Genomic DNA, 72089 nt, shown 5'->3' on the forward strand with positions numbered 1-72089 from the left:
TTCCCCGCCCCTCCCACTCCCTTCATGCTGGAGGAGAGGAGCTCACCGCGCATGCTCTGTGCACCCCCCCGCCCCTCCCCTCGTCATGCGGGAGGAGCGGAGCGCACCGCGCATGCTCTGAGTCCTTCCCCGCCCCTCCCACTCCCTTCATGCGGGAGGAGTGGAGCTCACCGCGCATGCTCTGACCCCTACCCCGCCCCTCCCACTCCCTTCAAGCAGGAGGAGTGGAGCTCACCGCGCATGCTCGGCGTTCCCCGCCAGCTCGCGCCTCTGTGTAGAGGAGGCGGCGTCTTTACTCTGTTACTCAGGGTCTCAGTCACAGTTTAATCCGTTTGCATTCACTTCCTTTTATTTTAGCTTTACCTCGTACTTTTTTTATTTAATACAAGAGAAACGCGAGGGCAGGAAAAGACCATTAGGGGCTTGCATGGCAACCAATTCAGCTTTGCAGTCCCTTCCACGTCCTCCACGGGGATCTGCCCCGCGCTTGCCCCAGGCTTCCCTGCATTCAGAGTCTGTCCTTGTCTCCACCACCTCCGAGCATCCCCCGTTTCCTCAGATTATTCACGGGAAAATTTACCTTCCCTGGGGGGGTTACATGCAATTATATAAAGAGCCGAATATGTGCATCCAATGAATAAAAAGAATAATATGAATATAAAATGGGACAAAAGAACATTAAAACGCTAGGTAACCTGGGGTGAATTCGCAGCTGCTGGAAAAGCCCTCTCTGGCTCTCTGCAAGGTTTATTAGGTGGGGAAGGAGCATTCACCTTGAGCTCTGGTGGGATATTGTCTCTTATGCAGCCCCCTGTCACTACACTAACCCAGAAGGAAAATGATAAAGTTAGGGCTTTCCTGGTTATTTTATAATCGTGTTAAACCCAAGACTGAGAGATAAAGTCTGCATAGATTGCTTGATAGAGTGATTGGGAGAGAGGGTTGGCGAAAAACAGAAGTTCATATACGAACTGAGTGTGTAAAAATGTTTTATCTCTGTATAAGTTATGATTGTTAAAGCCTTAATCACCAAAATGGAAAAACATTTTTAAAAAGCTTGGCTTAGTCAAACATTACACAAGTTCAGTCTGTCCTCGTTTACCAATGACCTTCGCTTCAGGGAGTCACTGAAAAAAGCAATCCTGAAAAAAATGTCTTCAGTTTCTTTTTGAGCAAACTAATATCCGCCTCACTCTTAATTTTAAAAGATAAAATGGTCCATAAAATAGGGTCTATAAGAGAAATGGCTCTTGCTCATGTAACCTTTAGTCAAAATTTATTTGGTACTGGGGACATAATTGCATGCATCAGGGAAGCAGTTGTGCTGACAAGAGGGAAGATAATGCTAAATTCGATGTACCCTCTTTCTCCCCATTGCAGATTTTGATGATATCAGCAAAAAGACAACCTTTTCCCGAAAGTCAATCTTCAATATCACCTACAAAAATGTAGAAAAGAATCCACTGGTAGCTGAAGATGAGTTATTCCCTCCTCCCACCCATGCAGCCTGATATCTTGCCACAGATTTCTTGTCAGCTGTTCTTTGAAGAGTTTTGGTAAACTGAATCTCCTCAAGCTGGCCTTCACATCTCAGGAAACAGGGCTGAAAGTTCTCCCTGCAGTAATGCAGAGTGAGACCTGTTCTCTGATGATTACTTGTGACATTTCTCTAAGATGATTCTCTGACAGTCTCAACATTTATATTGATGGCCATCTTTCCCTCAGCTGCCATATTCTTCTTTAATTTTCTAGAATATGGGAAAGTAAGGGAGAGAGAGAAACAGAGGAAAGAGAAATTCGCACACATTGCTTGCAACAGAAAATTCTGGCAGTTTAGTTTATTATACTTAATATACTGCTTTTCCATGGATAAAATCAAAGCAGTTTACAAACATAAAAACATAATAATATGCAATAAAATCAACAAAATACAAATGAATATATAAAAAACCAAAATAAAAATAACTTCTGAAACTCATGGGGTGTTTTTCTGACAGGTCAGTGATTGTGGACTGGAGGAAGTCTTTCTGCTGCTGAAGACTTTTCATGAATGTAAATTAGAGGCTGATGGTACTTTGGGTGAAATATATGTTTCTTAAGATGCTGGCAGAGGTGTTTCTTATGATATAATAGTTTTCCTTGTTTCTACAGCATCCATTATGATCAAAAGAGACCACTGCGCATTCACTTAGATAGAAACATAGATAGTTGATGGCAGAAAAAGACCATTACAGCCTTTCTAGTCTGCCCATCCACACCGACTTCAGTTTTATGATCCTTACCACTCCCTCAGAGATCCCCTGTATCTATCCCCTGCTTTCCTGAATTGAGATCCTGTTCTAATCTCCACCACCTCCACGGGTCCCATTCTCCTTTCTGTAAAGAAATATTTACTTAGATTACTCCTGAGCCATAATCCCTTTCACCCTCATTCCATGTCCCCTCATTCCAGAGCTTCCTTTCCATTTTAAGAGGCCCACCTCTTTTACATGGAAACTTTGGAGGTATTTAAATGTCTGTATCTTATCTCCTATATCTCATCTTTCCCCTAGGGTGTACATGTTTAGATCTTTAAGTCTCTCCCCATATACTTTAGAATGAACACCACTTATTATTTTAGGCTTTAGAGACCGACTCCATTCTGTTTATATCCTTTTGAAGGTGCGCTCTCCAGAACTGTACTCAGTATTCAAATAACGTCTCAGCAGGTCCTTATATAGGGACAATATCACCTCCCTTTTTCTGCTGACCATTCCTCTCCCCATGCACACACTAGTAATGTCCCCCCCCTTCCTCGAAGTGGACTTTACCATTACCCCTTCTCACCTCCCACTCAACCAGTTTCTATTCTATTTAATCACTTTAGGGCCATACCAAGAGTGCATAATTTATTTATAAGTCTTCTGTGCGGAAGTGTGTCAAAGGCCTTGTTGAAATCCAAGCACACTACATCTAGCACTCTTTCCTGATCCAATTCTTTGGACATCCATTCAAAGGAATTGATCAGATTCTTCGGTAAAACCAAGATGCTTTGGATCTCACAATCCATTGGATTTCAGAAACTGCACTATCTTTGTATTAATGAGGTGAGACTAATCAGCCTCTAGTTCCCAGTCTCCTCCTCCTTTTGTGAATTGGAACCACATTTGTCCATCTCCAGACCTCTGGAGCTATTCCTAACTCTAAAGTTACATTAAAAAGGTCGGCCAGTGGAGCTGCCAGAACTTCTCAAAGTTTGCTTATTATCCTTGGATGTATCTCATCCAGCCCCATCACTTTATCCAACCCCCCAGCAGTTGTGTTAACTCCTCATGTACACAGTTTAATCACTTGCAGTCTTATCTGTGTTTGTTTTATGTGGTCTTGCTCCAGAACATAAGAAATTGCCATGCTGGGTCACAACAAGGGTCTATCAAGCCCAGCATCCTGTTTCCAACAGAGGCCAAACCAGGCCACAAGAACCTGGCAATTACCCAAACACTAAGAAGATCCCATGCCACTAATGCAATTAATAGCAGTGGCTATTCCCTAAGTAAAATTGATTAATAGCCGTTAATGGACTTCTCTTCCAAGAACTTATCCAAACCTTTTTTGAACCCAGCTACACTAACTGCACTAACCACATCCTCTGGCAACAAATTCCAGAGCTTTATTGTGCGTTGAGTGAAAAAGAATTTTCTTCGATTAGTCTTAAATGTGCTACTTGCTAACTTCATGGAATGCCCCCTAATCCTTCTATTATTCGAAAGTGTAAATAACTGATTCACATTTACTTGTTCTAGACCTCTCATGATTTTAAACATCTCTATCATATCCCCCCTCAGTCGTCTCTTCTCCAAGCTGAAAAGTCCTAACCTCCAGTCTTTCCTCATAGGGGAGCTGTTCCATTCTCCTTATCATTTTGGTAGCCCTTCTCTGTACCTTCTCCCTCGCAATTATATCTTTTTTGAGATGCGGTGACCAGAATTGTACACAGAATTCAAGGTGGGGTCTCACCATGGAGCGATACAGAGGCATTATGACATTTTCCATTTAATTCACCATTCCCTTCCTAATAATTCCCACCAGTCTGTTTGCAGGCCCTTCCACTCTGAAACCGAGCAGAGATATTTGTTCAGCAATTTTGTTTTTTCCTCATCAGCCTCTCCATATTTCTCCCCTTCACTTCTGAGTCTCACAATGACACTTTTGCACTTCCTTCTCTGACTAACATATTTAAAAAAAAGTCTTGTCTCCCATTTTACCGAATTTGCTATTTTTTCTTGCGTTTGAATATTTGCTCTCCTGACCACATTCCCAGCTTCTCTTACCTTTTCCAGATATTGTCACCTGCCTTACTCTTTCTGTGATCTCTTATGGTTTATGAATGCTACCCGTTCCTCCAGGACCGGGTTAAGGCCAACAGATGCCCTAAGCACAGCCCAAAAGTGCTGCCCTCTCGGCCTTTCCATTGCTTAACTGACAAGATATGAAATCTCCATCAGTGCTGAAGGTGAAAGAAGAGATTAAAAATCCAGTTTCCTTCCAGGCCAGACCCCTCAACTAAAATACACACTTTTAAATTTTTTTTATTTATTTAACACTAAATAACAGTGAGCAGAATAAGCAAATTATTTACTTATTATTAAGGGACAGCAGAAAAAGTGCAAATTTTCAACTCTCTGGTGCCCTCTTCCATTGGTCTCCTATGTACTTGCTTATTTCTTAATGGTTAATCCAAGGCTGCTTTTTTCCTTACCTGCTCAGCTGCTTCTTTAGAAAACCATAATGGCCCCTTTCATTTACTTTCCTAACAAAAGGCTTAGCCACCCTTATAATATCTCCTTTTAGTTTTGCCCACTGCTCTTCTACTTGCCTTAAATTTCCCCATACAGCTAACAACTCCTTAAGGGACTCCCACATTTTAACAACCTTAGTCTTCCTGAAGTTTGAGATCCTTGCCTTTGAATGAAGCTTCATCTCTTGTGCTGTAATCCTGAACCACACCATCCGGTGATTTCTCGATCTTAGCTGATCGCCCATCAGAAGCACTTCCCCGTTGCTAAGCATCAGATCTGGTGTTGCCTCCTCTCGCGCGCGTTCTCTTACCATTTCGACGGAATAGTTCTCCCTACGGAGAGCCCAAGATACCACAACTGGAATGTTCCAATCAACATCTGGCAGATTGAAATCCTCTAGAAAGAGCACCTCCAGTTTCATACGTAGCATTTTTGTGAATATCCTCCATTTATCTCTAACCATCTCCTCAGTCTGGGCTGGAGGTCTGTATATTATACAAATATAAATAGATGTTCCATTCCCTTTTTCCAGATTAACCTCAACTGCCTTCTCCTTACCTTGTAAGCCCTGCAATACAGTTACTTTAATATTATTTTATATATATAGTGCCCCTATACTTTTTCTATTTGTAAGCCAAGCAGTTACCCTTCTACATGTAATGCCCCAGGAATGCCCCCTTTGACCGCTTACCTCATGAGGCATTCCTGGGTCCGGGACTGACCTGGTGGGATCCCCCCCCTTCCAGGACAGATTCTGTTGGACCTCACGTTCTTGGCGCCTGGTCCCTCCACCTGGGGAAGAAGATGTAAGTGGGTGAGATTTCCCTCCCTTCACCCAGGAAAACAAATGAGACTATGAACAAGGCTGGCAGTATGAACAAATATATACAAGTTTATCATACTATACAAGCATATAGATTTCTACATGACTATGTACATCACTAATAAGATATCAAACAGCACATTTATATACTCCTGGTTATAGTCTCAGGCCACACAACTATATACATTTCTACGTGACTATGTACATTTATTTATTATTTTTTTATTTATTATTTTTATATACCGACATTCATCTCAATTGAGATATCACACCGGTTTACATTCAGGTACTGTAGGTATTTCTCTATCCCCAGAGGGCTTACAATCTAAGTTTTTGTACCTGAGGCAATGAAGGGTAAAGTGACTTGCCCAAGGTCACAAGGAGTGACAGCGGGACTTGAACCTTGGTCTCCTAGTTCATAGTCCACTGCTCTAACCACTAGGCTATTCCTCCTCCCTACATCACTAATAAGATGTCATACAGCACATTTATGTACTCCTGGTTAATAGTCTCAGGCCACACAACTATATATATTTCTACGTGACTATGTACATCGCTAATAAAATGTCATACAGCACATTTATATACTCCTGGTTAATAGTCTCAGGCCACACAACTATATACATTTCTACGTGACTATGTACATCGCTAATAAGATATCAAACAGCACATTTATATACTCCTGGTTAATAGTCTCAGGCCACACAGCTATATACATTTCTACGTGACTATGTACATCGCTAATAAGATATCAAACAGCACATTTATATACTCCTGGTTATAGTCTCAGGCCACACAGCTATATACATTTCTACGTGACTATGTACATCGCTAATAAGATGTCATACAGCACATTTATATACTCGTGGTTAATAGTCTCAGGCCACACAACTATATACATTTCTACGTGACTATGTACATCGCTAATAAGATGTCATACAGCACATTTATATACTCCTGGTTATAGTCTCAGGCCACACAACTATATACATTTCTACGTGACTATGTACATCGCTAATAAGATGTCATACAGCACATTTATATACTCCTGGTTAATAGTCTCAGGCCACACAACTATATACATCTCTACGTGACTATGTACATCGCTAATAAGATATCAAACAGCACATTTATATACTCCTGGTTATAGTCTCAGGCCACACAACTATATACATTTCTACGTGACTATGTACATCGCTAATAAGATATCAAACAGCACATTTATATACTCCTGGTTAATAGTCTCAGGCCACACAACTATATACATCTCTACGTGACTATGTACATCGCTAATAAGATGTCATACAGCACATTTATATACTCCTGGTTAATAGTCTCAGGCCACACAACTATATACATCTCTACGTGACTATGTACATCGCTAATAAGATGTCATACAGCACATTTATATACTCCTGGTTAATAGTCTCAGGCCACACAACTATATACATCTCTACGTGACTATGTACATCGCTAATAAGATGTCATACAGCACATTTATATACTCCTGGTTAATAGTCTCGGGCCACACAACTATATACATCTCTACGTGACTATGTACATCGCTAATAAGATGTCATACAGCACATTTATATACTCCTGGTTAATAGTCTCGGGCCACACAACTATATACATCTCTACGTGACTATGTACATCGCTAATAAGATGTCATACAGCACATTTATATACTCCTGGTTAATAGTCTCGGGCCACACAACTATATACATCTCTACGTGACTATGTACATCGCTAATAAGATGTCATACAGCACATTTATATACTCCTGGTTAATAGTCTCGGGCCACACAACTATATACATCTCTACGTGACTATGTACATCGCTAATAAGATGTCATACAGCACATTTATATACTCCTGGTTAATAGTCTCGGGCCACACAACTATATACATCTCTACGTGACTATGTACATCGCTAATAAGATGTCATACAGCACATTTATATACTCCTGGTTAATAGTCTCGGGCCACACAACTATATACATTTCTACGTGACTATGTACATTGCTAATAAGATATCAAACAGCACATTTATATACTCCTGGTTAATAGTCTCAGGCCTCACAAATATATACATTTCTACGTGACTATGTACATCGCTAATAAGATGTCATACAGCACATTTATATACTCCTGGTTATAGTCTCAGGCCACACAACTATATACATTTCTACGTGACTATGTACATCGCTAATAAGATGTCATACAGCACATTTATATACTCCTGGTTAATAGTCTCAGGCCACACAGCTATATACATCTCTACGTGACTATGTACATCGCTAATAAGATGTCATACAGCACATTTATATACTCCTGGTTAATAGTCTCAGGCCACACAACTATATACATCTCTACGTGACTATGTACATCGCTAATAAGATATCAAACAGCACATTTATATACTCGTGGTTAATAGTCTCAGGCCACACAACTATATACATCTCTACGTGACTATGTACATCGCTAATAAGATATCAAACAGCACATTTATATACTCCTGGTTAATAGTCTCAGGCCACACAACTGTATACATTTCTACGTGACTATGTACATCGCTAATAAGATGTCATACAGCACATTTATATACTCCTGGTTAATAGTCTCAGGCCACACAACTATATACATTTCTACGTGACTATGTACATCGCTAATAAGATGTCATACAGCACATTTATATACTCCTGGTTAATAGTCTCAGGCCACACAACTATATACATCTCTACGTGACTATGTACATCGCTAATAAGATATCAAACAGCACATTTATATACTCCTGGTTAATAGTCTCAGGCCACACAGCTATATACATCTCTACGTGACTATGTACATCGCTAATAAGATGTCATACAGCACATTTATATACTCCTGGTTAATAGTCTCAGGCCACACAACTATATACATCTCTACGTGACTATGTACATCGCTAATAAGATATCAAACAGCACATTTATATACTCGTGGTTAATAGTCTCAGGCCACACAACTATATACATCTCTACGTGACTATGTACATCGCTAATAAGATATCAAACAGCACATTTATATACTCCTGGTTAATAGTCTCAGGCCACACAACTATATACATTTCTACGTGACTATGTACATCGCTAATAAGATGTCATACAGCACATTTATATACTCGTGGTTAATAGTCTCAGGCCACACAACTGTATACATTTCTACGTGACTATGTACATCGCTAATAAGATGTCAAACAGCACATTTATATACTCCTGGTTAATAGTCTCAGGCCACACAACTATATACATTTCTACGTGACTATGTACATCGCTAATAAGATGTCATACAGCACATTTATATACTCCTGGTTATAGTCTCAGGCCACACAACTATATACATTTCTACGTGACTATGTACATCGCTAATAAGATGTCAAACAGCACATTTATATACTCCTGGTTAATAGTCTCAGGCCACACAACTATATACATTTCTACGTGACTATGTACATCGCTAATAAGATGTCATACAGCACATTTATATACTCCTGGTTAATAGTCTCAGGCCACACAACTATATACATTTCTACGTGACTATGTACATCGTTAATAAGATGTCAAACAGCACATTTATATACTCCTGGTTAATAGTCTCAGGCCACACAACTATATTCATTTCTACGTGACTATGTACATCGCTAATAAGATGTCAAACAGCACATTTATATACTCCTGGTTAATAGTCTCAGGCCACACAACTATATTCATTTCTACGTGACTATGTACATCGCTAATAAGATGTCATACAGCACATTTATATACTCCTGGTTAATAGTCTCAGGCCACACAACTATATACATTTCTACGTGACTATGTACATCGCTAATAAGATGTCAAACAGCACATTTATATACTCCTGGTTAATAGTCTCAGGCCACACAACTATATTCATTTCTACGTGACTATGTACATCGCTAATAAGATGTCATACAGCACATTTATATACTCCTGGTTAATAGTCTCAGGCCACACAACTATATACATTTCTACGTGACTATGTACATCGCTAATAAGATGTCAAACAGCACATTTATATACTCCTGGTTAATAGTCTCAGGCCACACAACTATATACATCTCTACGTGACTATGTACATCGCTAATAAGATATCAAACAGCACATTTATATACTCCTGGTTATAGTCTCAGGCCACACAGCTATATACATTTCTACGTGACTATGTACATCGCTAATAAGATGTCATACAGCACATTTATATACTCGTGGTTAATAGTCTCAGGCCACACCGCTATATACATTTCTACGTGACTATGTACATCGCTAATAAGATGTCATACAGCACATTTATATACTCGTGGTTATAGTCTCAGGCCACACAACTATATACATTTCTACATGACTATGTACATCGTTAATAAGATGTCATACAGCACATTTATATACTCCTGGTTAATAGTCTCAGGCCACACAACTATATACATTTCTACGTGACTATGTACATCGCTAATAAGATATCAAACAGCACATTTATATACTCCTGGTTAATAGTCTCAGGCCACACAACTATATACATTTCTACGTGACTATGTACATCGCTAATAAGATGTCATACAGCACATTTATATACTCGTGGTTATAGTCTCAGGCCACACAACTATATACATTTCTACGTGACTATGTACATCGCTAATAAGATGTCAAACAGCACATTTATATACTCCTGGTTAATAGTCTCAGGCCACACAACTATATACATTTCTACGTGACTATGTACATCGCTAATAGGATGTCATACAGCACATTTATATACTCCTGGTTATAGTCTCAGGCCACACAACTATATACATTTCTACGTGACTATGTACATCGCTAATAAGATGTCATACAGCACATTTATATACTCCTGGTTAATAGTCTCAGGCCACACAACTATATACATCTCTACGTGACTATGTACATCGCTAATAAGATGTCATACAGCACATTTATATACTCGTGCTTAATAGTCTCAGGCCACACAACTATATACATTTCTACGTGACTATGTACATCGCTAATAAGATGTCATACAGCACATTTATATACTCCTGGTTAATAGTCTCAGGCCACACAACTATATACATTTCTACGTGACTATGTACATCGCTAATAAGATATCAAACAGCACATTTATATACTCCTGGTTATAGTCTCAGGCCACACAACTATATACATTTCTACGTGACTATGTACATCGCTAATAAGATGTCATACAACACATTTATATACTCCTGGTTAATAGTCTCAGGCCACACAACTATATACATCTCTACGTGACTATGTACATCGCTAATAAGATGTCATACAGCACATTTATATACTCCTGGTTATAGTCTCAGGCCACACAACTATATACATTTCTACGTGACTATGTACATCGCTAATAAGATGTCATACAGCACATTTATATACTCCTGGTTAATAGTCTCAGGCCACACAACTATATACATTTCTACGTGACTATGTACATCGCTAATAAGATGTCATACAGCACATTTATATACTCCTGGTTATAGTCTCAGGCCACACAACTATATACATTTCTACGTGACTATGTACATTGCTAATAAGATGTCATACAACACATTTATATACTCGTGGTTATAGTCTCAGGCCACACAACTATATACATTTCTTTTTTTTTTCTACAATATTCTTATATCCATCCTACTTCCAAGAAAATACGTTGCACACAATAAGTCCAAAAACAAGTTTCACACTTAAACTCCTGTTCATTTCTGTAAAAAATTAAGGAATGTAATGGGAGATCCAAGACAATATACAAGAGCATTATTTCCATCATTACAGTTATACAAAATCAAAAGGAGAGTTAGCAAACTCTTTACTGCCCTACTCTAGGATTCAGCTCTCTCAGCTTCAAAATTATCAATGTAAGAACGCAATTGTAAGGGATCATAATACACATTTCTACAACGTAGCAAGATCATTTAATATTTGGCAATTTGAGGTTGTTGTCCCCCACAATATATCACCATACAGAAGGGACCTCTTGAGTTCCCCCTTAATCAAGTGTTATTATTATCCTCCTCCCCATTTTTCCCAAGTCTCACCCATGTGAAAAGATGCAACTGGGCTGGTGGGCAGTGTTGGCCTAGGGGATGCATTGTATCTAAATCTCTGCCATCTCCTCAGTGCCACTTCCACTCCACTGAAAAGTCAGTGCCAATGCCTGGGTCCATGCCCTCCTGGGGACCTGACTTCACCTCACGGTCTGTTGCTAGGGTCCACACCCTGCTGGGGCACCACCTCTACCTCCTGGAATGCTTCTGGGGTCCAGGCCCTCCTGGGGGACTGCTCAATCTGTGGATCCACTTGCTCAAGGGGAACTCAGGGTCACCTCCCGATATGCCGCTGTCCTTTGGTGCCTCTCCCTTGGTAGGAGGCCTTTTCCTCTCTTGGGTTTATGGCTTGTTTAGCATTCAGTGATTCAGGCCCTCCTCAGTCTCAGCTTTTATTAATTTTTTATTTATGCAATTATTTAATTACAAATCAAGAAAACTCGATATTCAGAAAAGTGTATGAAGTTCACAATTCAATATAGAAAACAAAATAGAAGCAATAACAAACCTTCATTCACTCAAGTCCACAATATAAGGAAATCCAGTTCCACAATTCCAAGAAACATCAAACAATAAAAGGAAACAAAAGATCAGCACCTCAAGAGGGGGTCAAAACTAGATAGAGAAATACACAGCCTTTCGAGAGACATATACTAACAGTAATTTATACTACACTATCCTGAGAGGTTACAATCTTATTGCTCAAAAATTGAATTAACTATGAAGGAGAAAATATATATAGCAAACATCCCTATATTTAATAGAATATTTACAGGGGAATTTCAGTAAGAAGAAGGCCCCTATTTGTAAGACCTTAGGTCTAAGCCGCAAAAATTGTTTCCTCTTCTTTTGTGTCTGTTTAGACACGCAAGAAGGACTCTAATCGATGCCTAAAGAAAAGCTTCAATATCCAATCTCCGTCCGGTTCTAATACAAAAGTTATAATCAAAGTTGCTGGAATAACTTGAGCAGGATCTGAAGTCTCTAGAAATTCAGAAATGTTCAAAACAGGCGAATCTGGCTCATCAGGACGCTCTGAAGAAACCTCAGGTACAGTCCCAGGCTGATCTTCTTAGGCGGGGGCAAATACAATGCCCGTGATAACGGGGGGGGGGGGGGGGGGCTGCTTGCTCAGGAACTTTGAGAATCTCTGTTAAATTTACCTTTAAGAGATATAAAAGACATCTTAGGGAAATTCACGAAGCGGAGATTTCTTTATTTTATAGAAATGAATTGTCCTTTATAAGATATTCCTATAAAGATTTAACAGATATCAAGCTAGGATTAAACTCATTGAATCGTTGAGACATAACTTTGGAGGAATTTGCATCCATTTGCAAATGCGTATCATTTTCCTTGGATCTTTGAACTAATAAAGTTTAACTGATTTGTAAGAGGACTTCCAAGCTCTGCAATTGCCTCCCAGATAGACCTGTTCAGGTCCTACCAAAAGAAACCGCCGATATGTAGCCAAAGGGATAGAAACATCTCTTCCATGCATCAATAATTGTTCTCCCATGGCTGCGGGACCGGCTAACTTGCCGAGCAAAGACACCTCGGTGTCTGCATTTCCTCCTCCCGGTAGAGAGCTCCCTGCCTAGGTTCCTCGGCTGTAGGCATCATCAGCAGGCGATGGATCCAAGCTCTCATCTGGGTTCCTGAGTGCAGCAGAGTTTGCTGGAGCAACTCTCAGCCTCGGGGACAAAAAGATGACTGAGTCGGGGGGGGGGGGGGGGGGAGGGGGAATTTGTATATCTTCCCAACCCCAGCAACTCCACTCCCGATGAAGGACCCCCTCGAGAAGTAACCCCAGGCTAGGTCTTCTCTCTAGCTCATCTTTTCCAGCCCTCAGTCTCAGCTTTCATTGATTTTATCTTCGCTAAGCTCATGGCCAGTCATTCACTGTTACCCAGCCTGGATGGGTCACCTTCTCTCAGCCAAAAGGCCAAGACCCAGGCAGGACCATGGAAAGAGAATATGCACACACCCTTCCATCCTGCCTGGCTTTTTTCTTCTCCTCTTTTGTCTGAGAACTGGGTACCCAAGGGTCTGGCTCCTCATGTTAGTCAGGGTGAGAATCTGTTTGCTTCCTAGGACTGTCGTTTCAGTACATTTCTCTCATAAATCCCTCTCTCATTCAGAATTCTCTAATGTAGGTTGATCCCTGCTCGCACTCAGACTGCAGGGGCCAGGGGATTTCTATCTGAGGATTACACGACACACAGCCGGGGCTGGGTGACAGTGACTCCCTGCTCTTATCAGACTTACTTCCTCCACCATCTCAGGATTCCCTTGATGTTATTGGCCACAAACCCATGTGGTTCATTGTTGCTTCCATTTATTAGTAGACTGTTTCGGAATTCGCCCACCTCTCCTCGGGTCATTCCCATCCCCTTAAACATGTTACTGACTGTAACTCCTGAGGGGTGGTTTATGTGATCTCCTGCCCCTGCTCTCTTCTGTATGTCAGTCAAATCATGCGTAAAATTAAAGTTTGCATTTTCGAGCATTGAGGCAGTATTTGCACTTCTCGCTCCACAGCGCCTTTCATGTCTCCCTGGCTCCTCTCTAACCATCTCATAACTGATTTGAAGTTCTTTGCCCTTTAACTATGTCTCTCCCCCCACCGTCATCGTGGCGGTAACCAGGCTGCCTTTTTTGCTATATTGTGAACAGTGCTGGATTTATTCGCTTAACAGTGAACCTCCACCCGGTCTCAGCCATGAGATTGAACGGCTGGCAGGCATGTAGCTTGTTTTAATTGACCACCTGTTCTATGTTTTCTACATTTTTCATTGCCTCTTAGTTTCAGCTACCTGATTGGTTTCTAGACACCACATGCATTTTGGCACCCATTTTGTACCTATAAATCACCTGCCATTTTTTTGCTTTCTGCTTTCAACACCGCTAATCTGAAGTCATTTGTTTCACCTTGTTTGTAAGTTGCTTTATATACATATACATTTACTGTCGTATATACATCCCTCTGTTTTCTCCAGTCTGCTTCCCATCTTTTCATTACAGATGGCATAATCGAAGTATTGGTACTTTAAGTTGCTTTTAAGATATGAATTCTTTCATTCATTCGAGCATGTAAGTGCTTTATCTATTTATTTGATCTGTTATTAACTTTTTCATATTCTGTTTATATATGGGATCATTTTACTTCTTCCTGTTTTGTTTCACTGTTTTTCCATTACTCTTGCTTTGTAGACGGTTGCTTCCCCTCGTGTCAGAGTTTGGGATTTCTGCTAGCAACTGTTGAATCTTCTCCTTATACAATGTAACACCTTTGGCACATTCTCATATAATAAAACCTCGAATCAGACTCTGTGCAGTGAATTTATCTGTAATGTGATATCCTCACTTCCATTATCTACATTAATTTGGCTATTCACTGTTTCTCCTGACCATTGCCAATGGAAGAATGAGCCGTAGAAGATCCCTGTGCTCCAATAAAGATACAAATTGATTTGAAGGAAATGGGGACTGTTGAAAAAGTGTGGTACCTGGGTGTTATTTTACAGTCTGAATTTACTTTGGATGCACATATTTCGAGAATTCTGCAGAGATAATTTTTAAAATTGTCAGTTAAGTACTTTGCTACCTTTACTGAATACATCTACATTTTGTAAAGCACTTCAGGCTTATTTTACAGCATTATTAGAGAACTGTAATGTCATTTTGGGTGGGTTACCAGAAAGATCTACCCGTCGGTTGCGGGTAATACAGAATATGGCGGCAAGATTACATTTTGGCTGCCCAAGAAGAGTGAGTGCGGTTCCTCTGGTATATCAGTTGCATTGGCTCCCGGTGAGAGTGCGGCTCTTGTCTTTAAGGCAGTGAAAGGAAAGGGAGCACGACATTTGCAATGGTTGTTGAAATCGAATATTCCATCCGGAAATGAAAACCTCCTACAGGTGCCATCATGGAGGGAAGTGGGTAAAGTGAAAAATCATAATCATGATCATAATCAAAGAGGATCACAGGGAAGAATATCTGGTGAAACTGAGGGAGGCGAAGAAAGAAATCAGGAAAGCGAAAGGTCAAACGGAAGAAAGGATTGCCAAAGAGGTAAAGCGAGGTGATAAAACATCCTTCACATACATCAGAGAAAGGAGAAAGGTCCAAACTGAAAAGTGAAAAGGATCAATGTGTGGAGAGAGACAAAGATAAGGCGGAAATATTAAACAAATACTTAATTTCGGTGTTGACTAAAGAAGACCCTGGAGAAGGACGTCGCTTGTTAACAAGGCTGCAGATGGGGGTGAGGAAGATGAAACTCTTTATGGATCAGAATGTATGGGAAGAGCTGGGCAAACAAAGTTGTCAAGGCCATGGGGCCTGATGAGGTTCATCCCAGGATACTGAGGGAGCTCAGAGAGGTGCTGACGGGTCCGCTGCATGGACCTGTTCAATAGATCCCTGGAAACGGGAGCGGTGCCAAGAGATTGGAGGAGAGCGGTGGTGGTCCCGCTTCACAAGAGTGGGAGCAGAGAGGAGGCTGGAAACTACAGACCACTTAGCCTCACCTCGGTGGTGGGAAAAGTAATGGAGACGCTGCTGAAGGAAAGGATCGTGACCTATCTACACTCAGGAGGCTTGCTGGACCCCAGGCAGCATGGATTCACCAGAGGAAGGTCCTGTCAGACTAATCTGATTGATTTTTTTGATTGGGTGACCAAGGAATTGGATTGAGAAAGAGCGCTTGATGTGATCTACTTGGATTTCAGCAAAGCTTTGGATACGGTCCTGCACAGGAGGATTATGAATAAAATGAGAAGCTTGGGAGTCAGCTCCAAGGTGTTGGTGTGGATTACAAACTGGTTGACAGACAGAAGACAGTGGGTGATGGTAAATGGAACCTGCTCTGAAGAGAGAGCGGTGTTAAGTTGAGTGCCACAGGGATCGGTGTTGGGACCGGTCTTGTTCAACATTTTGTGAGCAACATTGCGGAAGAGATAGACGGTAAAGTTTGTCTATTTGCGAATGATACCAAGATCTGCAACAGAGTGGGCATGCCGGAAGGAGTAGAGAGAATGAGACACAATTTAAGGAAGCTTGAATGGTGGGCGAAGATATGACAACTGGGATTTAATGCCAAGAAGTGCAGAGTCATGCATCTGGGGTGTGGCAATCCAAAAGAGCTGTACGTGATAGGGGGTGATGTGCACGGAGCAGGAGAGAGACCTTGGGGTGAAAGTGTCTGGCGATCTGAAAGCGGCAAAGCAATGTGACAAGGTGATAGCTAAAGCCAGAAGAATGCTGGGCTGCATAGAGAGAGGAATATCGAGTAAGAAAAAGGAGGTGATAATCCCCTTGAACAGGTCCTTGGTGAGGCCTCGTTTGGAGCATTGTGTTCAGTTCTGGAGCCCGTATCTCCGAAGGGACAGAGACAGATGGAGGGGACCAGAGAAGAGCGACAAAAATGGTGGGCGGTCTTCATCAAATGACTTAGGAGAGGCTGAAGGATGTGAATATGTGTACCCTGGAGAAGAGGAGGAGCAGGGTATATAGGATACAGACTTTCAGATACCTGAAAGGTTTTAATGATGCACAATCATCAAACCTTCTCCATTGTAAAAAAATGAGTAGAACTAGGGATCATGAAATGAAAATCCAGGGAGGACGACTCAGAACCAATATCAGGAAGTATTTCTTCACGGAGAGGGTGGTGGATGCCTGGAATGCCCTTCCGGAGGAAGTGGTGAAGACTAAAACTGTGAAAGATTTCAAAGGGGCATGGGATAAACACTGTGGATCCCTAAAGGCGAGAGGATGGAAATGAAGAAAAGAGTGCATGGGGGTAACTTGCTGATGCAGCTGTTACTACCCTTACCCAATAAGCCTGGTACTTGTGATGAAACGCCAACATTGCCCTCTGCTTCAACGCCAAGAGATAAATGGGGAATTGGACTCAGACAGCAACCAACGAGAGGGCCCTGACTTTTACGGTTTAAGAAACTAAGTTTGGGATTAATTTGTATGACACGGCAGATGCCACCCGCTGATGATACCTTTATAGGGGAGACCTGTACGGGGCGGCTGGGCAGACTGGATGGACCATTGGGTCCTTTTCTGCCGTCATTTCTATGTTTCTGTAAGAGAATGTTTTCAGTGGTGAGGGCAGAAATCTGGAACTCAGCCCCTAAGGAGGTTTGGCAGAGGAGAGGAGGACTATTTATTATTTAGGAAAAAAGTGAGAACTTGGATTTTTAGGCAATGAGGAGTTTTAAGACTGGAGGTAGGAAAAAAAGTAGCACAGCGAAAATTATAGGTAGAGATATGTCAGTTCTGGCCCACGCACGGACCTGCTCACCTCTCTGGTTCCACAGCAGGTCCCAAGAGTAATCCTAAGAGTAGGAGCTGTATCACACCAACTCCAGCTACCTCATGCCATGGGTATCCATAACACGTTCCATGTGTCCTTGTTGAAGCCGTTGGTCCTCTCCTGGCCCTCACGTAGAGTTCCTTCTCCTCCACGGGTCTCTACAGAACCTGAGTCATCCTCCAGGTAAGAGAAAAATCCGTTGGCGCCGAGGGAAATGGGAGAACCTTCTAGCCTGGGAGGGTTATGGGGCCGAGGAGAATTCGTGGGAACCTTCCCACAATATCCTTGATAAGGATCTCCTGAAAACCTTTCATAGGACTCACCCTGACAAACCACGGCTGCATAGGGGGAGGCCTAGAAGGGGGGGATACTCTTACACACCCTGTCCGTGCCCGGCACGCGCACGGGCCTGGGCCTGCTCACCTCTCTGGTTCCACGGCAGGTCCCGGGTTGGCCTCCCTGGCGGTAGCTGCGAGCTCTTCCATGCCTCGGTGGCGGCGGCGGTCACCGGGCTTCCACTGCGCACCAGGCCTCACGCCGGAGCTCGGTGTCCTCAGTGGCGTTGGTCACGTCCCTACGCACGCGTGTGCGGCCCGCCCAGCCTCTTGTAGGGCCAGGGGCGGGTCCTAGCTCCGCGGCGCGCCCTGATTGATTCCCTGATATAAGGAAGTTCTTGCCTGTACTTCCTTGCCTTGGTAGTCGGGTTTGTTCCTTGCTAGATTGTCACTGCGTCTGAGCCTTGTTTCAGTCTCGTTCCAGGATCCTTCTGTTCCAGCCTTGTTTTTCCATCCTAGTATTCCAGCGTCCTTCTGTTCCTGTTCGTCTGTCCGTCTCCCCAGGTGGTACCTCCAGAATGTCTTACTGGTACTGACCTTGGCTTGCTCCTAGACCAATCTGCCTGCTGCCTGCCTTCTGACCTCCGGAACCTGACCCCTGCTTTGTTGACCACTCCTCGGACTGACCCCCGGATTCTGACCTCTGCCTGCTTGACCACGTCTCCAGATTCTGGCTCTGTTCCTAGCCTTGTCATCACCTGCGCTGTTCTGGTCCTCCTTGCTCCACCTGACCTCCAGTCTGGAACCTGACTGCGTTCCTCTCCTGTCTGTGGGCCCGCCTGACTTCCATCTCTCCAGGAGACCCTGCGAGGCCCACCTGAGTCCCAGCGGCCCAGGTCCCTATGGGCTCCTCCCGGGGGGGACCTTGGGCTTCCACTGGTGAAGCTCATCCCAGCCTCTGTCTCCTCCAGGCTCCGCCCCCTGGGGGCAGGGGCTTCCAGTGGTGAAGCTCATCCCAGCCTCTGTCTCCTCCAGGCTCCGCCCCCTGGGGGCAGGGGCTTCCAGTGGTGAAGCTCATCCCAGCCTCTGTCTCCTCCAGGCTCCGCCCCCTGGGGGCAGGGGCTTCCAGTGGTGAAGCTCATCCCAGCCTCTGTCTCCTCCAGGCTCCGCCCCCTGGGGGCAGGGGCTTCCAGTGGTGAAGCTCATCCCAGCCTCTGTCTCCTCCAGGCTCCGCCCCCTGGGGGCAGGGGCTTCCAGTGGTGAAGCTCATCCCAGCCTCTGTCTCCTCCAGGCTCCGCCCCCTGGGGGCAGGGGCTTCCAGTGGTGAAGCTCATCCCAGCCTCTGTCTCCTCCAGGCTCCGCCCCCTGGGGGCAGGGGTTTCCAGTGGTGAAGCTCATCCCAGCCTCTGTCTCCTCCAGGCTCCGCCCCCTGGGGGCAGGGGCTTCCAGTGGTGAAGCTCATCCCAGCCTCTGTCTCCTCCTGTGCTCCGCCCCCTGGGGGCAGGTGCTTCCTGGTCCCTACCAGGGATCTGTTCTCCACTGCTCCAGGACAAGGGTCCAGCCCCGAGCGCAACAAGTTCCTTATCAGGGGATAGGAGAGAATGGGTTTTAATTGATGTTTAGAGGGGGAGTGGTTTGGGTATGGGAGGTTTTTTATGTATTTTTATGTTTATATTTGTTGTAAACTGCCTTGATCTGGGTTGAAAATTGGTATTTAAATGTTAAATGAAATGAGCAAAAAGACTCGATAGACGTACCTCAGAGGATCTGCAGAGCAGGGGTGGTCAGAAAGGAATGAAAGCAAATACATTTTTTTTTAAGAAGAGTAATTAATAACTTTTTCTTAAGTTAATTAAAACATTTTTCTTAAGAGAGTAATTAATAACTGTACCTCAGCACGGTAATTCAATAACTCTGCAAACTCCCTAACTCTGTTCACACCATTAATTGGTAAATTTGTTCTCCCTGGTAATTTCCTATCTCCTTTTCTCTGCTCCAAGTTGTGTAATTCCCTTGTTTTATTGTAACTGCAATCTTTTCTGAGCCCCTGTTAATGTTTCTTATTAATTGTTATCTTCCTTCACCTCTTGTTAATTATAAACCGGCGCGATGCGATTCTCATCCCGAATGCTGGTATAGAAAAACTCAAAATAAATAAATACAATTTTTCCCCATTCCTTTTCCCACTTTTCTCAGCTTCCGGCTCAGTCTGATCCGCTCTCTGTTGGGTTCCGGGCAATCAAGGGTAAGAAAAATAAATAAACAAGGAGGGCTCCTGGGAGCTTTCATTCACAATTACCCAGGGGATTACCTCTCCCTCTCTCCCAAAAAAGTTCAATAAACAAAAATACCAGCTCTTAGCAAATGGAAGCTTATTGTTTAGTTTCATTTCTTTATCGGCTTTAAGGAGGAAGAGATGGCAGGACATAGCCTCACGCAAAAATAGAAGAGAAAGCTCCAAGTCATGCTAAAAGGAGTCCTTGCTACATTTGGCTCCTGACACAGAAAAGGGAATTGGTTTGTGGTGCAAGATGTTAGTGAATTTGTAACTCTCTCTGTGGGGATGGATGGTCCCAGCCGTGGGAGGAGCTTGTCATTGGTGGAGTGCTGGTGCCACCTTGTGGTCACTCGGCAGACCACAGGTTAATAGAGCTCAGCCCCCTCAGGGTTCAGAAAGGGACAGAGAGACCTCTAGACCACCCTCCTGGAAGGGGGGGGGGACGGACTTTCCGCAGTCTTCTGGCAGTCATTTGTCCAAGAATGAGTGGAACGGAACTGACGCTGGCTTTCGTCTTCTTTCCAAAGAAAAGTCCTGTCCATGGGAAATGAAGGGGGGTAATGGGGGATTTATTTGATAAGGGACGCAGGAAGGCCGTGTTGACTGTTGCCAAGTCTGTACTGGCACACTGAGCAGGGAAGGGTGACCTGGCTTATGCAGAAACAAGATGGCAGAAAAAGACCAAAAGGCCTTACCTGTGTGGGGCGTTTCGGAGCTTGAGGTTTTTCAGAGTGGATTAGACAAACATTTCTCTGGGAAAGTTTTGGGTGTTTGCAGACAGGGGATAGATAAGACCTCCTTCCAGTCCCATCTGCCTCTGTTTCTTTGATTCTATGACTTTATGAGGTTGGCAGACGTGTGCTTAAGTGCGTGTGTGTCTGTATTTATTTTGTACAGCATAAAATAAACCTTAAAATACAGTGAGCAATATAACAAAGACCCAAGAAAACCCAACATCAACAAACTAATAACCACTCACATCACAGTAACTACTAGAACATGAAACAGTAAACTACATTACTGTAGCCTTATCAAAATGAAGCAAGATATGCAGTTAAAAATAACAACCAAATAAGAATTAAAAGCAAGAGTAAATAACCAGACCTGCAAAGTTTCCTAAAAGTCAGGTAGCTCCCTAAAAATCTCAACTCCTGGGGCTGCTATTCTGAATGCCATGGTCCGCAATGTAACAATATCACATACCCAGAGAGATCACACATATATTCAAATTATCAAAAATTTTTTATTAGAAATCACAAGGTGTTTTCCCTATCTAGACATTTAAAATCTGAACTCACACACTCATTCATCAATCACACTTCATATAAAAACATCTACATACACATACGTGCAGATACAATGGAGCACAAGCTGCAAGGTTCCTGAAATGGATTATTTTAGATACATTTGGAATTAAAGGTTATTTAAAGGATTGGAATGGGTAGCGGTTTTGTCTTGTTGCGACTGATATCATTGAGAGACATGTAAAAAAGTAGTGATTTAAAGCAAACCTGGGAAAGTGTTTGGAGTAGCAATCACCTTGGTTCACATTGGTGATATAATGGAGGTTAATGAATATCTATGACTCTTTAAAGGAATTAGACTTCAAGTCTTGTTAGTCCCTGAGGAAGCCTGATTATTTAGGCGAAACAAGGAGATCCTTTGTTGGACAAATAGCATTACATGTGCGATATTGTTATATGTTTTATAATCAATTGGATAAATAAGAGAAGGGTTTGGATACATAAAAATAATAAGACATGTTGTTATACTGATTATAATCAATTGTAATTAATTAACCAGTGAACATTATATGTGTATGTAGATGTTTTTATATGAAGTGTGATTGATGAATGAGTGTGTGAGTTCAGATTTTAAATGTCTAGATAGGGAAAACACCTTGTGATTTCTAATAAAAATTTTTTGATAATTTGAATATATGTGTGATCTCTCTGGGTATGTGATATTGTTATATGCTAGTAGAGAGTTTAGCTAAAAAAAAGTAGTTCCCTCTGTAATATTACCACGATGGTCCGCAATGTGACATCTTTAATCAAAGGGACACCTAGGAGAGCATTTTGTGAAGATTGTGGGAGTCTGCAAGCTGGCTTTGAGGTATAAGAGGCAGGGAAACGATAAAGCCTTACATGACTAGTGAGCAAATCATAAACTGAATTGTTTAAATCACTGGGAGCCAATGCAGTTGTTGCGGAGCTGGAGCACTATGTGAACACGTGTGAGGGAGTGATGGCATCTCTCTGGCTGTCAGACTTAGTGACTTCTGGGGGATTCTTGACCCTTTAGGATATTAAAATTGCAGTGTATTCGGAGAAAAGGTGAGTTGGGGTTAGAACTGGACACTGCAGGTTCCCAGCTCAGTCCTCTGACCCTGTTATTTGCAGCTGGGAAACAGCACATGTGGATTATCACCCTGTGATAGTGACTTTGGCTATTGCTGACGCCTATAAGAGGAAGCATCTCATTTGCCCACCTAATCCTAGAAGCACCAATTAAACTTTGCTTGAAGAGCTGGGGAGAATTAGCCAGAGGGACGGGTGGACGTCTGAGCCCTCCCGTTGTTTTCTATGTTTGACCGCACGGCTCCAACTACTGAGCGGAGCCAAGATAACTCAAGTAGGTTGGAGGAGCCACCTTGTGGTGGTTCTGCATCCTGCAGGAGGTTGCTTTATTTCCACAGCTAACTTTCAGCGGCCCTTACTTCTCCCACTGGTCAAGTCTCTGAAAGTATAACACCAGGCAGGATTGTGAGAGTCAGTGTGAGATCGTCTTTTATTTCACTTTTTAAAAAGCTCCTGATAAGTGATGCTTGATGTTTGAAACCCCCTTTACTTGAGGTGCCCCAGGCATTGCCAGTGCGACTTCTTCTGAGTGCATCGGCTCAGGGGCATCACCTCCTGCTTCTCAACCCCACCCCCACTGAAAGAAACGCTGTCTTAAAACAATAAGAGTACTTCCTGTTTGTCTGCATACAGCTCCTGGGCAGATGAACGGATTTTCGCCAGCAAGAAGTGCGTCAAAGGTTCGTGACCCAGAGATGCCAGTAAGTGAGCCACGGGTTTGGAAGGTGACGATTTGGTGTAAACAAGAATGACATTTTCTGTCACTGAAACAAATTATCATTACCTTGAAATTTTGCTTCCAAATTCTATTGAGGCAATAAAAACGTCTGAATTTATTTTTGTTATGGCTATTCCACCTGAAATGTGCAGATGTAAACATGTGTACATATGTGTATAAAAAACAGACATGCACATTTTCTGTCTGTATCTATTAATAATCTAGCGTGCATATGTTAAGCACTTCTTGCTGCACCTGTTGCAGAGTTTTACCAGGGCGTCCTTCACGTCTTTGTTCCTCAGGCTGTAAATCATGGGATTCAGCATGGGGATCAGAGCTGTGTATAGTAAGGCGAAGATTTTGTTCAAGTCTGCGGAAAACATTGACTTGGGCCTCATGTACATGCAGAAGAGGGTGACGTAGAAGAGAATAACGACCGTGAGGTGGGAGGAGCAGGTGGAGAAGGCCTTGCGCCTCCCTTCGGCGGAACGGATTTTCAAGATGGCTGCCACGATGCAGCCGTAGGAGGCCAGAGTCAGCAGGAAGGGGCCGAACATGATGAGCACCGACTGCACGAGCACGTAGAGCTCGACTGTGCGGGTGTTGCTGCAGGCCAGCTGCACCAACGCGGCAATGTCGCAGAAGACGTGGTTGATCTGGTTGGCTCCACAGAAATCCAGTCTGGAGAAGAAGACCATGAAGATGGCGCTGTCCAGGAACATAGAGACCCAGCAGCCGGCTGCCAGCAGGGCAGAGAGCTTCTTGCTCATCAGGACAGTGTAGTGCAAGGGGTCGCAGATGGCGGCGTAGCGATCGTAGGCCATGGCAGCCAGTAGGAAGTATTCGGTGGCGGTCAGAGATGAACAAAAGTATTGCTGCAGCATGCAGGCAGAGAAGGCGATGCTTTTGTTCTGGGTCGCCAGGATGTCTAGCAGCTTGGGGAGGCTGACAGAGGAGGAGGAGGCGTCCAGGACGGAGAGGTTGCAGAGGAAGAAGTACATGGGGGTGTGCAGGTGGGAGTCAGTGCAGATCACCGCCAGGATGAGGAGGTTACCTGCCAGGGTGAACAGGTACACGAGCAGGAAGAGGAGGAACAGAGGCACTCGCAGCCCGGGGAGGTCTGAGAAACCCAGGATGAGGAACTCCGTCACCGCCGAATCATTTCTGGGGCTCATGGCATCCAGTGGAGGCTCCGACTCCTGCTAGACAGATCATGGTGGCAGGGGAGGTGAATGAAAACAGAAACATTATTACGACAGAAAACGTACAAAAGACCTGCACCCCCTTCCTCATGACGAAGGTGATGATGACTGCGGTTGGGATGGAATTAGCCGAAACGTATTAAAAGTAGCAATGGGAAAGTGTCGGCTGGGGGTTGATTGGGGAGGTTTGGATGAGATATTTTTTATGTTATTGTTCTGTAATTGTAACACAGTTTGGTGGTTTTGATGGGGGGAATGTAATTACATTTGAGAAAATAAATAAATGAAAGACAACCTGGAGGTGTCTCAAGGTGTGAGACAGGTACTGACTGCGCACTGACCCCCCAGTTCAGCCAAGGAGCGAGGGGTGAGTATCCCTTCCTGAAAGCGCTGCCTTTGGATGCTAACTGTAGGGGGGCCTTGCTTGAAGCAGCTTTGCTCAAAGTTTCTAACCCATGGGAGGAGGGTGGAGGGATAGAGATGTGTTCCTGATAGGACGGGAGAGGCTCTGAATCCACACCAGGCCTCTCTCAGCTGGAGGCTGTGAGAACTCTGCACAGGGTGCGGCCCAGCAAAATTGTTTGGGAATGGAGAGATTTACAGCTGAACATGAACTGAGAACCCGGAGAACCCTTAGTACGTTTTTTGCATGGTGGCCGGATGCTGGGGGAAATGACGGTGCCCTGTGTTCAGTAGAAGGGAGAACTTGGGGGGCTCGTGCAGGACGTCTGGGTGCGAGTATGAGGTCCCCAGCCCCACCTGATAACGTAGGAGTGCCTGGGCCCAGGTGCGCCGAATTTAGTGAGGGGAGAGGCGTCAGACATTTCTGTTTCTGAAAGTTTCCGAGTGATGTGCGGGGGTGCAAGAGGAGGCTGGAGTTGCCACCTTTTGCCACTGGAAATGCTTGGGGAGAGCGTGAGGATTTGAGCTGAGGCTATCGAGATTATCTCACTTTCATGCCGGTCATGTTGGGTGCACTTTTGAAATCTCTGCATTTTGATGTGGAATCCAGAGCTGCCTTCCCCCAGGACAACTTATCAGCAGCTGCTTCTTCCAGGGTTTGCCTTTTTGTGGTGCATTGTAACATTCCCTGCCCCCGGGAGCCCTCCGCTCGGCTCAGCGCGGCTAACAGTAAAGCATTTTGTAGAAGAACGCGTGGCCTTCCACCCACAGGCAGGGTGCTCGATTTGCAAAGATCCTCTTTACCCCCCCCCCCCCTCCCCACAAGTGCATAAGAACATAAGAACATGCCATACTGGGTCACACCAAGGGTCCATCAAACCCAGCATCCTGTTTCCAACAGTGGCCAATCCAGGCCACAAGAACCTGGCAGGATCCCAAACACCGAGAAGATCCTGTGCTACTGCTGCCGGTTATCAGTGGTGGCTGTTCCCAGGACAGTAACCTTTAAACCGGTGCACATGTGTGTGGATTTGCCGGCTCACGCGCAGGGACGCTGCTATTGTATAACATACGCACACGTAATAACATAGGCTGACTGTGCAAGGGCGCGTGCCTATGCGCACAAATGCCCTTTCTACCATGTTGGGGGATTTTAACAGACGTGCGCCGATGTAATTGCCAGTTTTCCCAGTTTGTTCCCAGTTCATCCAGTTAAGAGATAGGACTTCCAAATCCCCCTAGTTTAATAGCTCTCCAACCCCCCCTTTTCACCCCAATCCTTAAAACCCCGAGCCATAGCAGAAGTAAATTTATGCGGTAGGGGACCCCGACGTGCTAGTGTGCACAATAATTTACACGTTAATTTCAGTGTGAAATTATCCAAGATATAATCTCTTTACAGAAAATCTGATGTCTAATACAAAGAAACTGATGAGGAAGAACTAAAATACATAAATACTTCTTATTACATTTTAGGCATCATAATTATAGGATAATAAGGAGATGATAAACAGAAGCATTTACACAAGAAATTAATACCATATTTATCAAATTGTGACTCACTAACTGAACATTCCATAGAGCCCTTACTTATTCTACTCCAAGACTGTGGTAGATGCTTGTGGAGGGTGAGCGACCAAGAACTCCTTCAACTGTTTAGGCTCTAAGAATATATAACTATTACTTTTGTAAGATATACAAGCCCTACAAGGGTATTTTAAAGTAAACCCTAGTCCTTCTATTATCCGAAAGTGTAAATAACCGATTCACATCTACCCGTTCTAGACCTCTCATGATCTTAAACACCTCTATCATATCCCCCCTCAGCCGTCTCTTCTCCAAGCTGAAAAGTCCTAACCTCTTTAGTCTTTCCTCATAGGGGAGCTGTTCCATTCCCCTTATCATTTTGGTTGCCCTTCTCTGTACCTTCTCCATCGCAATTCTATCTTTATTGAGATGAGGTGACCAGAATTGTACACAGTATTCAAGGTGCGGTCTCACCATGGAGCGATACAGAGGCATTATGACATTTTCCGTTTTATTCACCATTCCCTTCCTAATAATTCCCAACATTCTGTTTGCTTTTTTGACTGCCGCAGCACACTGACCCGACGATTTCAATGTGTTATCCACTATGACACCTAGATCTTTTTCATGAGCGGTAACTCACCCTTTGTGAGGATCATTTTCAGCAGTGCCCGGCTGCAAACAGAGTTTTAAAGGGAAACTCCCCATTGGGAACTAAGCTACAAACCTTTTCCAGCTGAGCGGCCTGCGGCTTGGGGATGCCATCCCCTTCCTACGTTGCAGGTCACAAAAGTAAGAGAGGAAAAGCAGGAAGAAGCAGGTGTGGGGGTTTTTCTAAAAGCTGCCTCTACCCTGACCTCGCTCCCATCGCCGTCCATTCCCCCTACTGAAAGGGATAAACACCTGTTTAACCATGCAAATCACTTTGAAAATTGCCCCTGCACGCCCCCCGTGCATGGAATCCTTCAGCCACAGATCTGTGCCCTGGAGTCCGACCTGCCCCTGACTGGGGTAAATCAGGGGGTGGTGAGATAACCCCGGGGCGTCTGCAGCGGTGAATAAAATTCCTTCCTGATCCCCAATCTGGTGATGGAGTCAGCGTTACCGGATCAGCGCAGTGCAGCTCCGTCCTCTGCTGCTGAACGGATTCGGTGCTGAAACCGTAGCGGGACCTCGTTTACAAATGCATTGCACGATCTCACCGTCCTCTGCTGAATGGATTCGATGCTGTAACCGTAGTGGAACCTCGTTTACAAATGCATTGCACGATCTCACCGTCCTCTGCTGAATGGATTCGATGCTGTAACCGTAGTGGAACCTCGTTTACAAATGCATTGCACGATCTCACCGTCCTCTGCTGAACGGATTCGGTGCTGTAACCGTAGCGGAACCTCGTTTACAAATGCATTGCACGATCTCACCGTCCTCTGCTGAACGGATTCGGTGCTCTAACCGTAGCGGACCTCGTTTACAAATGTATTGCATGATCTCACCGTCCTCTGCTGAATGGATTCGGTGCTGTAACCGTAGCGGAACCTCGTTTACAAATGCATTGCACGATCTCACCGTCCTCTGCTGAACGGATTCGGTGCTCTAACCGTAGCGGAACCTCGTTTACAAATGCATTGCACGATCTCACCGTCCTCTGCTGCTGAACGGATTCGGTGCTGTAACCGTAGCGGAACCTCGTTTACAAATGCATTGCACGATCTCACCGTCCTCTGCTGAACGGATTCGGTGCTCTAACCGTAGCGGACCTCGTTTACAAATGTATTGCACGATCTCACCGTCCTCTGCTGAATGGATTCGATGCTGTAACCGTAGTGGAACCTCGTTTACAAATGCATTGCACGATCTCACCGTCCTCTGCTGAATGGATTCGATGCTGTAACCGTAGTGGAACCTCGTTTACAAATGCATTGCACGATCTCACCGTCCTCTGCTGAACGGATTCGGTGCTGTAACCGTAGCGGAACCTCGTTTACAAATGCATTGCACGATCTCACCGTCCTCTGCTGAACGGATTCGGTGCTCTAACCGTAGCGGAACCTCGTTTACAAATGCATTGCACGATCTCACCGTCCTCTGCTACTGAACGGATTCGGTGCTGTAACCGTAGCGGAACCTCGTTTACAAATGTATTGCACGATCTCACCGTCCTCTGCTGAACGGATTCGGTGCTGTAACCGTAGCGGAACCTCGTTTACAAATGCATTGCACGATCTCACCGTCCTCTGCTGAACGGATTCGGTGCTGTAACCGTAGCGGAACCTCGTTTACAAATGCATTGCACGATCTCACCGTCCTCTGCTGAATGGATTCGGTGCTGTAACCGTAGCGGAACCTCGTTTACAAATGCATTGCACGATCTCACCGTCCTCTGCTGAATGGATTCGATGCTGTAACCGTAGCGGAACCTCGTTTACAAATGCATTGCACGATCTCACCGTCCTCTGCTGAACGGATTCGGTGCTGTAACCGTAGCGGAACCTCATTTACAAATACATTGCACGATCTCACCGTCCTCTGCTACTGAACGGATTCGGTGCTGTAACCGTAGCAGAACCTTGTTTACAAATGTATTGCACGATCTCACCGTCCTCTGCTACTGAACAGATTCGGTGCTGTAACCGTAGCGGAACCTCGTTTACAAATGCATTGCACAATCTCACTGTCCTCTGCTGAATGGATTCGGTGCTGTAACCGTAGCGGAACCTCGTTTACAAATGCATTGCACGATCTCACCGTCCTCTGCTGAATGGATTCGATGCTGTAACCGTATCGGAACCTCGTTTACAAATACATTGCACGATCTCACCGTCCTCTGCTGAACGGATTCGGTGCTGTAACCGTAGCGGAACCTCGTTTACAAATGCATTGCTCGATCTCACCGTCCTTTGCTACTGAACGGATTTGGTGCTGTAACCGTAGCGGAACCTCGTTTACAAATGCATTGCACGATCTCACCGTCCTCTGCAGGAAGGCTTCGGGGGGTAGGAAACCGATTGCCTCTTTATCTTGCTGGGTGACCCCGTGCTTGGTTGTTGCTGGAGGTAGAAAGCTGACCTGTGAGATCTCTCCCCGGGGGGTCCCATGCTGTATTCGCCCGCTGTCCTCCTTTCAGACATGGACTCCAGGTGCTTCCCAATATCGGGAGAAATCAGAACCGATTGGAGGGACAAAGGAACATTGCAGGCTCACTGTCTCCTGGAGAGAGCTGCAGAGCATAGCTTAAAGGCACTGGCACTAGCCTGAGTCTTCAAAACAGCAGCCAGCTAGCTGGCACTTTAGATCTTACTCCTAGATTTTTCTTTCTGATGGATTTACTTACATTTTCTCACTGAAGTTTAGCATAAAAGGTTGTGCTCTTTTCATTACAGTCACATCTTTTCTTTGTAAAAAATAAATAAATACATTAAAAAAAACCCACCCTCCTCCTCTGCATGCTGCTTTTCAGCTGTCTATGCTGTATTCATGCTTTACGTGAGTAACAGGGCTTGTGGAAAATGATAAGATCGTGCAGATTCTTCCACAATACACGGGCATTTACCTGCATTTTCACGGAGGCGTCCTCAAGGAGGGGATATGGAATAAGGCGGATCCTTTTCACTGCATGGGAAATTACATGTGTCGGTGTGATGCCCTTGGCAGGAATTGACCCAGCAAATAAACCATCTCATCAGCAGGCATGAAAGAAGATCCATGCAGCTGAGTGTGCACTCAATGAGCTGGAAGGGAGTAATGAGCCCCGGGTACTTCAGTGGTGGCGAGATGAAGCCCTGCTGCCCAGGAAGGCAGGAAGCAGCAGCCGAGTTCCCCCTTCAGGAAGAGCCTGCTTGTCCCAGCAGAGAGAAGCAGGGGGCAGGAGGATATCCATGTGGTCTTGCAAGCTGCTCTCATGGTGCTTCTCTTGGGGGTGGACCCTGCTAGACCCTCTTGCAAATGGTGTGGGAGTGGGGACAGTGCCGTTAATATTAATATCACAAGTAAATGCGCTTTACCCCTTAAAATGAATACTCACAGGGAGGAGGGGAGGATGGATGAGGGGGAGAGATGCCGGGGGCTCATTCCGCTCAGTCAGGTGATGGGAGATGGAGAGCACCCGAGCTCTCATTTACCTTCTGCAGACAGCTGTGGGGTCAGGCACTGTGTGTATATACTGTATTTATATTATATTATATATATATCTTTATGTACTTATAAGTGAGTTTCATTCGCTGCAGGGACTGAGATCCCAGAGTGAAGGAATAGGAACCTCAGGCGGGTAATTACTTAGCACAGACTCGCCCCTCGGTACACGCGTGACAGGGCCGTGCCAGTATGGGTGGTGGGGACTTCGGTTCACCCCAGGGGGTGGCTGAGGTTTATTCTGCAGGCTGCAGGGCATTAGTGTTTCCCCCTGGAAGCACACAATGTGCAGGGCACAGACCGTCTCTGCTTATTCAATCTCCTGAATGCATCGGGGGAAAAGAAATCATGTGAAGTCCTCTGAGTGCTTCAGAGCTTCAGCTCAGGAGAAGTCCTGTGATTTTCTACTGAGGTTTGAGAATGATTGGGATTTGATTTAGGTAATTGATTGTGGAAATTGGAACTGAGTTAGCGAGGAGGTGGGGGGTCATAGAGCGAGCGTCCTAGTCATTCTCTCAGTTATTGGTTAAGTAGGGCGAATGCTGTGCACGCAGCATCAGGAGAAGAGGACAGCAGCTGGGATGTAATTGAGGGCTGCCGGTGCTGGCCAGCCTGGCCACTTGTCATTAAGAGAGCCCAATGGCCAGCAGGAGGAGCTTTACACCAGAAGTGCAATTGCTGGTATTTAGCTGACCGCTGACCTCCAGAGCTCCTCTCCTCCTCCTGTGGGGGCCGTTTCTTATCAAGCAGTGGCCGCCAGTGCGAGGTCCAGCTCTGGCCGCAGCAGCAGTGACCGTGGGCCAGGACGCGCTCCACTCCCAGGCCCCCGGGTGCTCCTGCCCCCTTTCCTGGGACCAACGCATGCGCTGCCTCTCTCTCTCCCCCCTGGCCTTCACTTAAATAGAGAAGTATATAAGGAGCTGCCTGCTGCAAGGAGGTGACCTTGACAGAGACAGGGATGATCCTCTCTATCAGCTGGGGAGGAAGGGTCAACTTTCTGTCCACAAGTCCTAGGGGGCACTTTTATTACATCTCTTCCACCTCTTTACTGTTTATTTCTATTGATTTTATTATCTGCTCTATGAGAGATTATAATAGAAACATAGAATACAAAATAAATCCTAATCCCCCTCAGGTGGTTAATTTGCGGCCAGAAATGTGAGTGTCCCAGCCCGAATTCTCTTGGATAAAAGTCGTAATCTGAGGGCCAGGAGAACTGTAAGCAGCTGGCCTGGGAGGTAATGAATCCTCACCCACACAACAGAACAGGACAGATTCAGAAACAGGGGTGAAAGGATGGTGGCATTTCAGGACTGACACCCAGGGAGACTAAAGTGACTCCTCTGAGGCCGCACAGAGAGTCAGGGACAGAGCCCGGAATTAGAGCTCAGCCTGGGGCCAGGACACACAGGGAGAGGATGGACAGGTGACCACCTCTCGGTGCTTCCGCCTTTCAAATAACTCCTCCCTCCACCGCACCCCACCCCTTTTAAAGACTCCCTGCCCTGAATGAATAAGAGCACTTCCTGTCTGTTTGCAGTTTCTGGGCAGCAGAAAGTGCAACAAGTAGCTCATGTCCCCGAGATGCCAGTGAGTCCCAGGTTCAGAAAGCAACGTTTAAGGAGCAAGCAAGAATGAATTTTTCTGTCGCCCGGACACTGAAACGAATTAGCATTATCTTGAAATTTTGCTTCCAAATCTATCGAGACAATAAAAACATCTGAATTTATTTTCATGAAGGCTATTCAACTTGATGTGTGCCCGTGTATATAAAGATAGCCGTGTACATTTACTGTCTAGGCATCTAGTAATCGTCTATCGTGCATATGCTAAGCACTTCTTGCTGCATCTGTTGCGGAGTTTTACCAGGGCGTCCTTCACGTCTTTGTTCCTCAGGCTGTAAATCATGGGATTCAGCATGGGGATCAGAGCTGTGTACAGTAGAGAGAAGACTTTGTCCAGGCCTGCGGAAAACATTGACTTGGGCCTCATGTACATGCAGAAGAGGGTGACGTAGAAGAGAATAACGACCGTGAGGTGGGAGGAGCAGGTGGAGAAGGCCTTGCGCCTCCCTTCGGCGGAACGGATTTTCAAGATGGCTGCCACGACGCAGCCGTAGGAGGCCAGAGTCAGCAGGAAGGGGCCGAACATGATGAGCACCGACTGCACGAGCACGTAGAGCTCGACTGTGCGGGTGTTGCCGCAGGCCAGCTGCACCAACGCGGCAATGTCGCAGAAGACGTGGTTGATCTGGTTGGCTCCACAGAAATCCAGTCTGGAGAAGAAGACCATGAAGATGGCGCAGTCCAGGAACATAGAGACCCAGCAGCCGGCTGCCAGCAGGGCAGAGAGCTTCTTGCTCATCAGGACAGTGTAGTGCAAGGGGTCGCAGATGGCGGCGTAGCGATCGTAGGCCATGGCAGCCAGTAGGAAGTATTCGGTGGCGGTCAGAGATGAACAAAAGTATTGCTGCAGCATGCAGGCAGAGAAGGCGATGCTTTTGTTCTGGGTCGCCAGGATGTCTAGCAGCTTGGGGAGGCTGACAGAGGAGGAGGAGGCGTCCAGGACGGAGAGGTTGCAGAGGAAGAAGTACATGGGGGTGTGCAGGTGGGAGTCAGTGCAGATCACCGCCAGGATGAGGAGGTTACCTGCCAGGGTGAACAGGTACACGAGCAGGAAGAGGAGGAACAGAGGCACTCGCAGCCCGGGGAGGTCTGAGAAACCCAGGATGAGGAACTCCGTCACCGCCGAATCATTTCTGGGGCTCATGGCATCCAGTGGAGGCTCCGACTCCTGCTAGACAGATCATGGTGGCAGGGGAGGTGAATGAAAACAGAAACATTATTACGACAGAAAACGTACAAAAGACCTGCACCCCCTTCCTCATGACGAAGGTGATGATGACTGCGGTTGGGATGGAATTAGCCGAAACGTATTAAAAGTAGCAATGGGAAAGTGTCGGCTGGGGGTTGATTGGGGAGGTTTGGATGAGATATTTTTTATGTTATTGTTCTGTAATTGTAACACAGTTTGGTGGTTTTGATGGGGGGAATGTAATTACATTTGAGAAAATAAATAAATGAAAGACAACCTGGAGGTGTCTCAAGGTGTGAGACAGGTACTGACTGCGCACTGACCCCCCAGTTCAGCCAAGGAGCGAGGGGGTGAGTATCCCTTCCTGAAAGCGCTGCCTTTGGATGCTAACTGTAGGGGCCTTGCTTGAAGCAGCTTTGCACAAAGTTTCTAACCCATGGGAGGAGGGTGGAGGGATAGAGATGTGGTCCTGATAGGACGGGAGAGGCTCTGAATCCACACCAGGCCTCTCTCAGCTGGAGGCTGTGAGAACTCTGCACAGGGTGCGGCCCAGCAAAATTGTTTGGGAATGGAGAGATTTACAGCTGAACATGAACTGAGAACCCGGAGAACCCTTAGTACGTTTTTTGCATGGTGGCCGGATGCTGGGGGAAATGACGGTGCCCTGTGTTCAGTAGAAGGGAGAGCTTGGGGGGCTCGTGCAGGACGTCTGGGTGCGAGTATGAGGTCCCCAGCCCCACCTGATAACAAAGGAGTGCCTGGGCCCAGGTGCGCCGAATTTAGTGAGGGGAGAGGCGTCAGACATTTCTGTTTCTGAAAGTTTCCGAGTGATGTGCGGGGGTGCAAGAGGAGGCTGGAGTTGCCACCTTTTGCCACTGGAAGTGCTTGGGGAGAGCGTGAGGATTTGAGCTGAGGCTATCGAGATTATCTCACTTTCATGCCGGTCATGTTGGGTGCACTTTTGAAATCTCTGCATTTTGATATGGAATCCAGAGCTGCCTTCCCCCAGGACACCTTATCAGCAGCTGCTTCTTCCAGGGTTTGCCTTTTTGTGGTGCATTGTAACATTCCCTGCCCCCGGGAGCCCTCCGCTCGGCTCAGCGCGGCTAACAGTAAAGCATTTTGTAGAAGAACGCGTGGCCTTCCACCCACAGGCAGGGTGCTCGATTTGCAAAGATCCTCTTTACCCCCCCCCCCCCCTCCTCACAAGTGCATAAGAACATAAGAACAAGCCATACTGGGTCACACCAAGGGTCCATCAAACCCAGCATCCTGTTTCCAACAGTGGCCAATCCAGGCCACAAGAACCTGGCAGGATCCCAAACACCGAGAAGATCCTGTGCTACTGCTGCCGGTTATCAGTGGTGGCTGTTCCCAGGACAGTAACCTTTAAACCGGTGCACATGTGTGTGGATTTGCCGGCTCATGCGCAGGGACGCCGCTATTGTATAACATACGCACACGTAATAACATAGGCTGACTGTGCAAGGGCGCGTGCCTATGCGCACAAATGCCCTTTCTACCATGTTGGGGGATTTTAACAGACGTGCGCCGATGTAATTGCCAGTTTTCCCAGTTTGTTCCCAGTTCATCCAGTTAAGAGATAGGACTTCCAAATCCCCCTAGTTTAATAGCTCTCCAACCCCCCCTTTTCACCCCAATCCTTAAAACCCCGAGCCATAGCAGAAGTAAATTTATGCGGTAGGGGACCCCGACGTGCTAGTGTGCACAATAATTTACACGTTAATTTCAGTGTGAAATCGAGGAACGCCCATGCCCCACCTACAACCTGCCCATGTCCCCACCCTATTTTTGGAAAACAAAATTGTGCACACAGCAGGAGGTATGAACATATCTAGACGGGTTTAAAAATCTGCTCAGCGTGTGCTGTCCCGATATATTCACACATCCCCTAACTGCATGCCAGGCTTTTAAAATTCACCAAATCAGTTTGATTAATAGCAGTTAATGGACTTCTCCGGGACATTGTCTAAACTTTTTTAAAACCCAGCTACACTAACTGCACTAACCACATCCTCTGGCAATGAATTCCAGAGCTTTATTGTGCATTGAGTGAAAAATAATTTTCTCCGATTAGTCTTAAATGTGCTACTTGCTAACTTCATGGAGTGCCCCCTAGTCCTTTTTTTTTTTTTTTTTTTTTTAATTATTTTCATTTTTGAAATTATCCAAGATATAATCTCTTTACAGAAAATCTGATGTCTAATACAAAGAAACTGATGAGGAAGAACTAAAATACATAAATACTTCTTATTACATTTTAGGCATCATAATTATAGGATTATAAGGAGATGATAAACAGAAGCATTTACACAAGAAATTAATACCATATTTATCAAATTGTGACTCACTAACTGAACATTCCATAGAGCCCTTTCTTATTCTACTCCAAGACTGTGGTAGATGCTTGTGGAGGGTGAGCGACCAAGAACTCCTTCAACTGTTTAGGCTCTAAGAATATATAACTATTACTTTTGTAAGATATACAAGCCCTACAAGGGTATTTTAAAGTAAACCCTAGTCCTTCTATTATCCGAAAGTGTAAATAACCGATTCACATCTACCCGTTCTAGACCTCTCATGATCTTAAACACCTCTATCATATCCCCCCTCAGCCGTCTCTTCTCCAAGCTGAAAAGTCCTAACCTCTTTAGTCTTTCCTCATAGGGGAGCTGTTCCATTCCCTTTATCATTGTGGTTGCCCTTCTCTGTACCTTCTCCATCGCAATTCTATCTTTTTTGAGATGCGGCGACCAGAATTGTACACAGTATTCAAGGTGCGGTCTCACCATGGAGCGATACAGAGGCATTATGACATTTTCCATTTTATTCACCATTCCCTTCCTAATAATTCCTAACATTCTGTTTCCTTTTTTGACTGCCGCAGCACACTGAGCCGACGATTTCAATGTATTATCCACTATGATGCCTAGATCTCTTTCATGAGCGGTAACTCACCCTTTGTGAGGATCATTTTCAGCAGTGCCCGGCTGCAAACAGAGTTTTAAAGGGAAACTCCCCATTGGGAACTAAGCTACAAACCTTTTCCAGCTGAGCGGCCTGCGCCTTGCGGATGCCTTCCCCTTCCTACGTTGCAGGTCACAAAAGTAAGAGAGGAAAAGCAGGAAGAAGCAGGTATGGGGGTTTTTCTAAAAGCTGCCTCTACCCTGACCTCGCTCCCATCGCCGTCCATTCCCCCTACTGAAAGGGATAAACACCTGTTTAACCATGCAAATCACTTTGAAAATTGCCCCTGCACGCCCCCCGTGCATGGAATCCTTCAGCCACAGATCTGTGCCCTGGAGTCCGACCTGCCCCTGACTGGGGTAAATCAGGGGGTGGTGAGATAACCCCGGGGCGTCTGCAGCGGTGAATAAAATTCCTTCCTGACCCCCAATCTGGTGATGGAGTCAGCGTTACCGGATCAGCGCAGTGCAGCTCCGTCCTCTGCTGCTGAACGGATTCGGTGCTGAAACCGTAGCGGGACCTCGTTTACAAATGCATTGCACGATCTCACCGTCCTCTGCTGAATGGATTCGATGCTGTAACCGTAGTGGAACCTCGTTTACAAATGCATTGCACGATCTCACCGTCCTCTGCTGAACGGATTCGGTGCTGAAACCGTAGCGGGACCTCGTTTACAAATGCATTGCACGATCTCACCGTCCTCTGCTGAACGGATTCGGTGCTCTAACCGTAGCGGAACCTCGTTTACAAATGCATTGCACGATCTCACCGTCCTCTGCTGCTGAACGGATTCGGTGCTGTAACCGTAGCGGAACCTCGTTTACAAATGCATTGCACGATCTCACCGTCCTCTGCTGAACGGATTCGGTGCTCTAACCGTAGCGGACCTCGTTTACAAATGTATTGCACGATCTCACCGTCCTCTGCTGAACAAATTCGGTGCTGTAACCGTAGCGGAACCTCGTTTACAAATGCATTGCACGATCTCACCATCCTCTGCTGAACGGATTCGGTGCTGTAACCGTAGCGGAACCTCGTTTACAAATGCATTGCACGATCTCACCATCCTCTGCTGAACGGATTCGGTGCTCTAACCGTAGCGGAACCTCGTTTACAAATGCATTGCACGATCTCACCGTCCTCTGCTGAATGGATTCGGTGCTGTAACCGTAGCGGAACCTCGTTTACAAATGCATCGCACGATCTCACCGTCCTCTGCTGAATGGATTCGATGCTGTAACCATAGCGGAACCTCGTTTACAAATGCATTGCACGATCTCACCGTCCTCTGCTGAACGGATTCGGTGCTGTAACCATAGCGGAACCTCATTTACAAATACATTGCACGATCTCACCGTCCTCTGCTACTGAACGGATTCGGTGCTGTAACCGTAGCAGAACCTCGTTTACAAATGTATTGCACGATCTCACCGTCCTCTGCTACTGAACAGATTCGGTGCTGTAACTGTAGTGGAACCTCGTTTACAAATGCATCGCACAATCTCACTGTCCTCTGCTGAATGGATTCGGTGCTGTAACCGTAGCGGAACCTCGTTTACAAATGCATCGCACGATCTCACCGTCCTCTGCTGAACGGATTCGGTGCTGTAACTGTAGCAGAACCTCGTTTACAAATGTATTGCACGATCTCACCGTCCTCTGCTACTGAATGGATTCGGTGCTGTAACCATAGCGGAACCTCGTTTACAAATACATTGCACGATCTCACCGTCCTCTGCTGAACGGATTCGGTGCTGTAACCGTAGCGGAACCTCGTTTACAAATGCATTGCTCAATCTCACCGTCCTCTGCTGAACGGATTTGGTGCTGTAACCGTAGCGGAACCTCGTTTACAAATGTATTGCACGAGCTCACCATCCTCTGCTGAACGGATTCGGTGCTGTAACCATAGCGGAACCTCGTTTACAAATACATTGCACGATCTCACCGTCCTCTGCTGAACGGATTCGGTGCTGTAACCGTAGCGGAACCTCGTTTACAAATGCATTGCTCGATCTCACCGTCCTTTGCTACTGAACGGATTTGGTGCTGTAACCGTAGCGGAACCTCGTTTACAAATGCATTGCACGATCTCACCGTCCTCTGCAGGAAGGCTTCGGGGGGTAGGAAACCGATTGCCTCTTTATCTTGCTGGGTGACCCCGTGCTTGGTTGTTGCTGGAGGTAGAAAGCTGACCTGTGAGATCTCTCACCGGGGGGGTCCCATGCTGTATTCGCCCGCTGTCCTCCTTTCAGACATGGACTCCAGGTGCTTCCCAATATCGGGAGAAATCAGAACCGATTGGAGGGACAAAGGAACATTGCAGGCTCACTGTCTCCTGGAGAGAGCTGCAGAGCATAGCTTAAAGGCACTGGCACTAGCCTGAGTCTTCAAAACAGCAGCCAGCTAGCTGGCACTTTAGATCTTACTCCTAGATTTTTCTTTCTGATGCATTTACTTACATTTTCTCACTGAAGTTTAGCATAAAAGGTTGTGCTCTTTTCATTACAGTCACATCTATTCTTTGTAAAAAATAAATAAATACATTAAAAAAACCCCACCCTCCTCGTCTGCATGCTGCTTTTCAGCTGTCTATGCTGTATTCATGCTTTACGTGAGTAACAGGGCTTGTGGAAAATGATAAGATCGTGCAGATTCTTCCACAATACACGGGCATTTACCTGCATTTTCACGGAGGCGTCCTCAAGGAGGGGATATGGAATAAGGTGGATCCTTTTCACTGCATGGGAAATTACATGTGTCGGTGTGATGCCCTTGGCAGGAATTGACCCAGCAAATAAACCATCTCATCAGCAGGCATGAAAGAAGATCCAGGCAGCTGAGTGTGCACTCAATGAGCTGGAAGGGAGTAATGAGCCCCGGGTACTTCAGTGGTGGCGAGATGAAGCCCTGCTGGCCAGGAAGGCAGGAAGCAGCAGCCGAGTTCCCCCTTCAGGAAGAGCCTGCTTGTCCCAGCAGAGAGAAGCAGGGGGCAGGAGGATATCCATGTGGTCTTGCAAGCTGCTCTCGTGGCGCTTCTCTTGGGGGTGGACCCTGCTAGACCCTCTTGCAAATGGTGTGGGAGTGGGGACAGTGCCGTTAATATTAATATCACAAGTAAATGCGCTTTACCCCTTAAAATGAATACTCACAGGGAGGAGGGGAGGATGGATGAGGGGGAGAGATGCCGGGGGCTCATTCCGCTCAGTCAGGTGATGGGAGATGGAGAGCACCCGAGCTCTCATTTACCTTCTGCAGACAGATGTGGGGTCAGGCACTGTGTGTATATACTGTATTTATATTATATTATATATATATCTTTATGTACTTATAAGTGAGTTTCATTCGCTGCAGGGACTGAGATCCCAGAGTGAAGGAATAGGAACCTCAGGCGGGTAATTACTTAGCACAGACTCACCCCTCGGTACACGCGTGACAGGGCCGTGCCAGTATGGATGGTGGGGATTTCGGGTCACCACAGGGGGTGGCTGAGGTTTATTCTGCAGGCTGCAGGGCATTAGTGTTTCCCCCTGGAAGCACACAATGTGCAGGGCACAGACCGTCTCTGCTTATTCAATCTCCTGAATGCATCGGGGGAAAAGAAATCATGTGAAGTCCTCTGAGAGCTTCAGAGCATCAGCTCAGGAGAAGTCCTGTGATTTTCTACTGAGGTTTGAGAATGATTGGGATTTGATTTAGGTAATTGATTGTGGAAATTGGAACTGAGTTAGCGAGGAGGTGGGGGGTCATAGAGCGAGCGTCCTAGTCATTCTCTCAGTTATTGGTTAAGTAGGGCGAATGCTGTGCACGCAGCATCAGGAGAAGAGGACAGCAGCTGGGATATAATTGAGGGCTGCCGGTGCTGGCCAGCCTGGCCTTCACTTAAATAGAGAAGTATATAAGGAGCTGCCTGCTGCAAGGAGGTGACCTTGACAGAGACAGGGATGATCCTCTCTATCAGCTGGGGAGGAAGGGTCAACTTTCTGTCCACAAGTCCTAGGGGGCACTTTTATTACATCTCTTCCACCTCTTTACTGTTTATTTCTATTGATTTTATTATCTGCTCTATGAGAGATTATAATAGAAACATAGAATACAAAATAAATCCTAATCCCCCTCAGGTGGTTAATTTGCGGCCAGAAACGTGAGTGTCCCAGCCCGAATTCTCTTGGATAAAAGTCGTAATCTGAGGGCCAGGAGAACTGTAAGCAGCTGGCCTGGGAGGTAATGAATCCTCACCCACACAACAGAACAGGACAGATTCAGAAACAGGGGTGAAAGGATGGTGGCATTTCAGGACTGACACCCAGGGAGACTAAAGTGACTCCTCTGAGGCCGCACAGAGAGTCAGGGACAGAGCCCGGAATTAGAGCTCAGCCTGGGGCCAGGACACACAGGGAGAGGATGGACAGGTGACCACCTCTCCGTGCTTCCGCCTTTCAAATAACTCCTCCCTCCAATGCACCCCACCCCTTTTAAAGACTCCCTGCCCTGAATGAATAAGAGCACTTCCTGTCTGTTTGCACTTTCTGGGCAGCAGAAAGTGCAACAAGTAGCTCATGTCCCCGAGATGCCAGTGAGTCCCAGGTTCAGAAAGCAACGTTTAAGGAGCAAGCAAGAATGAATTTTTCTGTCGCCCGGACACTGAAACGAATTAGCATTATCTTGAAATTTTGCTTCCAAATCTATCGAGACAATAAAAACATCTGAATTTATTTTCATTAAGGCTATTCAACTTGATGTGTGCCCGTGTATATAAAGATAGCCGTGTACATTTACTGTCTAGGCATCTAGTAATCGTCTATCGTGCATATGCTAAGCACTTCTTGCTGCACCTGTTGCAGAGTTTTACCAGGGCGTCCTTCACGTCTTTGTTCCTCAGGCTGTAAATCATGGGATTCAGCATGGGGATCAGAGCTGTGTATAGTGGGGAGAAGACTTTGTCCAGGCCTGCGGAAAACATCGACTTGGGCCTCATGTACATGCAGAAGAGGGTGACGTAGAAGAGAATAACGACCGTGAGTTGGGAGAAGCAGGTGGAGAAGGCCTTGCGCCTCCCTTCAGCAGAACGGATTTTCAAGATGGCTGCCACGACGCAGCCGTAGGAGGCCAGAGTCAGCAGGAAGGGGCCGAACATGATGAGCACCAACTGCACGAGCACGTAGAGCTCGACTGTGCGGGTGTTGCCGCAGGCCAGCTGCAGCAACGCGGCAATGTCGCAGAAGACGTGGTTGATCTGGTTGGCTCCACAGAAATCCAGTCTGGAGAAGAAGACCATGAAGATGGCGCTGTCCAGGAACATAGAGACCCAGCAGCCGGCTGCCAGCAGGGCAGAGAGCTTCTTGCTCATCAGGACAGTGTAGTGCAAGGGGTCGCAGATGGCGGCGTAGCGATCGTAGGCCATGGCAGCCAGTAGGAAGTATTCGGTGGCGGTCAGAGATGAACAAAAGTATTGCTGCAGCATGCAGGCAGAGAAGGCGATGCTTTTGTTCTGGGTCGCCAGGATGTCTAGCAGCTTGGGGAGGCTGACAGAGGAGGAGGAGGCGTCCAGGACGGAGAGGTTGCACAGGAAGAAGTACATGGGGGTGTGCAGGTGGGAGTCAGTGCAGATCACCGCCAGGATGAGGAGGTTACCTGCCAGGGTGAACAGGTACACGAGCAGGAAGAGGAGGAACAGAGGCACTCGCAGCCCGGGGAGGTCTGAGAAACCCAGGATGAGGAACTCCGTCACCGCCGAATCATTTCTGGGGCTCATGGCATCCAGTGGAGGCTCCGACTCCTGCTAGACAGATCATGGTGGCAGGGGAGGTGAATGAAAACAGAAACATTATTACGACAGAAAACGTACAAAAGACCTGCACCCTCTTCCTCATGACGAAGGTGATGATGACTGCGGTTGGGATGGAATTAGCCGAAACGTATTAAAAGTAGCAATGGGAAAGTGTCGGCTGGGGGTTGATTGGGGAGGTTTGGATGAGATATTTTTTATGTTATTGTTCTGTAATTGTAACACAGTTTGGTGGTTTTGATGGGGGGAATGTAATTACATTTGAGAAAATAAATAAATGAAAGACAACCTGGAGGTGTCTCAAGATGTGAGACAGGTACTGACTGCGCACTGACCTCCCAGTTCAGCCAAGGAGCGAGGGGTGAGTATCCCTTCCTGAAAGCGCTGCCTTTGGATGCTAACTGTAGGGGGGCCTTGCTTGAAGCAGCTTTGCACAAAGTTTCTAACCCATGGGAGGAGGGTGGAGGGATAGAGATGTGGTCCTGATAGGACGGGAGAGGCTCTGAATCCACACCAGGCCTCTCTCAGCTGGAGGCTGTGAGAACTCTGCACAGGGTGCGGCCCAGCAAAATTCTTTGGGAATGGAGAGATTTACAGCTGAACATGAACTGAGAACCCTTAGTACGTTTTTTGCATGGTGGCCGGATGCTGGGGGAAATGACGGTGCCCTGTGTTCAGTAGAAGGGAGAGCTTGGGGGGCTCGTGCAGGACGTCTGGGTGCGAGTATGAGGTCCCCAGCCCCACCTGATAACGTAGGAGTGCCTGGGCCCAGGTGCGCCGAATTTAGTGAGGGGAGAGGCGTCAGACATTTCTGTTTCTGAAAGTTTCCGAGTGATGTGCGGGGGTGCAAGAGGAGGCTGGAGTTGCCAGCTTTTGCCACTGGAAGTGCTTGGGGAGAGCGTGAGGATTTGAGCTGAGGCTATCGAGATTATCTCACTTTCATGCCGGTCATGTTGGGTGCAGTTTTGAAATCTCTGCATTTTGATGTGGAATCCAGAGCTGCCTTCCCCCAGGACAACTTATCAGCAGCTGCTTCTTCCAGGGTTTGCCTTTTTGTGGTGCATTGTAACATTCCCTGCCCCCGGGAGCCCTCCGCTCGGCTCAGCGCGGCTAACAGTAAAGCATTTTGTAGAAGAACGCGTGGCCTTCCACCCACAGGCAGGGTGCTCGATTTGCAAAGATCCTCTTTACCCCCCCCCCCCCTCCCCACAAGTGCATAAGAACATAAGAACATGCCATACTGGGTCACACCAAGGGTCCATCAAACCCAGCATCCTGTTTCCAACAGTGGCCAATCCAGGCCACAAGAACCTGGCAGGATCCCAAACACCGAGAAGATCCTGTGCTACTGCTGCCGGTTATCAGTGGTGGCTGTTCCCAGGACAGTAACCTTTAAACCGGTGCACATGTGTGTGGATTTGCCGGCTCACGCGCAGGGACGCCGCTATTGTATAACATACGCACACGTAATAACATAGGCTGACTGTGCAAGGGCGCGTGCCTATGCGCACAAATGCCCTTTCTACCATGTTGGGGGATTTTAACAGACGTGCGCCGATGTAATTGCCAGTTTTCCCAGTTTGTTCCCAGTTCATCCAGTTAAGAGATAGGACTTCCAAATCCCCCTAGTTTAATAGCTCTCCAACCCCCCCTTTTCACCCCAATCCTTAAAACCCCGAGCCATAGCAGAAGTAAATTTATGCGGTAGGGGACCCCGACGTGCTAGTGTGCACAACAATTTACACGTTAATTTCAGTGTGAAATCGAGGAACGCCCATGCCCCACCTACAACCTGCCCATGTCCCCACCCTATTTTTGGAAAACAAAATTGTGCACACAGCGGGAGGTATGAACATATCTAGACGGGTTTAAAAATCTGCTCAGCGTGTGCTGTCCCGATATATTCACACATCCCCTAACTGCATGCCAGGCTTTTAAAATTCACCAAATCAGTTTGATTAATAGCAGTTAATGGACTTCTCCGGGACATTGTCTAAACTTTTTTAAAACCCAGCTACACTAACTGCACTAACCACATCCTCTGGCAATGAATTCCAGAGCTTTATTGTGCATTGAGTGAAAAATAATTTTCTCCGATTAGTCTTAAATGTGCTACTTGCTAACTTCATGGAGTGCTCCCTAGTCCTTTTTTTTTTTTTTTTTTTTTAATTATTTTCATTTTTGAAATTATCCAAGATATAATCTCTTTACAGAAAATCTGATGTCTAATACAAAGAAACTGATGAGGAAGAACTAAAATACATAAATACTTCTTATTACATTTTAGGCATCATAATTATAGGATAATAAGGAGATGATAAACAGAAGCATTTACACAAGAAATTAATACCATATTTATCAAATTGTGACTCACTAACTGAACATTCCATAGAGCCCTTTCTTATTCTACTCCAAGACTGTGGTAGATGCTTGTGGAGGGTGAGCGACCAAGAACTCCTTCAACTGTTTAGGCTCTAAGAATATATAACTATTACTTTTGTAAGATATACAAGCCCTACAAGGGTATTTTAAAGTAAACCCTAGTCCTTCTATTATCCGAAAGAGTAAATAACCGATTCACATCTACCCGTTCTAGACCTCTCATGATTTTAAACACCTCTATCATATCCCCCCTCAGCCGTCTCTTCTCCAAGCTGAAAAGCCCTAACCTCTTTAGTCTTTCCTCATAGGGGAGTTGTTCCATTCCCCTTATCATTTTGGTTGCCCTTCTCTGTACCTTCTCCATCGCAATTCTATCTTTTTTGAGATGCGGCGACCAGAATTGTACACAGTATTCAAGGTGCGGTCTCACCATGGAGCGATACAGAGGCATTATAACATTTTCCGTTTTATTCACCATTCCTTTTCTAATAATTCCCAACATTCTGTTTGCTTTTTTGACTGCCGCAGCACACTGAGCCGACGATTTCAATGTGTTATCCACTATGACGCCTAGATCTCTTTCTTGGGTGGTAACTCACCCTTTGTGAGGATCATTTTCAGCAGTGCCCGGCTGCAAACAGAGTTTTAAAGGGAAACTCCCCATTGGGAACTAAGCTACAAACCTTTTCCAGCTGAGCGGCCTGCGCCTTGCGGATGCCTTCCCCTTCCTACGTTGCAGGTCACAAAAGTAAGAGAGGAAAAGCAGGAAGAAGCAGGTATGGGGGTTTTTCTAAAAGCTGCCTCTACCCTGACCTCGCTCCCATCGCCGTCCATTCCCCCTACTGAAAGGGATAAACACCTGTTTAACCATGCAAATCACTTTGAAAATTGCCCCTGCACGCCCCCCGTGCATGGAATCCTTCAGCCACAGATCTGTGCCCTGGAGTCCGACCTGCCCCTGACTGGGGTAAATCAGGGGGTGGTGAGATAACCCCGGGGCGTCTGCAGCGGTGAATAAAATTCCTTCCTGACCCCCAATCTGGTGATGGAGTCAGCGTTACCGGATCAGCGCAGTGCAGCTCCGTCCTCTGCTGCTGAACGGATTCGGTGCTGAAACCGTAGCGGGACCTCGTTTACAAATGCATTGCACGATCTCACCGTCCTCTGCTGAACGGATTCGGTGCTGAAACCGTAGTGGAACCTCGTTTACAAATGCATTGCACGATCTCACCGTCCTCTGCTGAATGGATTCGGTGCTCTAACCGTAGCAGACCTCGTTTACAAATGCATTGCACGATCTCACCGTCCTCTGCTGAATGGATTCGGTGCTCTAACCGTAGCAGACCTCGTTTACAAATGCATTGCACGATCTCACCGTCCTCTGCTGAATGGATTCGGTGCTGTAACCATAGCGGAACCTCGTTTACAAATGCATTGCACGATCTCACCGTCCTCTGCTACTGAACGGATTCGGTGCTGTAACCGTAGCGGAACCTCGTTTACAAATGTATTGCACGATCTCACCATCCTCTGCTGAACGGATTCGGTGCTCTAACCGTAGCGGAACCTCGTTTACAAATGCATCGCACGATCTCACCATCCTCTGCTGAACGGATTCGGTGCTCTAACCGTAGCGGAACCTCGTTTACAAATGCATTGCACGATCTCACCGTCCTCTGCTGAATGGATTCGGTGCTCTAACCGTAGCAGACCTCGTTTACAAATGCATTGCACGATCTCACCGTCCTCTGCTGAATGGATTCGGTGCTGTAACCATAGCGGAACCTCGTTTACAAATGCATTGCACGATCTCACCGTCCTCTGCTACTGAACGGATTCGGTGCTGTAACCGTAGCGGAACCTCGTTTACAAATGCATTGCACGATCTCACCATCCTCTGCTGAACGGATTCGGTGCTGTAACCGTAGCGGAACCTCGTTTACAAATGCATCGCACGATCTCACCGTCCTCTGCTGAATGGATTCGATGCTGTAACCGTAGCGGAACCTCGTTTACAAATGCATTGCACGATCTCACCGTCCTCTGCTGAATGGATTCGGTGCTGTAACAGTATCGGAACCTCGTTTACAAATGCATTGCACGATCCCACCGTCCTCTGCTACTGAACGGATTCGGTGCTGTAACCGTAGCAGAACCTCGTTTACAAATACATTGCACGATCTCACCGTCCTCTGCTACTGAACGGATTCGGTGCTGTAACTGTAGCAGAACCTCGTTTACAAATGTATTGCACGATCTCACCGTCCTCTGCTACTGAATGGATTCGGTGCTGTAACCATAGCGGAACCTCGTTTACAAATACATTGCACGATCTCACCGTCCTCTGCTGAACGGATTCGGTGCTGTAACCGTAGCGGAACCTCGTTTACAAATGTATTGCACGATCTCACCGTCCTCTGCTGAACGGATTCGGTGCTGTAACCGTAGCGGAACCTCGTTTACAAATGCATTGCACGATCTCACCGTCCTCTGCTACTGAACGGATTCGGTGCTGTAACCATAGCGGAACCTCGTTTACAAATACATTGCACGATCTCACCGTCCTCTGCTGAACGGATTCGGTGCTGTAACCGTAGCGGAACCTCGTTTACAAATGCATTGCTCGATCTCACCGTCCTTTGCTACTGAACGGATTTGGTGCTGTAACCGTAGCGGAACCTCGTTTACAAATGCATTGCACGATCTCACCGTCCTCTGCAGGAAGGCTTCGGGGGGTAGGAAACCGATTGCCTCTTTATCTTGCTGGGTGACCCCATGCTTGGTTGTTGCTGGAGGTAGAAAGCTGACCTGTGAGATCTCTCACCGGGGGGTCCCATGCTGTATTCGCCCGCTGTCCTCCTTTCAGACATGGACTCCAGGTGCTTCCCAATATCGGGAGAAATCAGAACCGATTGGAGGGACAAAGGAACATTGCAGGCTCACTGTCTCCTGGAGAGAGCTGCAGAGCATAGCTTAAAGGCACTGGCACTAGCCTGAGTCTTCAAAACAGCAGCCAGCTAGCTGGCACTTTAGATCTTACTCCTAGATTTTTCTTTCTGATGCATTTACTTACATTTTCTCACTGAAGTTTAGCATAAAAGGTTGTGCTCTTTTCATTACAGTCACATCTATTCTTTGTAAAAAATAAATAAATACATTAAAAAAACCCCACCCTCCTCCTCTGCATGCTGCTTTTCAGCTGTCTATGCTGTATTCATGCTTTACGTGAGTAACAGGGCTTGTGGAAAATGATAAGATCGTGCAGATTCTTCCACAATACACGGGCATTTACCTGCATTTTCACGGAGGCGTCCTCAAGAAGGGGATATGGAATAAGGCGGATCCTTTTCACTGCATGGGAAATTACATGTGTCGGTGTGATGCCCTTGGCAGGAATTGACCCAGCAAATAAACCATCTCATCAGCAGGCATGAAAGAAGATCCAGGCAGCTGAGTGTGCACTCAATGAGCTGGAAGGGAGTAATGAGCCCCGGGTACTTCAGTGGTGGCGAGATGAAGCCCTGCTGGCCAGGAAGGCAGGAAGCAGCAGCCGAGTTCCCCCTTCAGGAAGAGCCTGCTTGTCCCAGCAGAGAGAAGCAGGGGGCAGGAGGATATCCATGTGGTCTTGCAAGCTGCTCTCGTGGCGCTTCTCTTGGGGGTGGACCCTGCTAGACCCTCTTGCAAATGGTGTGGGAGTGGGGACAGTGCCGTTAATATTAATATCACAAGTAAATGCGCTTTACCCCTTAAAATGAATACTCACAGGGAGGAGGGGAGGATGGATGAGGGGGAGAGATGCCGGGGGCTCATTCCGCTCAGTCAGGTGATGGGAGATGGAGAGCACCCGAGCTCTCATTTACCTTCTGCAGACAGATGTGGGGTCAGGCACTGTGTGTATATTCTGTATTTATATTATATTATATATATATCTTTATGTACTTATAAGTGAGTTTCATTCGCTGCAGGGACTGAGATCCCAGAGTGAAGGAATAGGAACCTCAGGCGGGTAATTACTTAGCACAGACTCACCCCTCGGTACACGCGTGACAGGGCCGTGCCAGTATGGATGGTGGGGATTTCGGGTCACCCCAGGGGGTGGCTGAGGTTTGTTCTGCAGGCTGCAGGGCATTAGTGTTTCCCCCTGGAAGCACACAATGTGCAGGGCACAGACCGTCTCTGCTTATTCAATCTCCTGAATGCATCGGGGGAAAAGAAATCATATGAAGTCCTCTGAGAGCTTCAGAGCTTCAGCTCAGGAGAAGTCCTGTGATTTTCTACTGAGGTTTGAGAATGATTGGGATTTGATTTAGGTAATTGATTGTGGAAATTGGAACTGAGTTAGCGAGGAGGTGGGGGGTCATAGAGCGAGCGTCCTAGTCATTCTCTCAGTTATTGGTTAAGTAGGGCGAATGCTGTGCACGCAGCATCAGGAGAAGAGGACAGCAGCTGGGATATAATTGAGGGCTGCCGGTGCTGGCCAGCCTGGCCTTCACTTAAATAGAGAAGTATATAAGGAGCTGCCTGCTGCAAGGAGGTGACCTTGACAGAGACAGGGATGATCCTCTCTATCAGCTGGGGAGGAAGGGTCAACTTTCTGTCCACAAGTCCTAGGGGGCACTTTTATTACATCTCTTCTACCTCTTTACTGTTTATTTCTATTGATTTTATTATCTGCTCTATGAGAGATTATAATAGAAACATAGAATACAAAATAAATCCTAATCCCCCTCAGGTGGTTAATTTGCGGCCAGAAACGTGAGTGTCCCAGCCCGAATTCTCTTGGATAAAAGTCGTAATCTGAGGGCCAGGAGAACTGTAAGCAGCTGGCCTGGGAGGTAATGAATCCTCACCCACACAACAGAACAGGACAGATTCAGAAACAGGGGTGAAAGGATGGTGGCATTTCAGGACTGACACCCAGGGAGACTAAAGTGACTCCTCTGAGGCCGCACAGAGAGTCAGGGACAGAGCCCGGAATTAGAGTTCAGCCTGGGGCCAGGACACACAGGGAGAGGATGGACAGGTGACCACCTCTCCGTGCTTCCGCCTTTCAAATAACTCCTCCCTCCACCGCACCCCACCCCTTTTAAAGACTCCCTGCCCTGAATGAATAAGAGCACTTCCTGTCTGTTTGCAGTTTCTGGGCAGCAGAAAGTGCAACAAGTAGCTCATGTCCCCGAGATGCCAGTGAGTCCCAGGTTCAGAAAGCAACGTTTAAGGAGCAAGCAAGAATGAATTTTTCTGTCGCCCGGACACTGAAACGAATTAGCATTATCTTGAAATTTTGCTTCCAAATCTATCGAGACAATAAAAACATCTGAATTTATTTTCATTAAGGCTATTCAACTTGATGTGTACCCGTGTGTATAAAGATAGCCTTGTACATTTACTGTCTAGGCATCTAGTAATCGTCTATCGTGCATATGCTAAGCACTTCTTGCTGCATCTGTTGCGGAGTTTTACCAGGGCGTCCTTCACGTCTTTGTTCCTCAGGCTGTAAATCATGGGATTCAGCATGGGGATCAGAGCTATGTACAGTAGGGAGAAGACTTTGTCCAGGCCTGCGGAAAACATTGACTTGGGCCTCATGTACATGCAGAAGAGGGTGACGTAGAAGAGAATAACGACCGTGAGTTGGGAGAAGCAGGTGGAGAAGGCCTTGCGCCTCCCTTCAGCAGAACGGATTTTCAAGATGGCTGCCACGACGCAGCCGTAGGAGGCCAGAGTCAGCAGGAAGGGGCCGAACATGATGAGCACCAACTGCACGAGCACGTAGAGCTCGACTGTGCGGGTGTTGCTGCAGGCCAGCTGCAGCAACGCGGCAATGTCGCAGAAGACGTGGTTGATCTGGTTGGCTCCACAGAAGTTTAGCTTGGAGAAGAAGACCATGAAGATGGCGCTGTCCAGGAACATAGAGACCCAGCAGCCGGCTGCCAGCAGGGCAGAGAGCTTCTTGCTCATCAGGACAGTGTAGTGCAAGGGGTCGCAGATGGCGGCGTAGCGATCGTAGGCCATGGCAGCCAGTAGGAAGTATTCGGTGGCGGTCAGAGATGAACAAAAGTATTGCTGCAGCATGCAGGCAGAGAAGGCGATGCTTTTGTTCTGGGTCGCCAGGATGTCTAGCAGCTTGGGGAGGCTGACAGAGGAGGAGGAGGCGTCCAGGACGGAGAGGTTGCAGAGGAAGAAGTACATGGGGGTGTGCAGGTGGGAGTCAGTGCAGATCACCGCCACGATGAGGAGGTTACCTGCCAGGGTGAACAGGTACACGAGCAGGAAGAGGAGGAACAGAGGCACTCGCAGCCCGGGGAGGTCTGAGAAACCCAGGATGAGGAACTCCGTCACCGCCGAATCATTTCTGGGGCTCATGGCTTCCAGCGCAAATTCTCCACCTGGCAGCACATCGGTAGACTACATTACGGCATCAGGAGAGGTGGATAAAAACAGAAATATTACAGCAGAAAGCTCACCAATGACCTCCAGCCCTCCCTCATACCAGGGTGGGGATGGGCTGAAATTAACAGAAATGTATTAAAAGTGGCAATGGCAAAGCACTGACTGGGGGTTGGTTGGCGTGAAATGCTTTCTGTGTTATTACTTTATAATTGCAACTCTCTTTGATGTTTGCGGTGATGAGTGTGTAATTACATTGTCTAAGTAAATAAATAAAGGAGAGCATGGAGGTGTCCTAAGCAGACTCAGGTACTGACTGCTTAATGACGTCCCCTGCATCTGCAGGCTTTACCCCTGTAACGGGTCAGGCCCTTGGATGCAAACCGTAGGCGTCTTGCGAGAAGCAACTTTCCAGAAAGTTTGTAAGGCCCGGAGTGGGAGTCGAGGGCACAGATGTGTGCCCGAGACGACCCCCGGCTTCTCAGAGCCTGCAGAGGCTGCGACCTCAGTAAAATGGTTTGGAAATGTCTGAAAATGAACAGAAAGTGTCAGATAACCCTGAGCACATTTGTTTGCAAGGACCAAAGCTGGACGTGGCCAGATGGTGGAGAGGTGACGGAGCTCAGTATTTTAGCCCTGTCGATCTCTCACACACATGTCGGTTATTACGTCGCCTGGATCCTCTATTAGATCCTGTCGATAATATACCGCCTTTTTTGTAGTCTGGACTATTGTAATTCTCTGTTTCTTGGCCTTCCTGCTTACTCAATGAGGCCCTTGCAAATCATTCATAATTCGGCAGGCAGATTATTGACTGGTTCACCCATTTGCAATCCTATGACTCCTGTACTATGGTCACAGCATTGGTTACCTATCGTATTTCACAATCACTGTCCAGAACCTTCTTTATAATATTGCCTTCCCATGGATCTCCGCTGTCTTAAAAATACAATCGCCAGCAAGGTTGCTGTGATCATCAAGTCAGGACCTATTGGATGTTCCTTCCCGCAAAACTGCACATCTGGAAGAAACTGGAGAAGGAACGTTCTCGATAGCGGGGTTCCTTATTCTGGAACTCCCTTCCGAATGAGATCGGATTGATAAAACAGTCCAAATTCTTTAAAAAAGGGTATTAAAAGCATTCCTACGCTTCATGAGCAGGTCACGTTGATAATTTTCTGTAGGCTAAGATTTTCTGTTCTATCCGTGCTTTATGATGTTGTTTTGTGACAGTCTTATTTTATTATTGATATTTTTAATTATGTATGTGCCTTGTACCCCGTCCTGGCCGTAGGAAGGGTGGGTAACAAATGTTTTAAAATAAATAACTATCACAGGGAGGCTTGTGGGGGGGTCATGGTGAGCGTCTGTGTGGGGACCCCAGCCCCACCTGATAACGTTGCAGTGCCTGGATCCAGCTGCGCTGAGTTTTGTGTGGAGCGAGGTGCCTGGGCGGTGTGTGTGTGTCTGAGGGGTCAGACACGCCTGATTTTGAAGGTTGCTGAGTGAGCAGGGGGTGGGAGATGTTGGCACGCGCCGGAGGTAGGGGGTTCGAATCGAGGACAATGAGGTGGGAGAGATTTGGGCTTTTTTCTGCCATAGAGTAGTCACGCCCCCGGAGACCCTCCGCTTAGTGTGGGTGCATCTCCCTGCCTGCTGGGTAGGACACTTCCATTTATACCCAGAGGTTAAATGGCTTTTGAACTCACCCTCTATGAAGGTCATGTTCAGTGGTGGCCGAGATTTGGGCTTTTTTCTGTCATAGAGTAGTCACGCCCCCGGAAACCTGCCGCTTAGTGTGGGTGCATCTCCCTGCATGCTGGGTAGGACACTTTCTGCACTCACCAGCGCTGTATTCTGGGTCTTGTTGGGACCCAGCTTTTAATCCTGGAACTGCATAGGGTTCAGACCTTTCTACCTGCTCCAAACTGAAATGTTTTTGGCTACAGGCGGCATTTCCTAGGGCAGTTTCTCTCTGTGCTATGAGGATTATTCTATCTAATTCATCCTGGCTTTGGAATCCTACCTTCTCCAGGTCCTCCTCTTCTGGCAGAGTTGGAGCAGGATTAGAGCAGAGAAGATTTAAACCCTCTGACAGGGCTCCAGGGACCTGGGCCTGTGTGTGTGCGTGCGTGTGTGCTCGTTCATTTAATTACAGAGCTGGTTTAGGCTGAAAGCAGCTGAGTGCATTGAGTTTACCTTTTTTATGATTAAATTGACAGCTCTCACCACATGGTAATCCTGGGGAGGGCATCAAAACCTCTGTGTGCCTTTAGCCAATTCTTTAGCACAGTAAGCAAAACTCCTTCCTGACCCCCAAACATGGTGATGGAGAAGGACTCAAGATTGCTGGATTATCACATGTGGGGTGTGGCTGTGGTTCTGTGCCATCAAGTAGAAATCCTCAGTAAACGTAAGCTTGTAAATGCCTCTCCATGCACAGCCACACACGTTTACTCTCTCACCTCTGCTCCCACCACACACACATGCACACTCATGCAGACACACCCACACAAATACCCATAGGCATATACACTCCTAATTACCTCCATTAACCTGCCCACACTCACTCTCCTACACTCTCCCACTGTTGCATCCACACTCCACCACAGACACACCAACCACACACCTCTCACACACATGCACTCCTCACACACCACCCAGGTACACATATACACTAACCCCGTGCATGTCTCCCTCCACACAGACACAGCCACCCATACCCCCACCTGAACTCTCCATACTGCCTCATTCAGTTGTCACTCTCAAACATATCCACATCCCCCATACATACCACATACAAACACACCCTTACTGCCACCCCCCACACACTCCAACTTCACACACCTCACACAACCCCACAATCCAGACACACCACTCAATTCTACAACTGCACACACAACCACACATACCCTCACATATACACCCATGCACCCACCTTAACTACCACATACACTCCCCGCACATCTGCCACCTACACAGACACACACACACACACACACACACACACACACACACACACACACACATTCTCATGCACCTCCATCCCTTGTCACTCTATTCCACTCACGCACACATACACTCCTAAACAACCCATATAATACCTACACACACCCACAACCCACACACTCCTACACTCAAACACCTGCACATCCCAGAAGATCCCACAACCCACACACTCACCATGCACCCAATTACACCCTTCACATACCCTACCCACACATCCCTCTAAAACCCCGCCTATACCCTCCACAAACATGCATGCCCTCCTTCCTCCCAAAAAACCTCCACCACAACCTTCCCCACCCAGCTCCATCCCCATTCCTTCTACAAATCTGTGTTGGAAAATATTCCTGAAGCCATGACTCTGCATGCTTTCCCTACTTGTTTCATACTTAAAAACACAGACGCAGATTCCTTCACTTAAAACATCTCAGTTTATTGACTGATAGGTTTAGTAATACCCTCGAGATTACTCCTTCCCATTTCAGGATATGGGAAAGACTGAAAATCAGAATTATTCCTCCCCTTGTGACATTTACCACAAGACATCCATGACTGAGAAATTTGTATGTGCGATATGACGAGACAGTATGCGTTACACACCAAAGGCTTTTAGCATGGCATATAGGAAAAGAGATAATAATAAGAATTTTATATTAGATGCACACTGGGATCCATAGCATGCTTGAAGCATTTTAAAGGGGACGTGTTAAGTGTCTGGAGGACTCTGGATTAGAAGAGCAGGCTGGGGTTGGTGACGTGAATTTCCAGTGAAGACGCCAAGCTCATTCTTGGTATGTGAGATGCCTAAATGGCAAATATGTTCAGTACATAATCCTGCACTGAATATCTAAAAACTGGACTCATCAACCCACTAAACTGTTCAATCTGATATTCAGATTTAAAAATAAATAAATAGTATTGATTCAGAATCTTATCAGGTTTTGTCAATCAGACTGCTCAGCGTTGACTTTGTGCCTCCATCTCTTCAGTCCTTCTAATGTTCAGATAAAGCCACCTCAAGGGGCAACAAGACTTGAGAGGCCCCCACTACTTGCGCCATTGGTAGGATGAATGATTTGAGAACCTCAATGCTGTCGAAGCCATAACATCATTTGCGACATTTCCTTCAGTGTTTTGGAGAAGTTCGACAATTCGCAATAGACTGGGCTCTTATTTTCCTGAAGGCTCCTTTGACGTCTTTGTTCCTCATGCTGTAAATAATGGGATTCAGCATGGGGATCATGGCCGTGTAGAGCATGGCTAAGAGTTTACTCAGCTCCAGCGAATATGCTCCTGATGGCCTCATATATGCGCAGATTATGCTACTGTAGAAGACAGTCACAGTGGTGATATGGGAGGTGCAGGTGCTGAAGGCCTTGCGTCTCCCCTCTGCAGAGTGGATTCTGAAGATGGCGGAGATGATGTGGACATAAGACGCCAGGGTGAGCAGGAAAGAGCCAATTATTACCATCGCCCCTTCAATGAATATGACAAGCTGAATGCTGCGAGTGTCACTGCAAGAAAGTAGCAGTAAGGGGGCGACATCACAGAAGAAGTGGTCAATCTCATTGGAGTCACAGAAGTCCAACCTAGAGATGAAGAACAGGATGACCACAGAGTCCAGGAAGCCCACAAGCCATGCGGCAGTGGCCATCATAACACAGATTCTCTTGCCCATGACAAGCGAGTAGCGCAAGGGGTTGCAGATGGCTGCGTAGCGGTCATACGCCATAGCGGCAAGGACGAAGTACTCCACGCTGGCAAAGGACATGAAGAAGTAAAGCTGTGCCATGCATCCAGAGAAAGAGATGTTCTTTGATCCGGTGAGAGAGATGGTCAGCAGTTTGGGGATGGTAACTGACAGGTAACAGATGTCCAGGACGGAGAGGTTGCACAGGAAGAAGTACATGGGGGTGTGCAGGTGGGAGTCAGTGCAGATCGCCGCCAAGATGAGGAGGTTACCTGCCAGGGTGAACAGGTACACGAGCAGGAAGAGGAGGAACAGGGGCACTCGCAGCCCGGGGAGGTCTGAGAAACCCAGGATGAGGAAGTCCGTCACCGCCGAATCATTTCTGGGGCTCATGGCTTCAGTGTCAGTGCCTTCACTGACATCAATGTGCTACAAGAGAGGTGAGGAAGATCAGCAAAGTGAAATCTGAAACTGAGTCAAGGAATGAGGCAAGTAACAAAAAAAGAATAGACAAATAGCTGTCAGAAATGATTTAGGTAGCGTGGATCCTGCCTGGAGGTAGGGGATGGACTAGATGACCACCTGAGGTCCCCTCTCGTCCACATGTCTATGATTGTAAATGGCCTTTTGCGTTCCTTTCCAACCGCGTGTTTCTACGACTCTAGATAATTTCCTGAGGACCCTTTCAGCGCTATTTTGCTTTGAATCTAGGTGACCTCCTGAAGTCTCTTCCAGTCCCATCTATGATCCTACATTACCTCATGAGGATCCTGTCTCCCCTCTGTCCATCCCCTCCTAGTTCCATCTGCTGTTCTAACCCCTGTTTCCTCGTTATCCCTATACATAATCCTGTGATAGGAGATGTTTGATTTTTCTAGCTCATTTCTACCTCAGCCTAGAATGAGATACCAGGGTTCTTGAATGCCTCCCAGAGTACTTAACCATCCTGTATTGTATACATTCACGATACAGTGAACATAAGAACATAAGAAAATGCCATACTGGGTCAGACCAAGGGTCCATCAAGCCCAGCATCCTGTTTCCAACAGTGGCCAATCCAGGCCATAAGAACCTGGCAAGTACCCAAAAACTAAGTCTATTCCATGTTACCATTGCTAATGGCAGTGGCTATTCTCTAAGTGGACTTAATAGCAGGTAATGGACTTCTCCTCCAAGAACTTATCCAATCCTTTTTTAAACACAGCTATACTAACTGCACTAACCACATCCTCTGGCAACAAATTCCAGAGTTTAATTGTGCGTTGAGTAAAAAAGAACTTTCTCCGATTAGTTTTAAATGTGCCGCATGCTAACTTCATGGAGTGCCCCCTAGTCTTTCTACTATCCGAAAGAGTAAATAACCGATTCACATCTACCCGTTCTAGACCTCTCATGATTTTAAACACCTCTATCATATCCCCCCTCAGTCGTCTCTTCTCCAAGCTGAAAAGTCCTAACCTCTTTAGTCTTTCCTCATAGGGGAGTTGTTCCATTCCCCTTATCATTTTGGTAGCCCTTCTCCTTACCTTCTCCATCGCAATTATATCTTTTTTGAGATGCGGCGACCAGAATTGTACACAGTATTCAAGGTGCGGTCTCACCATGGAGCGATACAGAGGCATTATGACATTTTCCGTTTTATTCACCATTCCCTTTCTAATAATTCCCAACATTCTGTTTGCTTTTTTGACTGCCGCAGCACACTGAACTGACGATTTCAATGTGTTATCCACTATGACACCTAGATCTCTTTCTTGGGTTGTAGCACCTAATATGAAACCCAACATTGTGTAATTATAGCATGGGTTATTTTTCCCTATATGCATCACCTTGTACTTATCCACATTAAATTTCATCTGCCATTTGGATGCCCAATTTTCCAGTCTCACAAGATCTTCCTGCAATTTATCACAATCTGCTTGTGATTTAACTACTCTGAACAATTTTGTGTCATATGCAAATTTGATTATCTCACTCGTCGTATTTCTTTCCAGATCATTTATAAATATATTGAACAGTAAGGATCCCAGTACAGATCCCTGAGGCACTCCACTGTCCACTCCCTTCCACTGAGAAAATTGCCCATTTAATCCTACTCTCTGTTTCCTGTCTTTTAGCCAGTTTGCAATCCACGAAAGGACATCTCCACCTATCCCATGACTTTTTAGTTTTCCTAGAAGCCTCTCATGAGGAACTTTGTCAAATGCCTTCTGAAAATCCAAGTATACTATATCTACCGGTTCACCTTTATCCACATGTTTATTAACTCCTTCAAAAAACACATCAGAACGCTGTGAGAGGATGGGATAAACCTGGTGCTGGGGTCCAACAGAGACTGCATCTTGGCACTGCCTAAGAAGAAAAATCCTGCCACTTCTTATGTGCAAAGATTGTAGAGTTCTTATCATTTAGATTGCATCTACTTCTACCCAGTTAAGGCTTTTATTGCTGCGTGACACAGTTTTGAAGACAAGGGAGCAGTTTCTATTCTCTAAGTTGTCTTGGCAAGTGCGTCCTGTTTTGCTTAGAAGGGGAAGGCGCAGTTAGGTTTGGAATTAGCTAAAGGTGAATATGCAGTTTCAGCTGATGCAAGCAATATTAATTACGATGAATCCTTAATGCCCAGTAAAAGGTAGAGAAGCTCTGTCTGCACGGGGCAATTTTATTGGAGGAGAATTTAAGCATTTCAAATAAATAAATGCATAAAATAATTCTGTACTAGTAAGACTGGTGAAGATTAATGTTTAATCTGAGTGGTTATAAAAAATATCCATGGCCTCTCAGAAGGCCAAATACATGCACATTGCTGATAAATCAAGAGCTGCTTCCGAGGCGAGAAATGTTATTGTCTTGGTTAAATATGTGGGGAGATGTGTTTTCTGTTTCTGTATTGATTTTCTTCTTGTAAGCTGAGTCCTTTCCTGTATTTGATCACTGGTCTGAAATATGTTTGATATTCTTTCCCCAAAGCTGGAAAAATGCCATCTATAACCCAAAACACCACTAGCAGAATACCTCTAATACTGGGATGAGTTGGAAGGACCCTGAGAGTTGGTATTTTGACTAGTGGAGGAGCGCATTCAGGCTCTGGGATAGTCTCGCTGTCTTAGCATGGTAGAAAGCTGCTGTCGGTTCAGTGAAGTGAGGAGTTGTCCCAGACGGTTGCTGAAACCAGTCAGCTGGCAGAGAGACCATCCCTGTGCCTCAGACAAAGCGAACAATGTATAACAATTTTCCTAGTAGAGTATGATAATCTTAAGCATCCCTCTAAAAACTGTAAGAATAACCATCCTTCTGGGAGCTGTAAGAGAGGTGAAGAGCACATGAGGATCTAACCTGAGGTCTGTGAATGCCAGAAGAATGGATATGCCCAGCTATGCAAAACCTTCCAGCATCAATCACGGGGAGGAATTGACCCGGTTAATAAACCATCTCATCAGCAGGCATGAAAGAAGATTCAGGCAGCTAAGTGTGCACTCAATGAGCTGGAAGGGAGTAATGAGCCCCGGCTACTTCAGTGGTGGTGAGATGAAGCCCTGCTGGCCAGGAAGGCAGGAAGCAGCAGCCGAGTTCCCCCTTCAGGAAGAGCCTGCTTGTCCCAGCCGAGAGAAGCAGAGGGCAGGAGGATATCCATGTGGTCTTGCAAGCTGCTCTCGTGGCGCTTCTCTTGGGGGTGGACCCTGCTAGACCCTCTTGCAAATGGTGTGGGAGTGGGGACAGGGCCGTTAATATTAATATCACAAGTAAATGCGCTTTCCCCAGCCATACGGAAGCAGCTTTACCCCTTAAAATGAATACTCACAGGGAGGAGGGGAGGATGGATGAGGGGGAGAGATGCCGGTGGCTCATTCCGCTCAGTCAGGTGATGGGAGATGGAGAGCACCCGAGCTCTCATTTACCTTCTGCAGACAGATGTGGGGTCAGGCACTGTGTGTATATATACTGTATTTATATTAAATATATATATGTTTATGTACATATAAGTGAGTTTCTTTTGCTGCAGGGACTGAGACCCCAGAGTGAAGGAATAGGAACCTCAGGCGGGTAATTAATTAGCACAGACTCGTCCCTCGGTACACGCGTGACAGGGCTGTGCCAGTATCAAGGGGATTTCAGAACAAATTAGAAATGTATCAGAACCATAACAGAATAAATCTAAAAGCATCAATCTGGCTTCAGAGATTATGAATCCTGGATTGGAAAATGAAGTCTGGATCAACGCCACATATACACAGTGACAGAATAAGACAGAGTCAGAAATTGGCTAAGGCTTCTCCAGGGGTAAAAGGATTAGGGATGCTGCTCCTTGTGACCTTGTGCAAGTCCCTTTACCCTCTGTTGCCTCAGGTACAAATTTAGGTTTTGAACGCTCTGTGGATAGGGAAATAGTTGCAGTACCTGAACGTGATCCAGTTTGAAGTGCCTAAAAAGGCAGAATAGAAATTTAAAAAAAAATTATGGCATCTCAGGGCTAGGACAGACATGAAGAACACAACATACTGAGTCAGACCAATGGTCCATCAAGCCCAGCATCCTGTTTCCAACAGAGGCCAATCCAGGCCACAAGTACCTGGCATTGAAGCAGATGAAGATTAAAGTGACTCTCCTTAGGCCACATAGAGAGTAAGTGACAGAGCCGGGGATTAGAGCTGAGGCACAGGGAGATAAAGTGACTCCCACAAGGTCACACACAGAGAGTCAGTAGAGCTGGGGAACAGAGAGATAGTGACTCCCCATGAGGTCACACAGAGAGAGCCAGTGACAGCCAGGGATTAGAGCTGAGATACAGGTAGATAAAGTGACTCCCCTGATGTCACACTCAGAGAGTCAGTGACAGAGTTGGGGATTAGAGCTAAGGCACAGGGGGATAAAGTGACTCCCCTGAGGTCACACACAGAGAGTCAGTGACAGAGCCCGGGATTAGACCTGAGGCACAGGGAGCCTTAAGAGTAAGTTTGGGGGCAACATGCATGGAGCGGCAGTTACTACCCTAAATACCTTGCTGGGCAGACTGGATGGAATCATTTTTTCTCTTTTTCTGCAGGTATTTACTGTTAATATGTCAAGTAACTCATCCCAAGTTCACACATGACCTGTATTTATCTCTGCTGAGAGGCACCTTACAAATGCAGAAAATAAATACCATAATTGTTCCAGTGATCTTGTAGAGCCCTGTATTTGCTACCAGACTTCCTGTGTATAATTAATAAAACTATACAGTCCCCATCAAAACAATGAATATCGTCGCCATCACGGGGACGTGCGATTAGCCCGAGATTATCTAGAGGTACCAAAATTGCAGGGCGAGCCCGGATTGGGTTTGGTCTGATAAATGCACGCATCCCGGGAGGTCAGCGCTCGTCGGCATGTATTAGCTCTAGAATTACCACAGTTATCCAAGTAACAGATGGAGCAATCCAAGGACCCATAACAGATTTAATGAGCCATTCGCAGTTTCACTGTGCCGGCCGTGCGTACTTACACGTGCATGGCTTAATCTTTCAGACAAGCATGTGCTACTGGCAGGATCAACCAGGTAGCCGTACCTCCGGCCGGGTGCCGGCCCCGCAACCTGCTGACCGTCGGGCGGGTGGGGGTGTGCCGTGCGCCCCGGATGGGGGCCCAACCCTCCCGCCCCGTGGCAGAAGGGAGGACCTTGGCGCAGCTGAGGACAGAAAGGGAAGGGGTGGGGGGGGGGGGGTGGCCTCCCCCCCGGCGGAGGAGGTCCCGTGCTCCCCGTGAGAAAATGTGGAAAAGAGGATTTCATTCAGGCAACAACCAACAAGGTAGCACAGTCTGGGTAAACAAATAAGCGTAGGAGTGTCTTGCTTGTTGCGGCGGTTACTACCCCAAACCAATTAAGCCTGATACTTCACTTTCATTGCATATCCAGCGTAAATCTCTGCTTCAACGTTATCTCTGCTTCAACGGCAGGGGGGGAGGAAGATAAGGGGATTTACATTCAGACAACAACCAACAAGGACTGAATTGCACAATCTGAGTAAACAAATAAACATGGGAGTAGCTTGCTTGTTGCGGCGGTTACTACCCCGAACCAAGTTAAGCCTGTTACCTCTCTTGGAAAGCATATCCAGCGCAGCTCACTGCTTCAATGGCAGGGGAATAAAGAAAAGAGGATTTATATTCAGACAACAACAAAAGATTGAATTGCACAGTCTGGGTAAACAAATAAGCGTGCGAGTAGCTTGTTTATTGCGGTGGTTACAACCTCTAAGAAATTAAGCCTGATACTTCACTTTGAATGCATATCCAGCGCAGCTCACTGCTTCAACGCAGGGGGAATGAAGAAATAGGATTTACATCCAGCCAACATCTAACAAGGCATTGATCTGAGCAGTATGAGTATACAAACATCGGGGTAACTTGCTCGATACGATGGTTATTACCCTCAAACATTAAGCCTTATTCTTCACTTTGATGCAGCTCCAACACTGCTCTCTGCATCAATGGCAGGGGTGGAAGGAAATTAGAATCAAAAAGCTACCAATAAGGGCCCTGAATTCAGTGGTCAGTGTAACAGATAAGTATGAGAAGATAAGTGTGAAAGCTTGCGGGGCAGACTGGATGGGCCTATTGGTCTTCTTCTGCCGTCATTTCTATGTTTCTATGAGTAAAAGAATTCAGGCAATCTTTTCAAAGATTTTTTTTTCCTGTGTAGTTTCTTAGGTCTTTTGCCAGCTACTTTAACACAAATTTAAAATTAATTAATTTTATTAAAGTAACGAAGAATTTCAACCTTATCGCTCTAGTGTTCGCAGCGGTTTACAATTGGTTTGTAAGGATTGGAGTCTGTGATTACATTAAGTGGAAAAGAAGGGACCTGAAATCTAGCAGTCGGCCAGCAGATGGCAGCATTGTCTCAGAAACGAAGGATTCCACCATGGGAGCGGCAGCCCGTGCTTTCAAACTGGAAGGCAATCCTGAGACCCAGAAAAACCACGCATGCATGGCACAGAGAACCGAGAGCGTGAAAGATTTCACCCTCCGAGACTCATCAGATACAGACATAGAGCCCCAACTTCCCTCAACACACCAAGGCGGTTTGCAATATTAAAGAAAGAATGCAGATAGCAATTGCCCCATTCCCACCCACGTAAAACTACACCCATCCCTTCCCCCATGCAATCCCTAACCCTATAACCCTCCCACCCCACCCCTTCTGTCATGCATTCCAAACAGCTTCCTGACTGAGTCTTGGCTCTGTTGCTACCTCTCTGGGTCTTATTCATGGGTCTCCTTTCTTTTGTGTCCCTGTTTCTTTTCTTTTCTTTTTTTTTGTATTTTCATACAATTTTGAAAGAAAAGCTCTCTCTGCTATTCCAGTTCTAAGACCCCCCCCCTACCCACCCACACCACTCTGCCAATGCGCCTCACTCCTGCTCTATTCCACTACTGAGACTCCCCCTTCAACACCAGCTCCCGCCTTACAGTTTCAGTTTATAAAATACTAGCATTAATCTCCTTGTGTCCACCTCCGCATGCAAATGCTGGACCGCAGAGAGGTTTCACAGCGGGGCAATGGAGGGTTGAGTGGAACATCCCTGGGATTTAATCCCTGCTTCGTTCTCAGCCCCCTACTCTAATCATAAGCTACCAGGCCACCCCGCTCCGACTGGAGCATGACTGGTGTGGCCTCCACTCAGGCACCAGCTCTGCCTCTGAGACGGCCGGCGCAGCCACGGGAGAGGACATGGGAGGCGCCTGCAGGAGCGGGCGTGTGTACAGCAGGAGCTGACACTCAGTACTGGTAGTGAGCCTGTCCCACCACAAGACGGAGAAACTTACTGCGGCCGACATCATCCGTTGGAGGCCAGAATGGAAAAGTTTGACCGGCAGACTGAGCATGTCCAGCCTGCCACTCTCCACGCGTCCACGCAGGGTCCCCCTTCTGTCTCATAACACAGAAAAAAAAATCACAAACGAAAAACTAAAGCAACAAAACAAAAAATATAGAAAATCAATAAAAAAAATAAATAAAACACAGGACAAACCCAACTCGGTGGGGTGGCAGGCAGGTTTCCTGGGAACTAACATCCTGCTGTCCTGGGAGAACACCTGCTACAGGTAAGCAACTGCGCTTTCTGCTAGGACAAGCAGGATGGTGGTCCTCACAGGTGGGTGACATGGTCAGACGGAGCCCGGCATGGAGAACAAGAGGTCCTGGCATGCCTGTTGCCATTGCGACCGCAGTGACCACTGCACCCTGCACATTCAGAGGTGGCAAATGGGGTGACAGGGGCAGAGGCTGCCGTATGGCCCAGCAGACGGGTGGTTACTTGCTGACTGCTGCGCACCAAGGTCGCTAATGAGCACAGGGTGAGAGCCCAATCGCGGGGCAAAAACGCTTTTCCCGGGTCGTGTCCAGTCTGGCTCCCATGAAGTCCAACTGGGGAATGGACAGAGGTGGGACACTGGGTAGTTGATAACAAACCCTAGAGATTGCAGCAGCTGTAAGGAAAGGGTGAAAGGGTTCATTGCCCCCTCATGGGAGGTGCTCTTGATCAACCAATCATCCAGGAAAGGGAACACGGGATGCAGGGCTCGATGGACCTTGCTCTGACCCAGCCTGGCCCTTCTTATGTTCTTATGTACAGGATGCAGGGCTCGATGGACCTTGCTCTGACCCAGCCTGGCCCTTCTTATGTTCTTATGTACAGGATGCAGGGCTCGATGGACCTCGGTCTGACCCAGCCTGGCCCTTCTTATGTTCTTATGTACAGGATGCAGGGCTGGATGGACCTTGCTCTGATCCAGCCTGGCACTTCTTATGTTCTTATGTACAGGATGCAGGGCTCGATGGACCTTGGTCTGACCCAGCCTGGCCCTTCTTATGTTCTTATGTACAGGATGCAGGGCTGGATGGACCCTGGTCTGACCCAGCCTGGCACTGCTTATGTTCTTATGTACAGGATGCAGGGCTCGATGGACCTTGCTCTGACCCAGCCTGGCACTTCTTATGTTCTTATGTACAGGATGCTGGGCTCGATGGACCTTGCTCTGACCCAGCCTGGCACTTCTTATGTTCTTATGTACAGGATGCAGGGCTCGATGGACCTTGGTCTGACCCAGCCTGGCACCTCTTATGTTCTTATGTACAGGATGCTGGGCTCGATGGATCTTGGTCTGACCCAGCCTGGCACTTCTTATGTTCTTATGTACAGGATGCTGGGCTCGATGGATCTTGGTCTGACCCAGCCTGGCACTTCTTATGTTCTTATGTACAGGACGCTGGGCTCGATGGACCTCAGTCTGACCCAGCCTGGCACTTCTTATGTTCTTATGTACAGGATGCAGGGCTCGATGGACCTTGGTCTGACCCTGCCTGGCACTTCTTATGTTCTTATGTACAGGATGCAGGGCTCGATGGACCTTGCTCTGACCCAGCCTGGCACTTCTTATGTTCTTATGTACAGGATGTAGGGCTCGATGGACCTTGGTCTGACCCAGCCTGGCACTTCTTATGTTCTTATGTACAGGACGCTGGGCTCGATGGACCTTGGTCTGACCCAGCCTGGCACTTATGTTCTTATGTACAGGATGCAGGGCTGGATGGACCTTGGTCTGACCCAGCCTGGCACTTCTTATGTTTTTATGTACAGGATGCAGGGCTCTGACCCAGCCTGGCACTTCTTATGTTCTTATGTACAGGACGCTGGGCTCGATGGACCTTGGTCTGACCCTGCCTGGCACTTCTTATGTCCTTATGTACAGGATGCAAGGCTCGATGGACCTTGGTCTGACCCAGCCTGGCACTTCTTATGTTCTTATGTACAGGATGCAAGGCTCGATGGACCTTGGTCTGACCCAGCCTGGCACTTCTTATGTTCTTATGTACAGGACGCTGGGCTCGATGGACCTTGGTCTGACCCAGCCTGGCACTTCTTATGTTCTTACGTACAGGACGCTGGGCTCGATGGACCTTGGTCTGACCCAGCCTGGCACTTCTTATGTTCTTATGTACAGGATGCAGGGCTCGATGGACCCTTGGTCTGACCCAGCCTGGCACTTCTTATGTTCTTATGTACAGGATGCAGGGCTCGATGGACCTTGGTCTGACCCAGCCTGGCACTTCTTATGTTCTTATGTACAGGATGCAGGGCTCGATGGACCTTGCTCTGACCCATCCTGGCACTGCTTATGTTCTTATGTACAGGATGCTGGGCCCGATGGACCTTGGTCTGACCCAGCCTGGCACTTCTTATGTTCTTATGTACAGGATGCTGGGCTCGATGGACCTTGCTCTGACCCAGCCTGGCACTTCTTATGTTCTTATGTACAGGATGCAGGGCTCGATGGACCTTGGTCTGACCCAGCCTGGCACTGCTTATGTTCTTATGTACAGGATGCTGGGCTCGATGGACCTTGGTCTGACCCAGCCTGGCACTTCTTATGTTCTTATGTACAGGATGCTGGGCTCGATGGACCTTGCTCTGACCCAGCCTGGCACTTCTTATGTTCTTATGTGCAGGACGCTGGGCTCGATGGACCTTGGTCTGACCCAGCCTGGCACTTCTTATGTTCTTATGTACAGGACGCTGGGCTCGATGGACCTTGGTCTGACCCAGCCTGGCACTTCTTATGTTCTTATGTACAGGATGCAGGGCTCGATGGACCTTGGTCTGACCCAGCCTGGCACTTCTTATGTTCTTATGTACAGGATGCAGGGCTCGATGGACCTTGCTCTGACCCAGCCTGGCACTTCTTATGTTCTTATGTACAGGATGCTGGGCTCGATGGACCTTGGTCTGACCCAGCCTGGCACTTCTTATGTTCTTATGTACAGGATGCAGGGCTCGATGGACCTTGGTCTGACCCAGCCTGGCCCTTCTTATGTTCTTATGTACAGGACGCTGGGCTCGATGGACCTTGGTCTGACCCAGCCTGGCCCTTCTTATGTTCTTATGTACAGGACGCTGGGCTCGATGGACCTTGGTCTGACCCAGCCTGGCACTTCTTATGTTCTTATGTACAGGATGCAGGGCTCGATGGACCTTGGTCTGACCCAGCCTGGCACTGCTTATGTTCTTATGTACAGGATGCAGGGCTCGATGGACCTTGGTCTGACCCAGCCTGGCACTTCTTATGTTCTTATGTACAGGATGTAGGGCTCGATGGACCTTGGTCTGACCCAGCCTGGCACTTCTTATGTTCTTATGTACAGGACGCTGGGCTCGATGGACCTTGGTCTGACCCAGCCTGGCACTTATGTTCTTATGTACAGGATGCAGGGCTGGATGGACCTTGGTCTGACCCAGCCTGGCACTTCTTATGTTTTTATGTACAGGATGCAGGGCTCTGACCCAGCCTGGCACTTCTTATGTTCTTATGTACAGGACGCTGGGCTCGATGGACCTTGGTCTGACCCTGCCTGGCACTTCTTATGTCCTTATGTACAGGATGCAAGGCTCGATGGACCTTGGTCTGACCCAGCCTGGCACTTCTTATGTTCTTATGTACAGGATGCAAGGCTCGATGGACCTTGGTCTGACCCAGCCTGGCACTTCTTATGTTCTTATGTACAGGACGCTGGGCTCGATGGACCTTGGTCTGACCCAGCCTGGCACTTCTTATGTTCTTACGTACAGGACGCTGGGCTCGATGGACCTTGGTCTGACCCAGCCTGGCACTTCTTATGTTCTTATGTACAGGATGCAGGGCTCGATGGACCCTTGGTCTGACCCAGCCTGGCACTTCTTATGTTCTTATGTACAGGATGCAGGGCTCGATGGACCTTGGTCTGACCCAGCCTGGCACTTCTTATGTTCTTATGTACAGGATGCAGGGCTCGATGGACCTTGCTCTGACCCATCCTGGCACTGCTTATGTTCTTATGTACAGGATGCTGGGCTCGATGGACCTTGGTCTGACCCAGCCTGGCACTTCTTATGTTCTTATGTACAGGATGCTGGGCTCGATGGACCTTGCTCTGACCCAGCCTGGCACTTCTTATGTTCTTATGTACAGGATGCAGGGCTCGATGGACCTTGGTCTGACCCAGCCTGGCACTGCTTATGTTCTTATGTACAGGATGCTGGGCTCGATGGACCTTGGTCTGACCCAGCCTGGCACTTCTTATGTTCTTATGTACAGGATGCTGGGCTCGATGGACCTTGCTCTGACCCAGCCTGGCACTTCTTATGTTCTTATGTGCAGGACGCTGGGCTCGATGGACCTTGGTCTGACCCAGCCTGGCACTTCTTATGTTCTTATGTACAGGACGCTGGGCTCGATGGACCTTGGTCTGACCCAGCCTGGCACTTCTTATGTTCTTATGTACAGGATGCAGGGCTCGATGGACCTTGGTCTGACCCAGCCTGGCACTTCTTATGTTCTTATGTACAGGATGCAGGGCTCGATGGACCTTGCTCTGACCCAGCCTGGCACTTCTTATGTTCTTATGTACAGGATGCTGGGCTCGATGGACCTTGGTCTGACCCAGCCTGGCACTTCTTATGTTCTTATGTACAGGATGCAGGGCTCGATGGACCTTGGTCTGACCCAGCCTGGCCCTTCTTATGTTCTTATGTACAGGACGCTGGGCTCGATGGACCTTGGTCTGACCCAGCCTGGCCCTTCTTATGTTCTTATGTACAGGACGCTGGGCTCGATGGACCTTGGTCTGACCCAGCCTGGCACTTCTTATGTTCTTATGTACAGGATGCAGGGCTCGATGGACCTTGGTCTGACCCAGCCTGGCACTGCTTATGTTCTTATGTACAGGATGCAGGGCTCGATGGACCTTGGTCTGACCCAGCCTGGCACTTCTTATGTTCTTATGTACAGGACGCTGGGCTCGATGGACCTTGGTCTGACCCAGCCTGGCACTTCTTATGTTCTTATGTACAGGATGCTGGGCTCGATGGACCTTGGTCTGACCCAGCCTGGCACTTCTTATGTTCTTATGTACAGGACGCTGGGCTCGATGGACCTTGGTCTGACCCAGCCTGGCACTTCTTATGTTCTTATGTACAGGATGCTGGGCTCGATGGACCTTGGTCTGACCCAGCCTGGCACTTCTTATGTTCTTATGTACAGGATGCAGGGCTCGATGGACCTTGGTCTGACCCAGCCTGGCACTTCTTATGTTCTTATGTACAGGACGCTGGGCTCGATGGACCTTGGTCTGACCCAGCCTGGCACTTCTTATGTTCTTATGTACAGGATGCTGGGCTCGATGGACCTTGGTCTGACCCAGCCTGGCACTTCTTATGTTCTTATGTACAGGACGCTGGGCTCGATGGACCTTGGTCTGACCCAGCCTGGCACTTCTTATGTTCTTATGTACAGGATGCTGGGCTCGATGGACCTTGCTCTGACCCAGCCTGGCCCTTCTTATGTTCTTATGTACAGGATGCAGGGCTCGATGGACCTTGCTCTGACCCAGCCTGGCACTGCTTATGTTCTTATGTACAGGATGCAGGGCTCGATGGACCTTGGTCTGACCCAGCCTGGCACTTCTTATGTTCTTATGTACAGGATGCTGGGCTCGATGGACCCTTGGTCTGACCCAGCCTGGCACTTCTTATGTTCTTATGTACAGGATGCAGGGCTCGATGGACCTTGCTCTGACCCAGCCTGGCATTTCTTATGTTCTTATGTACAGGATGCAGGGCTCGATGGACCTTGGTCTGACCCTGCCTGGCACTTCTTATGTTCTTATGTACAGGACGCTGGGCTCGATGGACCTTGGTCTCACCCAGCCTGGCACTTCTTATGTTCTTATGTACAGGATGCAGGGCTCGATGGACCTTGGTCTGACCCAGCCTGGCACTTCTTATGTTCTTATGTACAGGATGCAGGGCTCGATGGACCTTGCTCTGACCCAGCCTGGCATTTCTTATGTTCTTATGTACAGGATGCAGGGCTCGATGGACCTTGGTCTGACCCAGCCTGGCACTTCTTATGTTCTTATGTACAGGACGCTGGGCTCGATGGACCTTGGTCTGACCCAGCCTGGCACTTCTTATGTTCTTATGTACAGGATGCAGGGCTCGATGGACCTTGCTCTGACCCAGCCTGGCACTTCTTATGTTCTTATGTACAGGACGCTGGGCTCGATGGACCTTGGTCTGACCGAGCCTGGCACTTCTTATGTTCTTATGTACAGGATGCAGGGCTGGATGGACCTTGCTCTGACCCAGCCTGGCATTTCTTATGTTCTTATGTACAGGATGCTGGGCTCGATGGACCTTGGTCTGACCCAGCCTGGCACTTCTTATGTTCTTATGTACAGGATGCAGGGCTCTGACCCAGCCTGGCACTTCTTATGTTCTTATGTACAGGATGCTGGGCTCGATGGACCTTGGTCTGACCCAGCCTGGCACTTCTTATGTTCTTATGTACAGGATGCAGGGCTCGATGGACCTTGGTCTGACCCTGCCTGGCCCTTCTTATGTTCTTATGTACAGGATGCAGGGCTCGATGGACCTTGGTCTGACCCAGCCTGGCATTTCTTATGTTCTTATGTACAGGATGCTGGGCTCGATGGACCTTGGTGTGACCCGGCCTGGCACTTCTTATGTTCTTATGTACAGGATGCTGGGCTCGATGGACCTTGCTCTGACCCAGCCTGGCACTTCTTATGTTCTTATGTACAGGATGCTGGGCTCGATGGTCCTTGGTCTGACCCAGCCTGGCACTTCTTATGTTCTTATGTACAGGATGCTGGGCTCGATGGACCTTGCTCTGACCCAGCCTGGCACTTCTTATGTTCTTATGTACAGGATGCTGGGCTCGATGGTCCTTGGTCTGACCCAGCCTGGCATTTCTTATGTTCTTATGTACAGGATGCTGGGCTCGATGGACCTTGCTCTGACCCAGCATGGCACTTCTTATGTTCTTATGTACAGGATGCTGGGCTCGATGGACCTTGGTCTGACCCAGCCTGGCACTTCTTATGTTCTTATGTACAGGATGCTGGGCTCGATGGACCTTGGTCTGACCCAGCCTGGCACTGCTTATGTTCTTATGTACAGGATGCAGGGCTGGATGGACCTTGGTCTGACCCAGCCTGGCATTTCTTATGTTCTTATGTACAGGACGCTGGGCTCGATGGACCTTGGTCTGACCCAGCCTGGCACTTCTTATGTTCTTATGTACAGGATGCAGGGCTGGATGGACCTTGGTCTGACCCAGCCTGGCACTTCTTATGTTCTTATGTACAGGATGCTGGGCTCGATGGACCTTGCTCTGACCCAGCCTGGCACTTCTTATGTTCTTATGTACAGGATGCTGGGCTGGATGGACCTTGGTCTGACCCAGCCTGGCACTTCTTATGTTCTTATGTACAGGATGCTGGGCTGGATGGACCTTGGTCTGACCCAGCCTGGCACTTCTTATGTTCTTATGTACAGGATGCTGGGCTCGATGGACCCTTGGTCTGACCCAGCCTGGCACTTCTTATGTTCTTATGTACAGGATGTAGGGCTCGATGGACCTTGCTCTGACCCAGCCTGGCATTTCTTATGTTCTTATGTACAGGATGCAGGGCTCGATGGACCTTGGTCTGACCCTGCCTGGCCCTTCTTATGTTCTTATGTACAGGATGCTGGGCTCGATGGACCTTGCTCTGACCCAGCCTGGCACTTCTTATGTTCTTATGTACAGGATGCAGGGCTCGATGGACCTTGGTCTGACCCAGCCTGGCATTTCTTATGTTCTTATGTACAGGATGCTGGGCTCGATGGACCTTGGTGTGACCCGGCCTGGCACTTCTTATGTTCTTATGTACAGGATGCAGGGCTCGATGGACCTTGGTCTGACCCAGCCTGGCACTTCTTATGTTCTTATGTACAGGATGCTGGGCTCGATGGACCTTGCTCTGACCCAGCCTGGCACTTCTTATGTTCTTATGTACAGGATGCAGGGCTCGATGGACCTTGGTGTGACCCGGCCTGGCACTTCTTATGTTCTTATGTACAGGATGCTGGGCTGGATGGACCTTGGTCTGACCCAGCCTGGCACTTCTTATGTTCTTATGTACAGGATGCAGGGCTCGATGGACCTTGCTCTGACCCAGCCTGGCACTTCTTATGTTCTTATGTACAGGATGCTGGGCTCGATGGACC

At 47.1% G+C, this 72089-nt stretch overlaps 5 protein-coding genes across 5 annotated transcripts; all 5 read right to left on the bottom strand.

The window, feature by feature from the left end:
• Positions 1 to 23905: 23905 nt before the first annotated feature.
• LOC115078401 (olfactory receptor 5B21-like) lies at positions 23906 to 24859 on the bottom strand. The gene has a single exon (XM_029581310.1). The coding sequence runs from the start codon at positions 24857 to 24859 to the stop codon at positions 23906 to 23908; it is 954 nt and encodes a 317-aa protein (XP_029437170.1).
• A 7899-nt stretch (positions 24860 to 32758) lies between these two features.
• On the bottom strand, positions 32759 to 33712 carry LOC115078403 (olfactory receptor 5B21-like). Its single transcript, XM_029581316.1, has one exon. The coding sequence runs from the start codon at positions 33710 to 33712 to the stop codon at positions 32759 to 32761; it is 954 nt and encodes a 317-aa protein (XP_029437176.1).
• A 7834-nt stretch (positions 33713 to 41546) lies between these two features.
• LOC115078407 (olfactory receptor 5B21-like) lies at positions 41547 to 42500 on the bottom strand. The gene has a single exon (XM_029581320.1). It carries the CDS (start codon positions 42498 to 42500, stop codon positions 41547 to 41549), a length of 954 nt encoding a protein of 317 aa, XP_029437180.1.
• Positions 42501 to 50327: 7827 nt separating this feature from the next.
• LOC115078408 (olfactory receptor 5V1-like) lies at positions 50328 to 51281 on the bottom strand. Its single transcript, XM_029581321.1, has one exon. The coding sequence runs from the start codon at positions 51279 to 51281 to the stop codon at positions 50328 to 50330; it is 954 nt and encodes a 317-aa protein (XP_029437181.1).
• A 4156-nt stretch (positions 51282 to 55437) lies between these two features.
• Positions 55438 to 56394, bottom strand: LOC115078409 (olfactory receptor 5B21-like). Its single transcript, XM_029581322.1, has one exon. The coding sequence runs from the start codon at positions 56392 to 56394 to the stop codon at positions 55438 to 55440; it is 957 nt and encodes a 318-aa protein (XP_029437182.1).
• Positions 56395 to 72089: the final 15695 nt, after the last annotated feature.

Source organism: Rhinatrema bivittatum, chromosome 16 (assembly GCF_901001135.1).
Source record: "Rhinatrema bivittatum chromosome 16, aRhiBiv1.1, whole genome shotgun sequence".
In the NCBI taxonomy this organism is placed as follows: domain Eukaryota; kingdom Metazoa; phylum Chordata; class Amphibia; order Gymnophiona; family Rhinatrematidae; genus Rhinatrema; species Rhinatrema bivittatum.

Coding starts and splice junctions, on each gene's coding strand:
- LOC115078401 (XM_029581310.1), bottom strand. CDS start 24,859: ATGAGCCCCAGAAATGATTCGGCGGTGACGGAGTTCCTCATCCTGGGT.
- LOC115078403 (XM_029581316.1), bottom strand. CDS start 33,712: ATGAGCCCCAGAAATGATTCGGCGGTGACGGAGTTCCTCATCCTGGGT.
- LOC115078407 (XM_029581320.1), bottom strand. CDS start 42,500: ATGAGCCCCAGAAATGATTCGGCGGTGACGGAGTTCCTCATCCTGGGT.
- LOC115078408 (XM_029581321.1), bottom strand. CDS start 51,281: ATGAGCCCCAGAAATGATTCGGCGGTGACGGAGTTCCTCATCCTGGGT.
- LOC115078409 (XM_029581322.1), bottom strand. CDS start 56,394: ATGAGCCCCAGAAATGATTCGGCGGTGACGGACTTCCTCATCCTGGGT.